The sequence below is a fragment of the Gorilla gorilla genome, chromosome 17, assembly GCF_029281585.2.
Source record: "Gorilla gorilla gorilla isolate KB3781 chromosome 17, NHGRI_mGorGor1-v2.1_pri, whole genome shotgun sequence".
In the NCBI taxonomy this organism is placed as follows: domain Eukaryota; kingdom Metazoa; phylum Chordata; class Mammalia; order Primates; family Hominidae; genus Gorilla; species Gorilla gorilla.
Genome location: NC_073241.2, coordinates 79717564 through 79789652, shown reverse-complemented (window position 1 = coordinate 79789652; position 72089 = coordinate 79717564). Strand labels below are relative to the sequence as shown.

Below are 72089 nucleotides of genomic sequence, written 5' to 3'. Positions count from 1 at the left end.
AAAACAGATATATAAACCAATGGAACAGAACAGAAGCCTCAGAAATAACACCACACATCTACAACCATCTGATCTTTGACTAACCTGACAAAAACAAGAAATGGGGAAAGGATTCCCTATTTAATAAATGGTGCTGGGAAAACTGGCTAACCACATGTAGAAAGCTGAAACTGAACCCCTTCCTTACATCTTATACAAAAAGTAATTCAAGATGGATTAAAGACATAAATGTTAGACCTAAAACCATAAAAACCCTAGAAGAAAACCTAGGCAATACCATTCAGGACATAGGCATGGGCAAGGACTTCATGATTAAAACACCAAAAGCAATGGCAATGAAAGCCAAAATTGACAAATAGGATCTAATTAAACTGAAGAGCTTCTGCATGACAAAAGAAATTACCATCACAGTGAACAGGCAACCTACAGAATGGGAGAAAATTTTTGCAATCTACTCATCTGACAAAGGGCTAATATCCAGAATCTACAAAGAACTCAAACAAATTTACAAGAAAAAAAAGAAACAACCCCATCAAAAAGTGGGTGAAGGATATGAACAGACACTTCTCAAAAGAAGGTATCTATGCAGCTAACAGACACATGAAAAAATACTCATCATCACTTGTCGTCGGAGAAATGCAAATCAAAACCACAATGAGATACTATCTCTCATCAGTTAGAATGGCAATCATTAAAAAGTCAGGAAACAACAGATGCTGGAGAGGATGTGGAGAAATAGGAAAGCTTTTACACTGTTGGTGTGAGTGTAAATTAGTTCAACCATTGTGGATGACAGTGTGGTGATTCCTCCAGGATCTAGAACTAGAAATACCATTTGACCCAGCAATCCCATTCCTGGGTATATACCCAAAGGATTATAAATCATGCTACTATAAAGACACATGCACACATGTTTATTGCGGCACTATTCACAATAGCAAAGACTTAGAACCAACCCAAATGTCCATCAATGATATACTGGATTAAGAAAATGTGGCACATATACACCACGGAATATTACGCAGCCAAAAAAAGGATGAGTTCATGTCCTTTGCAGGGACATGGATGAAGCTGGCAACCATCATTCTCAGCAAACTATCACAAGGACAGAAAACCAAACACTGCATGTTCTCACTCATAGGTGGGAATAGAACAATGAGAACACTTGGACACAGGGTGGGGAACATCACACACCAGGGCCTGTCGTGGGGTCGAGGAAGGGCAGGAGAAATACCTAATGTAAATGATGAGTTGATGGGTGCAGCAAACCAACATGGCACATGTGAACCTATGTATCAAAACTGCACATTGTGCACATGTACCCTAGAACTTAAAGTATATAAAAAAGATTGTATTTCTATATACTTGTAATAAACAAATCAAAAATAAAATTATGAAATCAATCCTATTACAATAGCATCAAAAAGAATAAAACACTTAGGAATAAACTTAAAAGAAGAATAAAACTTGGAAAACTACAAAACACTGTTGCAAGAAATTAAAGGGAAATCTTAATAAATTTTAAAAATCTCATTTTCTTTGATTGGAAGCCTTGATATTGCTAAGATGACAATACTTTCTAAATTGATCTACAGATTCAGTGTAATTTCTATCAGATCCTAGCTGACTGCTTTGTAGAAATTGATAAGCTGATTCTAAAATTCATATGGAGTTGCAAGGAATCTAGAAAAGCCAAAAAAATCTTGAAAAAGAAGAACAAAGTAGGAGGACCCACACTTCCAGATTTTGGAAGTTACTCTGAAGTAACAGTAACCAAGGCAGTGTGATATTGGCATAAAGATAGATATATAGCTCAATGGAACAGAATTGAGAGTCCAGAAATAAACACATGTATTTATGGTCATCTGATTTTCAAGAAGGGTGCAAGACCATTCAATAGGGAAAAGATAGTCTTTTCAATGAAGGCACTGGAACAACTGGATAGTCACAGGGAAAATAATTAATTTGGACACTTACTGCATAACATATACAAATAATTAACTCAAAATGGATCAAGATCAAAATGTCAAAACTAAAACTATACAATTATTGGAATAAAACACAGAGATAAATCTTCATGACCATGGATTTGGCAATGGAGTCTTAGATCTGACACCAAACATATGAGCAATGAAAAAAAAAATGGATTGGATTTTATCAAAATTGAAAACTTTTGTGCATCTAAAGACACTATCAAGAGAGTAAAAAGACAGCTTATGGAATGGAAGAAAATATTTACAGATCATATATCTGATAAGGGACTTGTATCCAGAATACACAGAACTCTTACAACTCAGCAATAAAAGGACAAATAGTTCAATTTAAAAATGGGTAAAAATCGTGAATAGAAATTTCTCCAAAGAAGATATACAAATGGCTAATAAGCACATGAAACAGTGCTCAACATCCATAAAAACCACAAGGAGATACCACTTCACCCTAACATTGCTAATTTAATTTTAAAAAAAGAAAATAACTTGTTGGTGAGGATGTGGAGAATTCAAGACCCTCATACACTGCTGGAGGAAATGTAAAATGCTGCAACTGCTTGGAAAACAGTCTGAAAGTTCCTCAAATGATTGAGCATAGAGTTGCCATATGACCCAACAATTCCACTCCAAAGTATGGATGCAAGAGAAATGAAAACATGTCTACACAAAAACTTGTACTTGAAGGTTTGTAGCAGCATTATTCATAATAGCCAAAAGGTGGAAACACCTCGAATGTTCATAACTGATGAATGAATAAACTAAATGTGATATATCCATACAATGGAATATTATGCAGTCATAAAAATGAATGAAATACTGTTACATGCCACAAGATGGATGAACTTTGAAATCGTTATGCTAAGTTAAAGAAACCAGTCGCAAAAGGACCACATATTATATGATTCCGTTTCTATAAAATGTCCAAATAGGCAAATATTTAGAGACAGAAAGTAGATTAGTGCTTGCTTAGGCATAGGGGAATAGGGAGTTGATAATTAAAGTGTACACAGTTTCCTTTTCAGGTGATGAAAATGTTCAGATATTGTTGTTGGTGATGGTTTCATATATCTTTGAGTATACTTTATTTAATATTGATTTTTTTGAATAAAACCATTGAATTATACACTTTAAATGAATGAATCATATGTGGATGATATCTCAATAAAGCCACTTAAAAAAAAGAAAAAGAAGAAAGTCCCCAGGTCCAGCCCACACTTAAGGGGATGAGATTATGTGTAGGCATGAGTATCAGGAGGAGATCATTGGGGACCATCTTAGAATTCTGTCTACCACATGCATGAAAAAGAAGAGGTAGAAGTGAATCTTTTTTTCATGGGTGCAGAAGAGCAAAACGATTATCATTTTGTGGTATGTTGTGTCTTCATCCACTAATAAAATATGGCCCAGTGATATCCTGGGCCCTGATCAATCAAAGGCCCTGATAAGAATGAGCAACTTTTCCTTCAATGGAGGGGTTAGCTAAGAAGCAGTAAATAATTGAGTGGGATATGGTGAGGGCCAGAGTTGTGAGTAGTATTGGACCATCCTTAATCATCTCCTTTGAATTTTTATACATGATAAGGTAGGCATTATCATCCTCATATAATATACAGAAATTAAATATACCAATGTCACAAAGCTTAGAAGCGGAAGTATCAACATTCAAATCTAAGTCTTCCTGATTTCAAAGAACATTTTAGTTCTTATACATCAGTGCTAAGCAACCCTCTTTTTTTTTTGGTTTGAGAGCTAATTTAGGAAAGATTAACATGGTTACTATATTTTTTCACCAAGCAAACTAAAAATGACTTTATTGAATCTCAATGGGGAGGGGGGGAAATGTGTATTCATACAATTTATATTACCTACTTTACTGAATAGAAGAATGCCAATAAGAAAATTGGCTCTGTTTTTAGCTACTAAAATAGTAATATCTGTGTGCATTTAAGAAGTATAACAGACAACAGTATTTTAATCTTTTATACTTGCATTTGGACGGTACTTTAGAGATCACTAAATGGGTTTATATGTATTACCTTGTTTATTTCTCAGAACATACCTTACAAGATGGTTATCATTACCAGCCAATTTTGAGGAGGAAAAACTGAAATCTGAGAGGTAAAATAATTTGCCCAAGGTTACTCAAGTTTAACCACAGCTGAGATAAAGTTGGTTCATTTGGTTCAATTCAATATTTACCAAATGTATTAGTCAGGATGCCTATGGCTGCAAGTAAAAGAATACTACATTAACATTTATTTAAGCAATAGATACATATAATCACCTTGCATTCTTTTTTTTATTATTATACTTTAAGTTTTAGGGTACATGTGCACAATGTGCAGGTTTGTTACATATATACATGTGCCATGTTCGTGTGCTGCACCCATTAACTCGTCATTTAACATTAGGTATTTCTCTTAACGCTATCCCTCCCCCCTCCCCCCACCCCACAACAGGCCCTGGTGTGCGATGTTCCCCTTCCTGTGTCCATGTGTTCTCATTGTTCTATTCCCACCTATGAGTGAGAACATGTGGAATCACCTTGCATTCTAAGAAATCTGTTGGGAGGTAGCTCCAAGCTGAGTGCAGTGGCTCTACAATGTCATCAGAAGCCTAGATAGAAAGATCCTATCTTTCTGATCTGCCATGAGGATGTTGGATTTTGGTCCTTGAGCTTTTAGTCTCATAGCTGAAAGGTGCTGCTCAGCTTCAAATATGATATTTTCATTTCAGTGCCCCAAGCAAGGAAAAGGGAGAAAGCATGGTCACATACAACAATCCTCTAACACTTTCTCCTATTATGAAGAAAACATTCCCAGAAGCCCCTCTTTAATCTCAGTGAGTCACAAGTTCATCTCTTGCTAGATGATGGCTGGGAAAATATCTGGAAAGAGGTATGGGATTACTATATCTGCTTTAGACCAATCATAAGTCATCCTGTGAGGCTGGAGGAAGTCTACCTCCCTGAGATCAAAGGGTTTTCATCATGCAATTGAGTAAACCAAGATTCTGTTATTGGGAGGAAGGTAGGTGGAAGGTCGGTTGGGTAGACAGCCATGTTCACCAGGCTGCACTATCCCTGGGGAGAAGGGTTGAGTAACACATGGCTCCACATGACTCAACACAGATGTTCCTCTCCTGTGGTTGTACTCCACTCTCAACCCCCAGTGGGGTAGGAAAGAACAAGACATATAGCACAATGTTGTGCAGCCCCACCACTGACCACTGTCAGTTTCCACAAAGGGCTGGCACTAAGTTTCTCTGGCTACTCTGAAATGGGCTGGACATCAATGGTTATCCTTCTGCCAGTGTGTAGGCTCCCCCATCACATCCAATTTTCCTCTTTAGCACATTCTGCACTAAGCTGTCAGAAAAATATTTTCAAAACATAATCATAGCAGGGTAAAAAGTTACCTCATAACCTGTTCAAAACCCTTTAATCACTGGCCTTTGTTCTACAATAAAGATCAAAACCTTAAGGTAGACAAGGCCCTGCATGGCTGACCTCTGGCTACTTTTTTTTTCAGTCCCATTTCATGCTTCCTTAGAAAAGAGTTCCCCCAACAGATTAGGTCCTTTAATAATATACTTCCAAGACCCAGTGAAGTGTTTCTTGACCTCACTTACTATAGTGTGCAATTTTAAAATTATTTTTGTGATTGTTTGATTAATGTCAGATTTCTCTCCTAGAGTATAAGCACTATAAAGACAGGAACTTTCTTTTTTGGTTCCCATTTGCAGCAGAGATTGATTGCTAATGAACTCCCAATATCTAGTTTCTAGTTTTTCTTTAGAAAAAGAATCCTAGGCTGGGTATGGTGGCTCATGCCTGTAATCCCAGGACTTTGGGAGGCTGAGGTGGGTAGATCACTTGAGCCCAGGTGTTCGACACCAGCCTAGGTAAGATAGCAAAACCCCATCTCTACAAAAAATTAGATGAGCATTGTGGCATGCACCTGTAGTTTCAGCTACTCAGGAGGCTGAGGTGAAAGAATCATCTGAGTCTGGGTGGTCAAGGCTGCAGTGAGCCATGATCATGCCACTGCCTGGTCAACAGGGTGACATCTTGTCTCAGAAAAAAAAAAAAAAAAGAATTCTAGATTTATTGAGGGCAGTGATGCACCCAGCTAAAATACTACATATCCCAGCTTCTCTGCCCATCCCAGCTTCCCTTGCAGCTAGATGTGGTCATATGGCTAAGTTCTGGCCAATTAGATTTAATTAGATTGTAGTGTGGTAGTTCTAGGAAGTCTCCTTAAAAGGAAGGGCAGGAGCCCCTCTTTATTTCTTTCTGCTTGTGGGAATTTGAATACTGGAGCTGAATCTGGAGCAGCCAATTTAGACCACGAGAGGCCACGCCAAGGATGGGAGAATAGCAAGCTAGATAAAGCCTGGGTCCTTGACCACCCTGCAACTGCCATACAAGTCCTGGGATGAGTGCCTACCTCTAGACCACATCATGTGTGAGAAAAAAAAAATTAGATTCTTTAAGCCACCATTTTAGTTTTTTCTTTCTGTCACATGCCATCAAGCTTGATAACAAATACAATATTGAATCATCTAGCTTGCGCATAGTAGAATCTCAGTAAACATCCATGGAAGGACGAAGGGAAGGAAAGAAGGCAGGAAGGCAGGCTGTGGTAGAGAATAAGTGTCACATACCATAAATGTGTAAGCAAAAACTATGACAATCTAGAAATTGATCCATCTAAGATAATTAGGAAAATTCTTGAATTTGGATCTTCTGATTTGTTTCATTGCTTCCATAACTCACTGTATGTACCTCTTTGGTGGTACCGCCATGCTGGTTGCTGTTGTTTTATTCTATAAGTAATGTATGCTCATTGTAAAAAGAATGGTTTTTGAACATATAGAGGGATATAAAGTGAAATTAAAAATTGTCCTGTATGCCAGAGTCCCCAAAGCCAAGCCTTCAGAGATAACCAGTCATCCAGCATGCTTCCAGAAATGTTCTGCTCATATGTAAGCATATGTATCTTCTCTCCATATATATGTATAAATAACTCTTGTTACTCAGATGGGATTGTATCACTCAGGCTGTTCTGCTCCTTGCTTTTTTCTCCTAATCATGTGCCTCTGGCCACCTCCAGGCTGTTTATAGTAGTCTGTTTTGGTGTTTATCATATACTAGACAGCAGCCTCATTAGAAGTACGTTCTGTGCTTCCTCATCTTTGAAGTTCTAGAACCTAAAACAGGTGCTTAATAAATGGTGCTAAATGAATGCTGAGGAAATAGTTAAGTCGGGCCTTGAAGTTGATGCAAAGCAAGTGACAAAGGTGCAATTTTCCTCACTGACAAGATGTTCTTCTTTTAAAGACAGCCTTATGGTCACTGGACACATTATTCTCATGTCCCTGAGTCTCCTAAGGACTTTTCAACAAGCCACAAGCATTGGTGCTTCAGAACAGGGAGCATCTGCAAGTGTTAAATGAGTTAAACTTCTCAGCTGGAGCTAGTGGAGCTGCCCAAGACACAGAAAGAAGAAAAATAAAATAAAAAGAGCCAGACACTTAAATTAAACTAAAGTGCTGGCTCCCTGCATCCCAAAGCCTCCCTTGGGGTCTCATTAAACTGCAGCTCTGGAGGAGAAAGAGCCTCCACCAGCCACAAGGGGAAGGCTCCTTTTAGGCCAGTCTGAGGGAAATTATTGAACCTTTTTTTTTTTTTTTTTTTTTTACTATGAAAGGGCACTAAAAAAAGATTCATAACAAGTCTCAGACCTCTGAGGTGTGGGCACTTTCACAAAGAAGATGTGTGTCTGAAAGTAAAACTGTGAGACACAATAAAAGGGAGAATATAGCTATTCCTGGCCCCTTTTTCCAAAAAATTTGTATTGCTTTTATGTTCTGCCCATTTTAAGTTTTCATTTATTGGTTGTCTTAGTTCTTTTGTGCTGCTATAACAGAATATTGCAGACTGGGTAATTTATAATGAACAGAAATATATTGACTTACAGTTCTGGAGGCTGGGAAGTCCAATATCAAGGTGTTGGCAGGTTTGGTGTCTGGTAAGGGCCTTGTGTCTATGCCCAAGATGACGCCTTGAGTGCTGCATCCTCCAGAGAGGAGCACTGTTCCTCACATGGCAAGGGTGCAGAAGAGCCCAGAGAGCCTGCTTCTGCAAGTTCTTTTATTAAGGCATTAAACCCACCTGTGAGGGTAGAATCCTCATGGCCTAATAACCTCTTAAAGGCCCCAACTCCCATACCATTACATTGGCAATCAAATTTCAACATGAGTTTTGGAGGGGACAAACATTAAAATCAAAACATTGGGTTACAACCTAATTTTAACAAACCTGACAGGACATTAAATTTGCTTCATGAAATCCAAATAGGTATGAATGGAAATCTATTACAGCCATGTAAAAAAGGAGTGTTTACAAAACTCCTCACCTCCTCAGCAACCCCAACCACCGTCCTAACCCTCACACGTCTGATACCAATCCTGCTTTTAGGAAGAATTGAAGTCAGCACTCCTCTAGGGGAATATGAAATCAACCCTGCCCTCTAATATTCTCTGACTTTTTTGTGGCCCAGTTCTAGAAGCTACCTTCTAAGAAAGGCTGCTAGTGTTTGTTAAGCATTTGGTGGGTACTGTAGGAAAAATATGTGCTTAAGTGGAAAACTGTGTATTATTTGGACTCTAAAGGACACCCCAGGGGTTATCTGATTCTATGGAAGCTATTTTACTTCTTGATAAATTATAGATAACTGATAGCAATGAAAAATAATTCCTACCTTTAGACATGCAAATTCTTCCCTAACAGGTAGAAGTTGAACTGACTTTTCTCCTCTGCTGTGGAAAATGCTACCTTTGCCTCCATTTGCATATTCATTTCAACATTCCTTAACTCCTATAAATTTGTATTTTTAAAATTTCTCCTTTGAAATGATTATGACATCTGGTTCTCTCATTGATTCATTAATTGATAAATCCTTAACACATGTTCATTTCTCATCTATATGAGTCATGATTTTACCTTTTAAAAAATTGTTCTAATGAGTACACATACTAACATTTAGAATGTACACACTTTGATATATATGTGGGTACATCTATGCACTATTATACATATACAGTGCTTTAGGAGCCCAAAGGAGTAAGAATAGAGCAGGTAACATTTCAGCTTAGTCTTGAGTGGTGGATAAAAATGTACAAGGCAGACAGGTGAGATGCAGGTACTCCATAAGGAGGGAACATAAGCTACCACAGTGGAGAGACACCACAGAACTGGAGATGTTTGGGGACTAAAAGAAGTTTCAGTGAGCAGAAGGCAGGATGCAAAATGGAGGCTGAGGCAGATGAGAGACAGGAGCTAAGTCATAAAGGACCCTGGGTGCAGGGAAAGGTGTTTGGGATTAGCTTCCACTATGGTTTGAATGTGCCCCCAAAAGTTCATATATTGGAAACATAATTGCCAATGGAACAATATTAAGAAGTAGGGCCTTAAAGAGGTTATTGAGTCATGAGGGCTGAGCCCCCAAGAAGAGATTAATGTCATTATCTTAGTAGTGAGTTTGTTCTCTCAAGAGTAAATTTGTTTTCATGAGAGCAGGTTGTTATAAAAGTAAGCTTGGCTCCCTCTTGCAGTCTCTTCCACATGCATCTACTTGCCCTTCAGCTTTCCCACCATGTTATTACACAGTATGAAAGCCCTTACCAGAAGATGCTGCCATGCCCTTGGACTTCCCAGTCTCCAGATCCATGAACCAAATACACTTTTTAAAACATAAATTACCCACTCTGTGGTGTTCTGTTACAGCAGCAGAAAATGGACTAAGCTTTGAAATCACACAATGGCATTGAATGGGTTTAAGCAGACTTTTAAAATATATAATCTAATAACAGCATCTGGTCTGTTAGGATGGAAGAGAAGTAAACAACTCAGGATCCATTGTATGTGGCCAGGTTCTGCCCTGTGAACTTGGGAGCAAAGGAGGTGGAAAGAGAAAGGGAAGGGAGAGCAGAGAAAACAGGAGCCGAGATGAGATCCTGGCAGACTTTGAGTTCCATAAAACCCTCATTATTTCCTATTTAAACTAGGGCAAGTGGGTCTCTGTTGACTGACTCTTGTTATACCATATTTTATCAGTGTTCTATTGTTCACAGAGAATATAATTATCATTTCATTCTGCAACCTGAGGAGGGTGGCATTTGAAATATATAGATGAGAAAACTGAGTCTCAGGCAGGTTCCATGGTTGAGGGAAGAGAATAGTTAGAAACCACCGTGGTGGTCCAGGAAAGAAATGACTCAGGCTTGACTAAGGCAGGGATTTTATGGGAAGGGAGGCCTGTTTGGGAGACAGAGTTGCTGAAGATGGGGAGAACAACTGGATGTGGGAGCCAGGGAAAAGGAGGCACCTAGGTCTGAGTTTCAGAGGTGGTGGTTATTCTGTTTGTTTCCCAGCAGGATAATTTGTCTTCATATGAACTTTCAGGCACTGCTGTTTGAGTTGAAGTGGGAGCAGTGATGAGCTGGCCTCCCAGACCTGCCTGCACCCTAGGCAAATTAAGCCAAATTAACTGTTAACTGTTAACAATAATAAAAGAGCCAGGCAGCTCAGTTGGTGGGTTAGTCAGTGTTCTCTAGATGGACAGAGCTAATAGGACAGATGTGTGTATCAAGGGGAGTTTATTAAGGGGTATTGACTCACACGATCACAAGGCGAAGTCCCACAATGGGCCATCTGCAAGCTGAGGAGCAAGGAAGCCAGTCCGAGTCCTAAAAACCTCGAAAGTAGGAAAGCAGACAGTGCAGCCTTCAGTCTGTGGCTGAAGGCCCGAGAGCCCCTGGCAGATCACTGGTGTAAGTCCAACAGTCCACAATCTGAAGAACTTGGAGTGTGATATTCAAGGGCAGGAAGCATCCAGCATGGGAGAAAGATGAAGGCCAGAAGACTCAGTGAGTCTAGTCCTTCCATGTTCTTCTGCCCACTGTATTCTAGCCATGCTGGCAGCTGATTAGATGGTGCCCACCCAGATTGAGGGTGAGTCTACCTCTCCCAGTCCCCTAACTCAAATGTTAATCTTCTTTGGCAACTCCCTCACAGACACACCCAAGAACAACACTTTGCAACCTTCAATCCAATCAAGTTGACACTCAATATTAGCCATCACAGTTGGTAAAAATTCTTATCTCCTTTTACAGATAAGAAAACTGAGATCAGGAAAATTAAGTAACTAGACCACAAATACAATTATGGAATTATGGAGTTCAATTGAGCAATGAATGATTCCTGAATTGGGCAGCCCCCAGAATCACTGCAGATTTGGAGAAACTCCAGGAATGCCTCGTGGTCAGAAAAAGTTTATAGACAACTAAAAGAAGTGACATACAGAAATCAGAAGTGAGGTACAGAAACAACTGGATTGGTTACAGCTCAGTGTTTGCCTTATTTGAACACAGTTTGAACACTCAGCAGTCTATGAGTGGTTGAAGTGTGGCTGCTGGATTGGCTAAGATTCAGCTATTGTTACAGGTGCATACTCCTAAGTTAGGTTTTCAATCTTATCTACCTATTAAGTTAGGTTGCGGTTCACCCATAAGGACTGAAATATTGAAGTATGGAGTCCTTCTCAGGCCCTATTTAGTTTGCTTTAACAATTCCCCCCTTTTGGTCACTTTCTCAATTTTGAGAGATTGACCAACCAAAACTTTAGTCATTGATGTCACTATCACCATCATAAATATACTTATTTGGTCTTGAAACCCACTGGGAAAGAGTAGAACAGTCAGTTTAGCAAAGGTAGGAACAAGGACTTTTGTAGAGGGTACCTCCTTATGCTGGAACATCCTGTTTACAGGAGAATAACAAAACCTGGTCTGGTCTAGGATCTATGTGTTTCATTAAAGTCTTAGTTGATTATGTCACATTTAGCATGAATGACTCTGTCTTGGTTTGATTTGATCTGTTGGGGCCTAATACATGAGCTCAGTCCAAAACAATAGCCTTCCACAATTTTGTTTTAAAAATTCCCCTTTTTTGGTCAGGTTCCTACTTAGATGAGAGTAAGACCAAAACTGATGGCCTTAGCACCACTCTCAGTTACCATGATTTTGGGTTTCTGGTCTCAGCATGTCATTCATAGGTTACAGTGTCCTCATGGCCACACATTTCTTTTAGCTCTGGTCATTTCAGTTGAAGAGAGACCATTTGACACATGTAATGTAACATATTTAAACATCTTTAAGGCCATTCTGTCTACTGCACTTAGAAAACACAAAAAGACCCATTCACTGGAGATTTGTTTTTCCTGTTTTTGTTTTCATAGGATTCAGGACATGCTACCCCAAAATATGGCACTTTGGCATTTGAGAAAGCAGCAGAAGCAGGAAGGCTGCTTTCACCTTCTCCTCAGCCTTCTCCCCTGAGGGAGGTCATAAAACTGTCATTCCAAAGGTTCCTTCCCTAAACCTGGAGGAAAGTAATATCCTCATTCTTGAAGACACAGGAACACAGAGAAGAATCTGAATAAACAGGCTTTGCTAAATTTTCCCGTTTATTACCATGAGATTGTACCCCTTTTGTCCAATCTTATTTCTCTATACCTATCCACTTCTTCATTAAACTTAACATAAAAATACACAGTTTTCCCTGTTTCTTTGGGTCTGTATTTCTGAAATCTTTCATAACATGTCAAACTTAATATTAAATAAGTTTGTATGCTTTTCTCTTGTTAATTTCTCTTTTGTTATAGGTCCCCCAGCCTTAAACTAAGTGTAGAGTGAGAGAAGGTATTTTTCTCCCTATAGTTTCAACACTTTGCTAAGTGCTTTGGCTCAATGGGATCAAAATCATGATTTCCTAATTCAGGGATCAGCAAAATATGGCCCATGATTTGGCCTGTGGCCTCTTCTTTTTTTTTTTGGCTCCCAAAGTAAGAATAGTTTTCACATTTTAAAATTATTTTAATTTTTTTCTTTTTCTTTTTAAGTGACAGAGTCTTTCTCTGTTGCCCAGGCTGAAGTACAATGATACAATCATAGTTCCCTGTAACCTCAGACTCCTGGGCTCAAGTGATCCTCCCAGCTCAGCCTCCTGAGTAGCTGGGACTACAGGTACATGCCACCATGCCTGGCTGGTTTTCACATGTTTAAGTGGTTGGAAAAAACAGAATATTTCATGACCCATGAAAAGATTATGAAATTCAAATTTCAGGGTCTTTAAGTAAAGTTTTATGGGAACACAGTCATGCTCATTCATCTGTGTATTGTCTGTGGGGGCTTTGGTGCTAAGCAGCAGAATTGAGCCATTGCAACAGAAACCAAACGGGCCACAAATCTGACGATATTTACTATGTGGCTGTTGACAGAAAAAATTACCAACACCACGCCCATCAACTACTACCAGCTGGGACCAATATGGAACTGCTTCCCATCTTCTCTGGCCTTTATACGTGGATTACAACTAAAATCCAGCTGAGATCTTTCCTGCTTTCTCTATTCAGCCACCAACAAGGCTTTTGTTCTGAGAATATCATTTTATTTGTTTTTTACTTGTTTAAATAAAATAAACCCAATCTGGTTTTAATATTTGAAATTTTTTTTTTTCTGTCAGCTCATTTTCTGCAGGGTGATGTTTTGTAACTACATTGTATTTCCTCAAAAGGGAGTCACCAATCCCCTACTCTTAAACATGTAGATTTTAAACCTTTTATTATAAATAATGATGTGAGGGATATCCTTGTACACATGACAGAAGAAAGAATTTGTAATTTAAGCCTCTGTTTCCTTCTATGGAGAGTGACATCTGATAGCAGGAGAGTTCTGTATTTTTCTGAATTCCAGGATGGATTTGGGTGTGAATGGCTGGAGGTAGGAGTGAGAACAGGCAGCAAAACAAAAGGATGAAAGCGCAGAGAAGAGTGAGCAGGAACCAGGACTGCATGCTCTGAAAGAGAAGCACAGGGGTGGTGGGGCACAAAAGGGATTTGGGGTAACAGAAACATCAGATGAAGACTCACAATTTGCTATTAATGTGCTGTAAACTCCCTCTTTTATCTCCTCTACAAAATCTTCAGTAAAGTCTTGGGGGTGTCCAATCTTTTGGCTTCCCTGGGCCACATTGGAAGAAGAAGAATTGTCTTGAGCCACACATAGAATACACTAACAACAGCTGACGAACTAAAAAAATATAAAAAATCACAAAAAAATCTCACAATGTCTTAAGAAAATTTATGAATTTGTGTTGGGCCGCATTCAAAGTTGTCCTGGGCTTCAAGCGGCCCACAGGCCATGGGTTGGACAAGCTTGGTCTACATTGTTCATTGACTTGTGTTTCAAGTAGAGTATCTGGGGGAACTTGAAGAGCTACAGAGTTACATCCAGGTTGACATGGGGTCAGAGCCGAGCAATTGCAGAAGGAGGGGCTGAGGACGAGGGGACCTTGGCTTAAGCTGCATGCTGCTTTTCCTCTATCACTAATATTTCTTCGGATAAATTCTTAGAACTGCAATTGCTAGGTCAAAGGGCATCTTCTTAAAGCTTTAACAGACATTACCAAGTTTCTTCTCCTGGAGAGTTGTAAATTGTAAATTGGTACAGCAGCAGCCTTGTATAAAAGTAGCATTTCATTGCATCCTTGCAAACATTGTCATGGCTTTAGCCTCTATCAGTGTGTGGTCCTGGCCAGTTAGTCCTCAGACCTCTTTCTCACCCTTTGCTTTCTCTGCTATGTGTTACAGACGAGAGCTGACCACAGCAGGCTGCATTTATCCAGCTTTATCCACCTAGGTGTGGCCAACGGGCAGTATCAATGGGACATTGGAAGGTAAAAGGAAGAGGGAAGCCAAGGTATTTCTCTCCCTCCCTCTCTACTGGAGAAGACATATCTGGTAGTTGCTGCGTTCCCTGGAGTGTGGAGTGAGGAGTGTCCCCAGCCCCTGGCTCTGGCAACACCACCTCCTCTTCCTGTCCTTTCAGCCTAAAGGTGATCATCTTTTCCTGTCATTGCTAATTTTCTCTAAGTTACTTCATGGTCCTCTGTTTACACTCTTGGCTTTTTCCATCACCTGTGTAACCAAGACCCTGAATTAAAATCCTGTCTTGGTAAATATGTGAAGTTGTTCCTGTTTCCTGGTTGTACTGCAACTGATAAGGCCAGTTTCATGGTGAAAAATAGCATGTTATCCTTTTGATTGTATGTTTTTTGTTTTGCTATTCTTGAGGTTGAATCTCTTTCCTATGTATTTACCTTTTGTCTTCTTTGTTTGTGAATTGCCTGTTTATGTCCTTTGCCTATATTTCTATTTCTAATTGACATTCATCTATTTTTTATTAAGTTCTCTTCCTGTATTGAGACTCAACCTTTCTTGCATGTCTTATATAGTACAAATATTTTTCCAGTGCTTCATTAACCTTTTAATTTTGTTTGTAAGACTTGGTATACAGAGCCTTTCAGTTTTATCTAGTAAATCTCTTCGTCTTTTTTCTGTATGCTGCTTCTTTTATTTTTATCCTTTGAAAGATCTTCCATACTCCAAATGAAACAATTTTTTTCCCAACTGTCTTATGGTTCCATTTTTATCATTTAACTCTTTAATCCATTTAGATTTTTTATTCAATGTGTCAAATAAGAAAAAAAACTCTTTTTTTCTAACTCTAACCTTTATGTTTTCCTAAATATAAAACCACATGTCCTGATACCATTGCCTGAGTAATTAATCCTCTCCCATGGTTGGAAATGCCAACTTTGTCATTTACTAAAACTCACACTTGAGTCTATTTGAGGATCTTTTAATGTTTTTTGGGGTTACATCTTTTTTAACCCTTCCTGTCCCATTTTAATTTTTTTTACGCCTTCATTGCCTTAAATCTTCTTTCTGTCCAAAGAAAAATTTCACTAACTTAAAAAAAAATTATCCCCCAAACCACATATTTTACAAAATTCTGTATTCAACCCAGACATTCACTGGCCACGTTCTCTGGTGGGCTATTTGATTATGACATTGAAAGTTTAAATTGATAATACTTTGGAATCTGATTTCCCTGAAAATTGATGTCTTTAAACTTTAGCCTCACATATTCTCCCTCTCCAAATCTCAGAATCTTCAAGAAACCTCCAGATGTGTTCATGTGACAGACTAGTGTGTCCATACCTAAGATTTACGGCTTCAGGGAAGGTGCAAGCATCAGGTTCAGCCAGATGTTCCAGGCAGCACACTTCTTCCATGGGAGTGCACTCATCACAGAGAGATCTTGGGAGAGTCAATAAAGTTTAGTTCATACATTAACCGGCCTGATGAATGCCTTCTTCAAATGGTAGCCTGTTGTCTTAAATCATTCATGCTGCTATAACAAAATACTTGAGACTAGGTAATTTTAAAGAACAGAACTTTATTTCTCACAGCTCTGAAAGCTGTGAAGTCCAAGATCAGGCACCAGCAGCTTCCATGTCCAGGGAGGGCCTGGTCTCTGCTTCTAAGATGGTGCCTCATTTCTGTGTCCTCCAGAGGGAATGAATGTTGTGTCCTCACATGGTGGAAGGTGGGAGGGCAAAGGGGCACTAGGGCTCTCCTTTCAACCTCTTCCATCAAAGAGTGCTAGCCCATTCATGAGGATGGGACCCTGATGACTTAATCACCTCCCAAGAGGCCTCACCAATTAATACCATCACCTTGGGGTTGAAGTTCCAACATTCAAATTTTGGAGGGGACACAAACATTCAAACCATAGCCGGTGGACTTGATAGAATTACAGACTGATATCATGGGGCTAAGAGAGGTACAGTCTAAAGGGAAATGTCAGGCACTTGTGTCAGGAGTCACCAAGACCACCCGTAGGCACAACGGTTTGTTAGAAAGACTAATAGAACTCAGAAAAGCTGTTATACTCATTATTTTGTTTATTATAGTGGAAGGATACTGATTATAATCAGGAAAGGGATAAAGTGTGTGGGCAATGTCCAGGGAAAATCAGGTGCAAACTTTCAGGTATCCCCTTGCAGTGGAGTTCCATGGAGATATGCTTAATTCTCCCAGCAATGATGGGGGACAACATGTGCAAAGCACTGTCCAGCAGGGGAGCTCACCTGAGCCTTGCTGTCAAGGGCTTTAGCATGTGGTACCTGCATGATGGACTGCAGCTGCTCAGCCTCAGGCCCACAAAAATACTCTTAGCAGGCAAGATATTCTAAGGGCTCAGAGGTTCTCTCCCAGGGGCCTGTCAAGGGCCAGTCCCCCACAACACAGGCCATTTTTTTAATGTGTTTGGTTTAGCAGCTCAGGCCTGAGATAACTTCACTGCACAGCATGGATTCAATAAACTTGGATTTTGTTCCCAACTGTGTCATTGACTAGCTCTTACTCTAGCTTAAATCCTTTAGGTCTCAATTTCATCATCATAGTGGCAACAATGCTTACCCTGTCTACCTTCTAACTGCACATGATCAGATGAGATAACAAGTAAAGGCACTCTGAAATAAAGGGATCCACACCCATAATCTATGTGTTCTAGTCTAATATACTCACTTGTATATATTCTCAGAATATGGAGGGGACAGGAAAGCTCTCTGTTCTGTTCCCAAACTGTACTTTTTTGACAGGAATGACTTGGCGAAGATATATAAAAATTGACTCACTCCACAACCCTACCTCCCCAAAAACACATACACACACAAACACACACACTCTCTCTCTCTCTCTCTCTCTCACTCTCTCTGTCTCTAGAGAGAGATGATTGGCCCTACATTTCCTTTTCAAGGGGCATGGTGCTTCCTTCAACACTGAAAAATAAAGGTTCTTTGAAAAAGAGGCTTTTTAAATTCATGCTAAAGTGTCAGTGACTAATCCTTTACTCTCAGCAGGTGCGGGCAGAGGAAAGGCACCAGCTACAGACAAGGGACACCTTGGAATGGAAACAGATTTTGGGAAGAATGGGATGCAACACAGACAAATTGATAGTTGTGCCTAAAGTCCAGCAAGGTACCCACAGGTTGCATTAGAGGGTGGTGGAGCTTGGGATGGTACTCACGCATACCAAAACCACCCCTCCCACAGTGGGTGGAAGCCTTAGAAGTCAGGATTTCCATAGTACAGAATGGTCTTGTGGAAAGAAGGCTTTTCTTCTAAATATCCACACACACAGACCCCTATACTCCAAGGATGAAGGAAATGGGACAGAAAGGAAGATGTTGACCTAGCACACACACCAGAGTGTCTGCAGAGACAGTGCTATATCATCGGGCCAAGCAGCAGCCATTGTGGGAGCTAGCCAGAGGTTGGGTGGACACATATTCAGGTGATGGAATTATCCTTGGTCTTCTTAGCTACTTTTTGATTTGAAGAAATTGAGGGCAGTCAATACTGTCACCATAAAAAGGAATAAAATGGAAGAAAGACATAACATGCCTCTCAGAACCCATCCAGCTCTTACCTCCACTGGAGTAGGACTTCAAAGAAGACACAGCATTTTCATGACCCTTTATTCCCAATCACTCAATGCAGGTATCACCTTATAGTAAATGTACAATACATGGCTGGATGAATATCAGAAAGAAGGTCTGGACTGCCTTCTACCACAATCTTAGTAACATAATTGCTACTGCACTCAAGATAGCCCTTGGGAAAATCCAATAACATCTTTGGGCTTTTTGGAAGACAGCATAGACAGGAGCAAAGGTTAGGCTGGGACTCAGGAGACCTGGGCTCTAATTTTGCCTCTGCCATTGGTCAGCCACCTGGCCTCAGATAAGGCAATTCCTCTCCCTGAGCCTCACTTTACTGCTTCATCAACAAAATAATGGTATTGGAAGAGATCTTTTAGGGACTCTCTGGCTCAGACTAAGATGCAAAGTGCCTGTGTTCTATGTGCCAATCACTTATTTCTCTTTTCTTAATATGATACCTGACATTTGTATGGCTTTTAGCTTTTAAAGATACTTCCATATTTATTCTCCCAAGTGAAACTCCCAATAAACTTGAGAATGGTGAGCAATCCCATGTGACAGATGAGGAAATGCAGAGACTGAGTTAATTGTCTGAGTTTAAAAGAAACTGGGAATCTCCCACTAAATTGGCTAAAATTAAAAGAACAGATGAAAATTGACAAAAATGTCAACTGGAACTCTCATACATCGTCTCTGGAAATGTAAATAGGGATGGTCAACTAGGAAAACTGTTGCATGTTATCTCTAAAGCTAAATGTACACCTACCCTACAACCCAATAGCTGAATTTATTGTGTCTTTATTCAACAAAAATGAGTGTATATGTTCACAAAAAGACATGTTACAAAAACGCTCATAGAAATTTTATTTGCAATAGCCCCAAACTGGAAACAACCCAATTATCCATCCATAGCAATATGCATAAATAAATTTTGATGTATTTATTCAAGGAAATACAGCACAACAAAATACAGAATGAACTACTGCTGCACACGATAATGTGGAGAAATCTCACAGACCTAACATCGAGCAAACAACACCAAAGACTATGTATCGTATGCCTCTATTTATGTGAAGCTCAAAAACAGACTAAAATCTTCAGTGATAGAAATCAGAAGAGCAGTCACTTCTTGGAGGTGAAGACTGACAAGCAGCTTTCTGGGCTACTAAAAATGTCCTGTATCTTGATCTGAGTGGGTGATTACATAGGTCAATATAGATATTTATACATATATTTGTAAAGCTGTGCATTTAAGAGTTGTGCCTTACGCTATATGTAAATTATACCTTTATTAAAAAAAACAGAGAAATGAGTGACAAACCACCCTCAGAAAAGAGAGATAAGAAAAGAAATAGAAAACAAGAAGAGAGCTAAGATTAGATCACATGGCTCCCCCCCTTTTTTTTTTTTTTTTTTTGAGATGGAATCTCACTCACTCTGTCCCTCAGGCTGGAGTACAGTGGCACAATCTCAGCTCAATGCAACCTCCACCTCCTGGGTTCAAGTCATTCTCCTGCCTCAGCCTCCTGAGTAGCTGGGATTACAGGCGCACACCAGAATGCCCAGCCAATTTTTGTATTTTTTATGGAGACAGGGTTTCACCATGTTGGCCAGGCTGGTCTTGAACTCCTGACCTAAAGTGATCCACCTGCCTCGGCCTCCCAAAGTGCTGGGATTACAAGCATGGGCCACTGTGCCCAGCCAGATGGCATGGTTCTTTACCCATATACCAAGTAATGGCTGTGCTGTAACTTAAGTATATTAATGCTGACTTAATTTCCAAGTCTGAACTGAATTTTGTATGTACTTTTCCTTCCTATATAGTAAGAACGTAACATCAGTGAAGTGACAGGCTTATATAACAGAGAGCTATCGTACATTAAACCACATCAAAATTGTGACTCTGGCATGCTTTTAAAGAGTGCCATGATGAAATAGTATATAAAGAGAAGAATCTTTTTATAACGAACAGTTCTTAGCTCTTTTCTTTTTCCTTGTTTCTAAATATTGCCTTTAAAATATCTAGTTTGCTTAAAATGAGGAACATATTTCAAGGAAAGGGGGTTAATGATATGGGATAATGGAGGACAAAGGAAGAGATACCATCTTGAGGACTGTGTGGTAAAAATTAATGTGGTTGTGAAAGTTGTCCGAATCAAAATGGAGTCACTTGTGTTGAACTATGACAAAATGGAGTTAGGGAAGGCCATAAAGCAGGGTTCTCACACACGGTTGCCTGATAATAAGCTATTACAAAAGACTGCCAAAACCACAACCTTGCACAAAGGCCATTGCATCTTCACACAAAAAATATTTTTGGGAGGACATCTGCATAGCAACTGCCTGTCCAACCTGGAACTAATGTTACCCTTGTTATTGATGTGAATAGGCAAGGATAATTGTTTCAAAACAACTTCTGTAACCTTCCTCATTTTACCTTTAAAATCCTTGCCTTTCTGAATATGCCCATAGGGTACCAAGGTACATGCATTCTGCATTGCAGTGCCCACTCCTGAATCAATTCATTATCTTCGGAGAGTCTGTCTATTGTTACTTTAGGTTTACATGGTCACAGCAGAAAAAGAGTGCAAAGAGACAGCTGAAGTTTGTGCATCATAAAAACCAGGTAAGCACTTTTACAGAACCAAGTTTATTATCATCACAATGTACTATTCAGTTTGGTGGACATCACTTCTCTTTGGTGGACAGTTGCTGAAAGACTCTTTTATGGAGACACTTTTTATAAGGCTTGGGTGACTAAGAGGGGTTAGAGCAACATACCCAGGAAATACGTATGAAAATTTATCTCAATAAATTCTACCTACATCTTGCTAAATATGCCCGTACTTGACAGGAAGACGGAGGAGTAAAAAAGATAGTTGCCTCCCTCTGGTTTAGAAATGGGAAAGATTCTAGCTGGGCTGTAGATGAAAGTACTCTATAAAGTGAATAGTTCTTCTTTCCAGAATGTGGACAAGAAAAGACACCTGGAAGCGGAGGGGTGTCTGTCTTTAGCCATGGGCACAGGTCCACCTCAGGAGATCAGAAAAGCAGAGGATGGGAGGATATGAGCCACTGGCAGCAGGAGTAAGCAACACAAAGGCTCCCAGACAGAAGACACCAGGTGGTGGGTGCAGACCCAGGAATGCAGGGGCTCTGTAACAGGAGAAGCAACATCTGTGGGTACAGGTAGGGCTGAAATTGGTTGACAAATGATAAGTGAAAAGTGAATGGGAAAAGCTCCAGTGTATATGACAGGGATTTGTTCATGTACCTAAGTTGCTGTAAAGTGGCAATAACAAACACCCCTCTGTGGGCCACCTGCATCCAATCCAGAGGGGAGGAGCTTAATGATGCCAAGGCCCCTTCAGAAATTCTGACCTGGACCCGGGCTAGTAAGCATTGCTTTGAAGCACTACCTCGCTACCTATAACATTACTGCTTTTAAAAATGGAAACAAATGCATGAAAGTACATGATATTTTGAAAAATCAAATACAAAGACTAAATCTTTTTCCTGTTCTCCTCCCCCAGAAATAAACATTATCATCAGCTTTTCATTATTCTTCTATAAATAATCTATATACCTATGTTCCTGTTTTTATTTACATGACAGCAAAATTAACTTAACAATGCATTTTGAAAATCATTCTATATCAGCATATGAAGACACACCTCATTCTTTTTCATAAAATTCAGTTGTATTAATACACCATAATTTATTGAACCAGTCCCCTATTGGTTGTTTCCACTCATACAGTGTTATGTGAATAGCTGTATCTGTATATATTTTTGTACCTTTTAATTTTTTTCTATTGAATATATTCCTAAAATTGGAGTTTCTGGGTCAACGAGTTTGTTAAAATGCTTTTTTTTTTTTTTTTTTTGAGACAGTCTCTGTTTATCACCCAGGCTGGAGTGCAGTGGCATGATCTCTGCTCACTGCAACCTCTGCCTCCCAGGCTCAAGTGATTCTCATGTCTCAGCCACCTGAGTAGCTGGAATTACAGGCACACACCACCACACCTGGCTAATTTTTGTATTTTTAATTGAGATGGGGGTTTCACCATGTTGGCCAGGCTGGTCTCGAACTCCTGGCCTCAAGTGATCCACCAGCCTCGGTCTCCCAAAGTGCTGGGATTACAGGCTTGAGCCACCGTGCCCAGCCAACTTTTAAATACACACACACACACACTCTCTCTCTCTCTCTCTCACACACACACACACACACACACACATACACATATATATGTAACTTGGCAAACAGTTTTACTTTAATTTTTTTTTGAGATGGAGTTTCACTGTTGTCACCCAGGCTGGAGTGCAATGGCGTGATCTTGGCTCACTGCAACCTCTGCCTCCTGGGTTCAAGCGATTCCCTCGCCTCAGCCTCCCAAGTAGCTGGGATTACAGGTGCCCACCACCATGCCCAGCTAATTTTTGTATTTTTAGTAGAGATGGGGTTCCACCACATTGGCCAGGCTGGTCACAAATTCCTGACCTCAGGTGATCCACATACCTCAGCCTCCCAAAATGTTGGGATTACAGGCATGAGCCACCATGCCCGGCCACTTACATTTTATTACTCTGAAAAATAGAAATTGTCTTTATCTTGATTTTAATAAGAATACTTACAACTTAAGTTTTAGTGTTCAGAAACATGACCATGATAACAATAATACTAATAGTATATGTTTGCCACTCAAAGAAACAGCAAATATCATAGGCTATTATTCTTCTGTGTATACTATGAACCAATGGACTATGCACGGCAATGAATCAAACCTCTGGCTCAGTGTTGGTATTGTGTGTTATCTTGGTCAAGTGATTTCACTTTTGGGCCTCAATTCTTCCATATATAACTGACTAAACTATTCTACTCCTTGGATAATATATTCATATCCCAAATATAGGTAACAGGCTGTACTAACTGGCACACTCTACAGACTGTTACCTATATTTGGGATATTAATGAAGGAGTAGATCAGTTCTAAATTCAGGCATAACAGTGTGACTAGTAACCAAAAGGAAAGATCAAAGAGTTATGGTACTTGTGTTGTAGCAAGGACAGACTCCTTTTAGATGCAGTTAGGAAAATATGCCACCATAGTTTCTAACTGAAATACTGTATAGAAATGGGCATATTCTTTGACCTAGCAATTCTATTTCTAGAAGTTCACCATAAAGAGAAAATTGTGTAGGCATAAAGGGATATTTGCACAATAATATTTATTGCAACATTGTATGAAATACAAAAGGAAAAAAAGGAAGAAAAAACTGGTAGAAATCTAATGCCCAAAAATAGAGGATTAATTAAATATACTGTGATACAAACACACACACATGTACACACACACACTCACAATGTGATACCATGCAGCCACATGAAAAATAATTAGATCTATATTTAAAGTGGAAAGACATAGATGAGTATTGGGTCTGTTGATTTTACCTTAACTAAAGCTAATAATTAGTCTGTTACTGTTTCATGGATACTGGCAGAAGACATGAAACTCCTGGATCAGAGACAAGGGACTTTTTAAAAACTGTGGCACTGGAGCAGAATAATTATCCTAACGTTTGCATCAGCTAACATGGGGGCAATGCTACCAACCCAGATGAATGCTGTGTACAGGTGGGTTTGTATCACATTCTCTGGAAAGGGATGTAAACATGTTGATATTCATGCTGCTTTTTGTGCCATGAGCTTGGGAACTCACCATTTTATTGCAAGTGGTAAGCAAGCCTGCCCTTTGTCCGGGAGGGAGACGTTGCCTTGTCCCTCAAAGTTGCCCACTGCAAACATAACCCCGAGAAATGACCTTGTAATCTTAGCATACTCAGCAAAATGTGTACAAGCACAAGAGACCCATAGAGAACTCTCTCTCCCAACAAGAACATATGGTTGAGAGAAGAAAGCAGGCTGTAAATAGATATAATACATTTAGGCAGATGCCTGAAAGAATGTTTACCCAAAAGTTAATAGTGTTTTTCTCCGGGTGGTAGGAGGTCAGGTACCTCATACCTGAGGAGTACCTTTTTTCTAAGTACTTTTTTGTATTATTTGAATTCATTTCATGAGAATATATCAAAATTGGGAAGGATCACAGTCCAGAGTGAATTCCAAGACTAATTCTTACTCAGGAACACAGGTTGATAAAATCCAGAAGCAAACCAGAGAAAAGATTGGACATCTATCAGAAATATGAGAATGGGAGGTAACGAGGAAGGTGGGAGCTGACACGTATTTGCTGGTTGTTATGCCAAGGACAGGGGAAGAGTCGAGACCCTGATCAAATTCAGTTTGATTCATCTGGGAAGCCTGAATCCATGGTGCAAATCTAGGAATAACCAGGTGCATGCAGACCATGTTTCTGCATCATCTTAGCAGATCCTCTCCCTTAGAAATGACAAGTACAAATTAAAGAGAGTCAGAAGAAAAAACCAGGGTCTCTCCCACTAAGTCAGTGCCTTTCTATATCTCTGGGCTAAAGAAGTCACTTTTCAAATATAGCACCACCCTGTTTAAACAGCTTGTTAGGACATACAATAAAATATGAGCCATGAGATGTAATGGCAAAAACATTGTGATTCCAGCCAAATTTAGGAATATCACTATAATATCTGTTAAATTATATCATATTTATTAACAAATAAGACATCTGAATTATAAGAATTTTGAATGCTAATGAGTAATTTCACCTGCTTTGAAAATAACAGATTAAGTCAGTGGCATTCACTTTTGGGGGTTCTGACTTTTACGGCATCAAAGCTGTTTTTCCTGGTTGCTCCTGAGTGTGACAGTTGTTCACATAGAGTTGCCAGAAGGCTCAGTCCCAGCCTTGCCCCAGAAAAGTGATTGCTAATAATGCTGAGCTGGGGCCCAGGTGAAAGGGGCCAAGGGACTGGGGGTTGTGGGTGCTGCAGTCTTCCCTCCATGTTCCCTAGTTACCAGATTTAGAAAAGAAGCAACTGGAGTTGGAGTTGCCAGGAGAGCTGTTTGTGGAGAGCTGGAAGTTAATGCGGCAGACAGGGAGCCAGAGAAGGGAGCCAAGGACACCCCACACCAAAGAGCCAGGAGAAGAATTAGAAATGAGCACAGCCTCCTGCAGCCAGGATGCAGGTGCAGGTGCAAGGAGTGGGGTCAGGCTGGGCCAGAGCAGCAGCACTCTCCAGCAGTTATAATGCTAGCCCTGGGCTCTGGCCCCCACCCTCTGATCCTTACAGCAGCCCCAGCTCCAGGAACTCCTGACCTTGTGCAGCAGCTCAGAGAGGGATGGGACCAGACGATCTCCTGAAGCCCCTATGGCATTTCCATCCACCCACTGGTCATTTTGTAGGAGAGGCTCTTTCTGTGGGCAGTGGAAAGCCTGCAGGAGTATTCCCAAGTTGGGCAGCTGGGGAGCAGGGCAGATCCCTGGCAGCTGCTGCTCCCTGAACCGGAACACACCTGCCAGTCCAATTCCCTACGGAAATGACCTGGAGCAATAGGATCCATGGCCATTTCTGCTCTGCTGCTTCCTTAGGGGAAGGTTAGTAATTCCCTTTCCATGGCTAACTGAAAAATGTTAAATGTCAGGTGAAAATCAAAGGAGTCTTGATTTTCTCTCTTCACAGATTTCATTTTTCATTTTAATTATGAGAGCACTGTGTACATGTATTCTTACTATTACCCTGTCCTTGGCAACATCTGTCTTCCAAGCTCATCTCAGACAAAAACACATGCAGTGACTTCCACAGAAAAAGCCCTCAACACCTACTTTGTTGAATAAACAAATGAAACATCCAGTGTGTAAGAGCAAGAATTTGTCCCTTCTCCTTTATGTGTCCAGGAGGATTTGAAATGACTGTCTTGGGTATGGGAGGATACCCTGCCCAATAAACTGTCTTTACCTAAAAGCTAGAATTTCATTGCCAACTAAAGGCCTCATTTCCAATCCTTTTATGTGTTTTAGGTAACTAAAGGCGTCCAACAGGGATTGATGGTTCTGTCTGGCAAGGTAGGGAAGTGGCCCTTGATTCTTAGGCACCTCTGAACCTCTGGGCGTTGTCTGTAAGTGGGAAAGAAATGTTCTGCATAGTAATAGAATGGGCATTAGGAGAAAGAGAGATTAGGACAGGTTATGCTATGTTCAAGAAAAAATGAGTTTCTCATTCCCAAGGCAGCTTAATGCTATACAGTGTTCAATAATTACTCTTTGCTCACTGGAGGTGAGAGAGGGAGAGAATAGATGTGTGTGCATTTTTCTTATTGCAGTGAAATGTTTTCCAGCTCTTTCACTTTTTTCACCCTCTTATATGTTTATGTGTTATCTCTCCAACTAGATTGTAGAAACCCTGAGGGCAGGATTAGATTAAAACCTTTGCACATTTATGGTCAAGTAGATAGAAACAAACAACACATGGCAAACTAAAGTTAGTTCCCCAAACACAAGCCACAGTGTGGCCTGCTCTGCTCTGATGAGAGCAATGGTTTGGCTAATTGTAGTAAAATGCATCCCTGCCAGGAAAGCTAGACTTAGAAAACAACCAGGGAGACTTTTCCCATAAAATACCAGTTTGCTGCTGTCCAGTTTGATCCAGGAAACAACAAAAAAGTGACCCTCAGCCTTGCCCAGAGCCTCTATGGGCTTGACTTTATGAAGCAGGGTAGCTCGTGGTGACTGATAAATCTTTCTTTTCTAGATTTTCTTATGAAAACGGGAAGAAAGTGACTTATTTTCATTAATCCTCTTCCTTTTCTCTGTGCCTGAGGAATATACATTTCCCCATTGATTGGGAAGAATTAAGTTTACTGGGATTGTCAATGATGTTATGAGAACAGTAAGAGGTAGCGTTGTACCCTGTAGTGAAAATGCACTGGATGAGGGGACCTGAATTTGGCTCCCAGCTTCGTTTTCCAGTGGTGTGACCTTGGGTAAGCCACGGTGCGCATTTGCTACAGGTAATCTACGGGGTGGCCCAATAAGTCAACGCATAGTCCTGAAGGACTCTGAATGTGCAATCCTAGAGCAGGGGTTGGCACACTATGGCCCACAGGCCAAATCCACCTCCACCACCCATTTTTGACAAGAAAATTGTATTGGAACACAGCCATGCTTTTTCAGTCACATATTATTTCATGCTAAAATGGCAGAGTTGAATGTTTGCTACAGCGACTGTATGACCTGCAAAGCTGGACATATTTATTACCTGGCCCTTTATAGAAACAATCTGGCACACCTTGTTCTAGACTCATCCACTGACTCCTGTTGATCTTGGAATCCTAGTCTCTACATGTAGTTTTTCTTATCAGCGAAGCCCACGTGCTATAGGGACTAACTAATTATCGACTGCTTTTGAAATAGGATACCATGTAAGAGCACCATCATACCTTGGTGAGCTAAGGAGCGTCTTTCTACAGAAACTCTGCCCTGTCTCAGTTTCACAGAACAAAGAGCAGGCACCTGCCTGCAATGCTGAATGGTCCTCACTTATTATTGATGCTGCTGGAGAGCAGAGGTGGGCGAAGCTCAAGCAAGCTCCAGGCAGCATGCATGTAGCCTTCTCTGCCAGCCTGCATTTGGTTTCTCTGAATTTTAAGAAACTGACTAACATGATGATTGAGCTAAGGGGCAGCAAGTGTGCAAATCCTTCCACGTTTATGGGAATGAGACACTTTCCCTAAACAATTGGAAAAGATTTCATCACTTAGTTCCTGAAGTGTTAGAGCTGGGAAAGCCTTGGACCTGTTCAGTTTCCATCTTCTCACTGTGTAGACGATGAAGTGGAACCCAGGAAAGAAGAGTGATTTGCTCAGGGTCACCCAGTTGGTTAAGGACAGAGCCAGATTCAAGTCCACATGTCTTACTTTCCAGACCACTGCTCTTTCCACGCATCCATGTAGTCAACAGCCACTCATGAGGCATCTGCTTTGAACAAGGAACTGCAGTGGCTGCTGGTTATAGAGTCATGAACAAGGCAGATACCCTCCTCAGACCATGGGCCTTTGAGTTAACAGCCAGATCTTATATGCATTATACATACATTAGTACACATATCATTAACAATTTCTAGAAGTGTTGTGATGGAAGTGAGCAAGGGACAATGACAGAGAATAACAGGAAAATCCTATTTGCCATACTTCCTTAATCCTGGGCATACATCTTTAAAAACATTTTGCTATTTCTGAAACCAAGATGCAACTTATAATAGATGCAGCCTGGGATGCTATTGAGTGGCACTTTTACTTTCTGAGACATCTTACAGTTGATGGTATCTTAGGTCAATGATAGAGAGTTGATAAAGCAGTCAGAGAAGACCTTTGTTCATCTAAACCAAGTCATGGAGGCTGAGAAGGAGCCAGCTATGCCAGGAGCAGGGGAAGGAACATTTCAGACAATGGGATCAGCATGTGAGAAATGCCAAAGGCAAAAAGGAGCCCAGTGGAGACCAGGGTAGCTGGAGTGAGGAGGGAGGTCCCAGGAGTGCCTCGAAGAGTGTGCAGCGAGTCTGGCCTCGGGACCCCTCCCGTAGGGGAGGGAGGCAGCCAATGAGCAGAAATAAATGCAGAATTACAAACTGCGCCAGGGAAATGAAAAGACAGCCATGTGTGCAACCTTATCAATAGGAAGACTTGGAGGTCATTCAGAGTCATTCAGGTCATTCAGAGGTTTGCAACCTGTGGTCAAGAGTTTGGATTTAAACAGGAGAGTGACAAACAGCTTTGCATTTCTAACAGATTGCTTTTGAACAATTCCCCAGAAGGGAAATATAAAATCTATGTTATTTATTTATGGAACAATATTAGAATCAGGGAGTTGAGTTAGGGGGCAATTTTAGGAGTGCAGGCAAGGTATGGCCATGACTCTGATTAGGGCGGGGCAGTAGAGGTGGAGAAGGGGCTGATTTGAGAGATCCTTACACGGTGCCCCACACACCTCACTCAATGTCTGGCCACAAGTCGGGGGGGATTATTGGGAAGAAGTGAGAGAACAAAAGCCTAGGTTTGCTACAGTAGGTAGGTATGGTGTGTCTTGCTCACTTGTTTTTTTCATAGTTACACCCTCTGAGGATATTCTATACTTTTTTTTTTTTTTTTTTTGGTAGAGATGGTCTGGTCTTGCCATATTTCCCAGGCTGGTCTCAAACTCCTGGCCTCAAATGATCCTCCCACCTCCCAAGTGCTAGGATTACAGGTGTGAACCATGCCCAGCCTCTATACTTTCCTTAAGTCTTTTCCAAATCTGGCACTATGGAACTTTCTTGAAGGAAAGGAGGGGGATCCCCACGATGAAGAGGTGGCATTGCCTCTTTCTTCTCCTAAGCATGTCCTCCAGTTACCTGTGCCTCTTCCTCAGCTCCTCTTTCCCCCTTCTCAGATTTGCCTGATTAACCACTATATACAAATATGGTGGGGAGGTGGAATTCTGTATAATGTGTTTCACTGCGTGCTGTTGGCATCTTTTTCTTTCACCCCAAAATGGTTTTGCCCTGACTGGTCAGTGGTAAATCCTCAGGGCTCCTGGAGTCCACTAGAACCTGAGCCCACTCCCATCACACAGCCCCACTGCAGCCATCAGCAGTTAAAAGAAAGTGGTAAGAGAATGATGTCTGTGCTTAGGCCTCCAAAGCCCTAGAATAGTCCACAGTTGGGGCCCAGTGTGTGAGAAGCTGGGACTCTCTGCTCTTGCTAACTCAGCCTTTTGTCTTTCTCCATTTTTCTAGCCTGAGTGTGTCAGCTGTGAAGTCACCAACAGAAATCTCACAGAGCATGCACCAGCCTCCTCCACCTGCGCATGGCTCCTCTGCCTGCTGCTTCTCCCGGGGTGTGGGGGCTCTGTGGGCAGAGATGAGTTTAAGTTCAGAAAATGACAAGGGACCCACGTGTGTGTTCCTGGTGATGAGGGCTCCTGCTGCTCTCCTCTCCCACTTCTGCCTCCTCTCATGGCCTCAGCCAGCACCAGGAGGCATCACCAAGCTCCATGGGCCCAGCCAGGCCAGCGGGGCACCCCCTCCTCCTGCCTGCTCATTGCACAACACCTGACTCTGCCTCCCCATCATCTGGCACTTGTAGGACCAGTGCCAGGGACTGGGTCATGAATCAGGAGCAGAGCCCTATTTGCTATTTCCAAAAATATCTACCCCTGTGTGGTTTGAATTTCTCTGGCATTTGTCAACCCTCTGCTTATTTAGCATTTTGCCTCTGATGGCTGAAATTTTAGGTTCATTTCACAGCACCATATCCTATCTCTCCAACTAGATAGTAAGCTTTTGGGGAACCAGGTCGATGTCCCTTCATATTAGCTGACCAAAACCTTGCTTGGGGTGTTAAAGATTTCAAAATTCCCAGAAGCAGTGTCTCCATAATTCGTATCTTGGAATTGTTGTGATTCAGGTGGTCTTGGCCCCTTGGCCTCAAAATACCCGAGTTGAAGAGAGAAGGGAAAAGCCAGGAGTACATGGGCCTGATGCCAGATGAAGCCTCAAGCATGCCAGCAATTTAAACTAGAGGATCATGGTAAAGTGACATCATCTTGGATGTTATTGGCATCCAAGGGGTGGGGCCCTCCAGCCGTGAATGATGGATGGCTTTCATCTTGATGACCAACTCTAACGCATAAGAGTGACTGTCTGGGGTCCTGTGTAGAAGAGGACCCTGAGGTTGCACCCGTGACTGGTGGGAAAGATTGACGGGCTCATTGGCACTGTTTGCATGGGTCTAGAGAAGACAGAGAGTGTGCTCTGTTGGGCACTGTTCTTCTCTGAACAGTGCTGGGATTTTGGAGTTGGGTGAATGGCAGAATTCGTGGATCCAGAGCTCCTTCTGTGAAGAGCAGAACCATGTCCAAAAGTGAAAGTGGAAAAGGGTGGTCTTGTCTTCATGGCAGAATGGCCTGGCCTAGTTCAGGCTGCGGTTTACGCAGTAGATTCCTCAGCACAGCTCTCCTTTGGGGTACCTGTAACACATATCTGGAACTCAACACAGAGCTACATACAGTCATGGAGATAAGGCAAAAGGAGATGTGACCAGAGGAAGGCTTGAACTTTTGGGTTCATTTCACATACCCCAGATACTAAGCTATTAGCAACAGGATTAACTCCAGACCCTCCCTCATTAGCAGCTCAGAGCATTTTGATATAATGGCAGCCTTGTTCTGGATTTGCATGTAAGGCTAGATCTCAGTGACTCCCAAAGAGCTGTGCTGCCAGGGCAGAAATTAATGAGCATTGAGATCCTGTTTGCAACCTAGATAAGCACAATGGCCTCCCAGCCTTCAGGTTTATTCCACTCCAATTCATCATTACTAATGCTTCCAGAATGTTCTGTCTAAAGCATATTTCTCATCCTCATGTCCCCTTGTTATGATTCTTCAATGAATCTCCTTCACCTACAGAATAAAATCTAAGCTCCCTAGCCTAGTCTGGTGAGTTTCCCATGCAATACGCTTTCTGTCTGTCTATGACCCTGTGCATCTCCATTTCTGTCCTTGCCTTATGTTCCATTCACATGGAACCACTTGAGGACACCAAAAGTCCTGAGTTGCTTCCCTCTGCCATTCCTTTGTCCATCCTGCTTTCTCTGCCTCGAATGTTCTCCCCAACCTTCACTGCTGAGGTCAGCGGAATCCAAAGATGACTCCCAATGACTTTTGCCTTTATATAATCTCCCCCTCTTGAATATGGGCCAAATCAATTAATATGATGGAATGTCATCATAATTGTTTTACTGTTTAGCTGACTTTGAGTTAATCAAAAGGGAGAGTATCCTGGGTGGGCCTGACCTAATTGGAAGAGCTTTTAATAGATGGTGACATATCAGAAAGATGTGGCCCTGCTGGCTTTGGAGACTTAAGCTTCCATATTGTGAGAAGCCATGTGAGAGTAGACTCAAGGAGTGGAGAGAGTCTCTGATCAACAGCCAGCAAGGAAGTAGGGACTTCAATCCTACAGTGACATGCAACAGAATTCTGCCAAGAATCTCAATGAGTTTGGAAGAGGTCCCCAAGTTCTAGATGAGAACCACAGCTGCCTGACACCTGAATTTCTACCTTGTGAGACCCTGAGTGGAGAACACAGCTAAGCCTCACCTGGACTCCTGAACCACAGAAACCATGAGATAATAAATATGCATTGTTTTAAGCTGCTGTGTTTTTGGTAATTAATTATACACCAATAAGAACTCTTCCTGATGTTTCAAGATTCAGCTCAAGAATTATCTCTTGTAAGATTTATTTGACTCTGCCAGGTGGAATGGGCCACACTCTGTGTAGTCCCAGGCTCCCCCTGTAGCTGGGGCTTATTTGTTAACATGTCACCTGCTACGGACTGAATGGTGTCCCCTGCAAAATTCATAATTGGAGCCCTAACTCCCAGTGTGATATATATGGAGATGGGGCCTTTGGGAGATAGTTAGATTTGGATGCCATGTAATCAGTGTTTTTATAAAAGGAAGGCACACCTGGGTTCTTTTTGTGCAATGTGAGAACATGATGAGAAGGTGGCTGTCAACAAGCCAAGAAGAGAGCCCTCACCAGAACCCAACCATGCTGTCACCTTGATCTTGGACTTCCAGCCTCCAGAACTGTGAAGAATAAATTTCTGTGGTTTAAGTCATCCAGGAAATGGTATTTGGTTATGGCAGCTCAAGCTGACTAAGATGCTGTCTGTTTACTTGTCTGTTCCCCTCACTGGCCTGTGAGAACCTTGAGGGAAGCCATTGCCTTGTTCATCCTTATCTCCCCAGTGCCTGGCACAATGTCTGGCATGTGGTAACTGCAGTAACCGAGGCCGGGAGCCATAGCTCCCTCCAGCCTAGCTTTGCTCCTCTCCAGCATCCCTCAGATATCCCCAGGGTCTGAGGCCTTGGAATGTCCTTCCTCTTAGGATTTCTCAGAGGAAATCAACGAGACATGCCTCTAAAGTAAACAATCAGGCACTGGGAGATACAAATGCCCACTTGTACCGAACCCCACAGCCGTTTCATAATTTATGGACAGTTCTGGGGAGATAAATATTGGTTTTGATTATTTTACTATGAATAATTGAAAGCAATCTCAGAGTACATTAAGCAGAATCCTAGTCCCATGAAAAGCTCAACAAAGATAAAAGGTTACATAGTGAAGGAGGTTTGAGGAGTGCTTCTTCCCATTTCCCTTTCTTAGAGAGCCACAGAGCACCTGAACACGTTGAAGACCACGAGAAGTCCTGCAGTAAAGAAATCTGCCTAATAGTTCAATCCAACACATCTCATGTTTATGTGTTAAAAATGAACTCAATGATGAAATAATATCTGTTAATTTCTCAAGGTTGGCAAATACTTCAGGAAGTCTTGTAGTACATGATCTAAAATTCTATAGCCCTAAAAGTCAGCTCCTTCTGCCTTCTGCTGTGAGGAATGTGGATATCCAGGCTGAGACAGTGAATCCTTGTGTTGCACTTGAGGGAAATGAGGCCGAGAAGAGGCAGAGTTACTTTTCTAAGCACATAGTCAGCTTTGACTATGTGCAAAGCACAGTACATTCCTTACTGCCAATTCAGTGTCCTGTCCCCTCGTTACATTGGCTTGCTGAAAAGTAGACCAGTCAGCACATTCTTCACCCTGCTTATATGTTGCTGTGTAACAAATCAACTCAAACTTTGTAGCATAAAATATGAACAAACACCTTTTATTGTTATCTCTTCTAGTTTTGCGGGTTACTGGGATCAGTGAAGTGGTCCTTACTCAGGGTCTCTCGTGCAGTTGCCGTTAAATGATGGCTGAGGCTGGGGTCATCTCAAAGGCTTTCCTATTCCCTTGTGTGATGGTGGATGTTGCCTGTCAGCTGGAAACTCAGCAGGGGCTGCTGGCCAGAACACCTGCTGACAGCCTTCCAAGGTGACCTGGGTTTCTTCACAGCATGGTGGCTGGATTCCAAGGGCAAATGTGCCCATGCACACCCTTTTATGACCTAGCCTTGGAAGTCATGCAGCACCTTTTCTACTGCCTTCTACCACTTAGAAGCAAATCACTCAAGTTGCCCCATACTTAAGGGGAAGGGAATTAGACTCCAGGTCTTGTTGGGAAGAGTCTCAAAATGTTTATGGACATGTTCTAAAACCACCATGTTCCTATTCCATCTGGTGACTCATAGTCTTGCCCTCTTCCCCCAGGCAAGTTCCTCTGGCCTCTGCATGTCACTTGTTGGTGGCAAAGAGATGTTACCATTACAGAATTTTCTCATTCATAGATTACAAAACTTAGCAAATGTTGGTTAATATGTCTGTGACACTGGTGAAGGTTTTTTTTTTAGAGGAGAGATTAGAACTAGAATCCAGGAATTCCTAAAATGTGGTATTCACCTTGAGCCCCAATTACACTCATCTTTATGCGGTCACATTCATTATGGTCTGTTTCTGACCATCAAAGTGTTCCCTTCATATATGGCATGGATAAATTTCAGTCCCCAAACTCAGATATGCAGGAAATAGTACTTCTCTTATTATTCCATAATTCAATCTCTCTCCAGTCACAGTTGTGACGAAGATGGGGGCAGCAGAATTTAATCTCAGCCAATTTATTATTTGCCCTCCTCTCTACACCAGAGCCTTGGAGGAGCAGGAACCCACCCCTGAGATGTGAGGATGGACCTTAATCTCTATAAGCCAGGCCTATAACAACCAGGCCTGCTCTTTAATGTTTGGTGGAACCATTCAAGACCTTGGAGAGTGAAGCTTGCAATTGTGTAAGAACTTTGCTGGAGCCACCACACACACCTCAAATGGTCCCCCTTGAGTCCCTAAAGTCTTGCTGACTCTGGGACCTTCCCCACCCTGTGCAGCTGGGAACATGGCTGGCCTGACTGTGGCCAGGATGGTTCTACCTTGGTCCATTAGGATCAGTGTGATCTGTTCTCCTACACATCACTCCCTTGCCTATGTGATTGGCTTGGCCAAGTTAGCCAGCCTGGATCTGGACTCTCTCTACTTATGAAATATAAGACTCATGTGAATGTAGGTGGCCAATATGCCTCATTGTATCATGCTCATTATAGTTTGTTTCTGACCATAAAGATGGTTATTCCCTATTTATGAGATGTATCTTTTTTTTTTTTTAAGAGGGATTCTCATTCTGTCACAGGCTGCAGTGAACTGGCGCAATCTCAGCCCACCGCAACCTCTGCCTCCCAGATTCAAGTGATTCTCCTGCCTCAGCATCCGAGTAGCTGGGATTACAGGCATGTACCACCATGTCCAGCTAATTTTTGTACTTTGAGTAGAGACGGGGTTTTGCTATGTTGTCCAGACCGGTCTTGAACTCCTGGCCTCGAGTAATCTGCCTGCCTCGGCCTCCCAAAGTGCTGGGATTACAGGCGTGAGCCACCGCACCTGGCAGAGATGTATCCTTATATATTCTCAGATGCCTCTGTTTAGTACACAGCCAGAAGAAACAAGAGCCCCAAGAATTTGGGGTTTTTTAAAATAGCTTTATTGCAATATAATTCACATACATACAATTTACCTAAAGTGTGCAATCTAATGTTTTAAGTATAATCACAGAGCTATGCAGTCATTATCACAATATAATTTTAGAACATTTTCATCACCTGAAAAAGAGCCCAGTACCCACCAGTATTCACTCCTCAGCTCAGGCTATAATATCCCCATATCCCCCTCTCAGCCCTAGGCAACCACTAATCCCAATAAATATTTTATTTTTTGTAGTATGGTCTCATTTCAAATAAAAACTAACTAAATATCTCTATATAGCTATATGTTTACATTTATACTACATGTCACCATGTTGTCAGTCGTTATGGGGGCATAGATTAATGAGTGCTATGGTTTGAATATTTGTGTCTCTTCAATACTCATATATTGAAACCCTAACCCCCAAGGTTAAGGGCAGGGCCTTTGGGAGGTGATTAGCTCATGGGGGCAGAACTCTCATGAATGGGATTACGCACTTATAAAAGGGGCCTGAGAGAGAGACCTCTTGTTCCTTCTACCATGTGAGGACAAACAGAAAAGTCACCATTTATGAACCAGAAATCAGGCCCTTGCCAGACACTGAATCTGTTAGCACCTTGATCTTGGACTTCCTAGATCCAGAGCCAGTCTGATGCCAGGCCCCCAACCCAATGTGCCTCTAGAAGTGTGTGCAATAAAGTTCTGTTGCTTATAAGTCACCCACTATGATATTTTATTGCCGTGGCCTGAATGGACTAAAACAATGAGGGACTTTCATAATCACCAGCGATATTTGAATTTAAAATTCACTTTTGTATTCAGAAAAATTATAGATATCTCTCTTAATATAAAGGTTAGGAATGTCTTCAGCATTTTCATTCTCTGTGTGTGTGCAAAAGCTTATGGATATTTTCAAAAAATATAAAAATACAAAGAAAAGTATAATAAACCCCCACACTCATCACTTATGCCTGGTAAAGTTTTAAATCATTGTATGAAGGAAAGAGTCTCTTGTGTTAATAAAGAGGGGAAGATTGCTTTCCTGAAAAAGTTTTGTTTTAAACTTTAGTTTTCTAATTAAATATGATTTGTTACTAAAAAATTTTGGAAATACAGAAACTAGAAAGCTAACATCTTCCATAATTCCATCCCCATAAAAGTAATCACTGTAAAAGGTTTTCTATCTATTCTTCAAAATCTTTTTCTATGCATATCCTAACATGGAGATTTGCTGATGTTTTTAACAAAAATGCTATCATACATGTACATGCTATTTTGCAACTTCCTCCTTGTGGCTAATGCTATATTTTAGACAGCGTCTTTGTCAGTATATTTAGACCTGGGCAACTTAGGGAGAGAAGGAAGATCTTCTCTACTTTTTTTGGACTTGAATTTTCATAGCAAGAGTCCATCTCATTACCATCAGTGGCTTGCATGACCCCTACTCTCACTCCAACCACAAGACTAGAGTGAAAAGCACAACGTTGTCCCCATTTATGTTCAGGGAATGCAGAGATGGACCCTACGTGATGTTGATGATGATAATAAAGATGGTGGTAGTGATCATAATAATAGATCTTGACATTTGAAAAGCATTTGGACCTACCTTATGGTGGAAATTCAAAAAAATTATCTTTGTTATTAATAATACAACAAATAAAGGCCGAGCTCAAAGTTGGGGATGCAAAAAGACGTGGAGTAGTTTCCCCAACACAGCTTCCTGACTGTGCTCTTTCCTCCCCTCTAATGAGTACCATTTATGTTTTCCTTTCTGCATTTCAAGGAATAGCAGGGAATGGATTTGTTTCCATTGTATCTGTTTCCAGTTGTTCTTATTCCCATCTTCCTGCAGGAGTGAATGTTTCCTTCACTCATATATGAGTCCATATAACTTCTTTACAGTTTAGTTTCTGATATATTTAACAGAGGGGGAGAAATTTTTCCAAGTAAGGGCCTTTGGGGGAAGATGCCTCTGAGTCTTGTATAATTTATTAATGGGAAAAACATTAATTTCACATTTCATTCTGCTGCAAAATCCATATGACCCCAGTCAGTTTGGTACGTTTGCAAAGGCAGAGCTGGCTTTTAAACAAAGTAAGTGTGGGACACCAGCTGTGAGACTAGGATAGACCTTGGCCTTCAACTTTCCCAAACTCTTCTTTGCAGAGGGGAAAACTGAGGCCAAGAAGGGTAATGTGTATCACAGAAGGTCAGAGCCAGTCTGATGCCAGGCCCGCAACCAATGTGTCTTTTCTGGGTGAAGATGGAAATAGAGGCCTTGACTTCGAGGTGCCAGCAGGATCTGATGGGACATGGATGCCTGAAATCTCCTTTAGTGATTAAAAAAATCTACCTTTATAGGTAAATGTCTATCAAGAAAGTTGCATAGAGAGACTCTGGAAGAAAAGAATTACATATTTCCCATAATGGGAGATCACTTTATTATATAAAAATGTTCAAAGCATTCAAAACTCAGGAAATATAATGAGCATATCAAAAATTATCTGCATCTGAAAAAATCTCCTCTTTTAAGACTGGAAATAGAAAAAAGCTGAGAGACAGGAGGAGCCAACTCCAACTTATACAAGGTTCCTTAAAATGGTGTAAGTGAGGGGAGTGCTGGGTGGAGGTTGGCTGACTGAATTATGTCACTAACTTACTGTGTAGGATGTGGGCAAATCACATCACCTCCCAAGAGTTTCATTTCTTTTCCTGTAAAATAATAGTCTTGAACTAAATAATTTCTAAGGACTCCTAGAACCATAGGAAGTTCCACCTGACATTATTCCAACCACCTGCAAATTCTCACCAGCTTCTTCCAACCTGATGAGTTTCTTGCTGATTGTCAGCACTCAAGAGACTGCAGTAACTCTTCTTCCATTTTAATTAAAATCTTAGCCTGCCTGAAAATTATTGCTGTCAAGCCAGGGACTCAGAAACCCATGCTAATTAACGTGGATTGTCATTCTCAACATTCTCTGTCAAATGGTACTTTATTTTTCATCTTGGAGACAAGTATTTTTTAACGTCTTGTTATTTCTGAGTTGTCTTTAACGCTTAACACACCTCTGGGTGTACATAATGTGTGGCTTACTTTCCTTTCCAGATCATTTAAATTAAAAACAGTTTGGCCTAAGAATTATTCTTCCAGTACTCTGCCTGATGCCACCAACCAAGCCACTATATGGTCGTTTGTCCTGAGTGTGGCCTTTCAGGCTGAGACATTTTGTTTGAAATTAACAGATTTTGAATGTCAGGTCTCAGTGTCCTGACCCTTGTATTGTTCTGAGTGCTTTCCTGTTTTAATGAAAAACTGTGATTCATATCTTCAATCTACACCTTAGAAAACCTCAATTGCAAGACAGTAGACTTATCTGAGGAAGGTAATGGTGATGTTGATGACGACAGATAACATTCATCCACTAACGGTTTATGACACCAGCCAGGCACTGTGCTAAGTATAACAAGAAATATATTTGGTCTTTGTCTCCAGTTGCCAACACAGTGCTCCCAAAACTATTGGAATTTTCTGAGTAATGAATTGTTATTCATAAGGAACCCCTTTCAGTCACATCTGAGTTTATGCTAATGCAGTGACTTAGGTAGGACTCCTAAGTAGCCTCAGGAAGTGGTTGATCACCAGAAAGACGGAGCGATTAGAGAGTGGGAACCTTCAGCCCCACCTACTACCCTCTGGGGGAGGGCTGGAGATTGAGCTCTATAAAAACTACTGAAAAATGAGATTTGGAGAGCTTTCAGGTTGGCAAACACATGGAGGTGCTGGGAGAGTAGTGCACCCAGAGAGGGCACAGAAACACTCGGCACTCCCCAGACCTTGCCCTATGCACCTTTTCTGTTTGGCTGTTCCTGAGTTGTATCCTTTACAATAAACCAGTAAACAAAAATATTTTTCTGAGATCTGAAATGCATTCTAGCAGATTATCGAACTTGAGGAGAGGGTTGTGGGAACTGCACATTTATAGCCAGTTGGTCAGAAGTTCAGTGACCCTGGACTTGTGACTGGTATCTGCAGTTGAGGCAGTCTTGTGGGACCGAACCCTTAAATCTGTGGAATCCGACACTAACTACTTAGAGTTAGTGTCAGAATTGAATCATATTGTAGGACACCCAGTTGGTGTCCAGAGAATTGGAGAATTGGTTTTTGGTATTGGAAAATACTCTGGAATGACACATGTATTATCCCATACTGAATCCTCTCAGCAGTCTTATAAGTACAGTTGTCATGGTCATTGTACAGATATGGACCCTGAAGCCCAAAGAGATTAAGTAGCTTCTTCAAGGTCAAACAGTCAACAGTACAGGCAGGATTCAACTCCAACCATCTGACTCTAGACCTATTTGATACTGTATTAGTCCATTTGTGTTGCTATAAAGGAATACCTGAGACTGGGTAATTTATGAAGAAAAGAGGTTTATTCAGCTCATAGTTCTGCAGGCTACATGAGCATGGCACCAGCATCTGCCTGGCTTATGGTGAGGACTCAGGAAGCTTACAATCATGGTGGAAGGGAAGGGGAGCCAGCATATCACATGGCAAGAGAGGGGAGGTGCCAGATTTTTTAAACAATCAAATCTCAAGTGAATTAATAGAGTGAGAACTCACTCTCATTACCAACAGGACCATACCCAGCCATTCATGAAGGACCCTCTTCCATGACCCAAACACCTCCCATGAGGCCTCACCTCCAACACTGGGGATAACAATTCAACATGAGATTTTAGAATGGACAAATATCCAAACCACATGCGAAACCTTAAGGAATGAAAGGAGAGTGACATGGTCCCCAAGTCTGTGAGTGCCCCAGCATATCAGCAGCAGAAAGAAAAAGACTCAGTTCTGAGTTAGTTGGTCTGCACTTGTTTATGCAACAAGCATTTTTGAAAAGTCTACTGTATGCCTATGTGAGGCACTGTGTTGGCTTAAGCTGACTAAAATAGAGTCTGCACTGCAGAGCTTGGGATCTAACACCAGGAGCAGCTAAGTGTGCATAAATTATTACAGAGGAAGAACAGAACATGATCCATGCCATGGAAGGTACAAAGTACAGGGAATTCAGGACAGGCCCAGCATTTCAAGCTGGAGTCATCATCAGAAAGTTGCAAGCTATTTAAATAACTTTTGTTCTCTGTTTCAGCGGAAAAACTGACACTACCTCACCTCAGGGGGTCATTTCTTTCTTTTTGTTTGCATGTGTCCTTTTTCTTTTCTTTTTAAGAGAGGCAAGCCTTTATTTCCTTGTTTTGCAAATAAAGCTAGCTGAGTTTGTTGCTTTTCATTGACTAGTCAAAGAGACCAAATTCCATATCCTCCTCTGACTCTTCCTTGGCTTCAACTTTGTTTGGGGCTGCAGCAGCAGTAGTAGCAGGAGCATCCACAGGAGCAGCAGCCACAAAATGCAGATGGAGCAGCAAAGATGGCCTTGGCCTTTCCAGCAAGCAGGAAGGCGTAATCAGTCTCCATAGACAAAGCCAACACCCATTTGTACCTGCTGATGATAGAATAGGGAACTGATGCAACAGCTGGGTAACCAATCTGCAGACAGACACTGGGAACATTACAGGCACCCTCCAGGAAGCAAGGATGCAGTTTCCTCTGCCATGTCAAGCACTTCAGGGTTGTAGATGCTGCAGTTGTCAAACACCGGCTGGATGATCAGCTCAAAGGAGGAGGGGTAGATGTTCCACATGTTCACCAGTGTGGCTTCACTGGCTCCCACTTTGTCTCCAGTCTTAATCAGTGGCACCTCACTCAGGATTTCAACGGAGCCCCTGAACATCTTAGTTCCTGATGCCGAAAACCTGTAAGAAAGGTCTTCTTGGGCCCCAGACCAGGGTTCCAGGTGAGCATAGTGACTTCACATGGGGCAATAGCACCAGCATAAGTGGCAGCAAGTCCCTGATCTCAGTGAGGTCCTACTTGGTGAACACAAAACCTACATTCCCCCGGAAATGAAATGAGGCAATGGTTTCTCCAGAGCTGTGTTGTTTTCCAGATGTCCTTGGATAGCCTCATGCATCATGGTGCTCTTGTCCACCAGCCTTCCCTTGCAGGGACATTTGGATCTGCTGCATCTGCTCGGAGCCCACATTGTTCACTCCCACAATGAAGCATTTTGGATAATCATCCAAATGTTGGATGACCTTAAGGAAGTAGTTGGACTTCCAGGTTGCCCTGTCTTCCCTGGGCATCATAGCAGTGTGTCAGGGATTGCCATGCAGAGTTTTAAAGACGATGTCATTCTCAAAGGATGCCTGGAGAGAGTTGCATGTGTCTTTTCAAAAAAACATGTTAAAAATCAAATGCCTGTTGTCTGATGGCTGCAGGTGAACCTACTGTTTTATGCCTTATCCATTTGTGTGGAGTGCAGAAAGTTCTACCCCCAGAGAGGAGCAAGAAGCAAGAAGGGTGCAGGGCCTTCTATGACCATGGCACCTCTCCTGGAGGACCCAGAGTTTCAGTGTCTCCTCCTCCGTGTGATAAAACAACAGTTCTCTACCATCTGGTCCGCTCACCAAGACTGCCTTGTTAGTGGATCTCAGCAGGTGAGGCTTTGGAGCACAGGCACCAGGTCAGCCTAATACAGAGCTGGGAGGCACTCTCAGGGCAGTCCTGATTTAAAATGCTATCCTGTTGTCCCAGGTATAAACCAAAAATAAAATTCTAAGCCCCCCCAACCATCTGAATAGACCCCTCCTCGAGGCCAAGGGCATTCCAAAGTTAACCTGAACAACTAGTTAGTTCAGGCCATGATGGGAATGGGGAGCTGGACATGCCTCATTATACCCTCCTCCCTTTTGAATTACTGACAGAACAGACTCTTTACGTCTGATAAGAAACATTTGCAATCCATTCTCTCTGAAGCCTGCTACCTGGTGGCTTCATCTGCCTGATAAATACTTGGTCTCCACAACCCTTTATCATAACCCAGACATTCCTTTCTATTGATAATAACTTTTAACGAATAGCCAATCAAAAAATCTTTAAATCTACCATAACCTGGAAGCCCCCCACCCATGAGTTGTCCCACCTTTCTAGACCAAACCAATGTACATCTTACATGTATTGATTGATGTCTCATATCTCCCTGAAATGTATAAAACCAAGCTGTACCCCAACCCCCTTGGGCACATGTTGTTGGGACCTCCTGAGGCTGTGTCATGGTTCTTCCTTAACCTTAGCAAAATAAACCTTCTAAATTGACTAAGACCTGTCTCAGATACTTTTAGTTTAGACAGGTGTGCCCTCCCACTTGTCAAACTCAGTCCTAAGTTTATGAAAGGTAGTCACTGGAAACTTAAGGAAGGATACCCTGAAGTGGGAGTCAGGAATTTTGGGTCCTGGGCCCAGCTTTGTCACTGACCTGGGCGATCTTAGATAAAAAACTTCATAACCTGAAGCTTCAGCTTTCTCATCTGTATAACGGGGTGATTGGTCTAAGTTAGTGTTTCCCGATGGAGGCTGATATGATTTGGCTGTGTCCCCACCTGATTCTCACTTTGAATTGTAATAATCCCCACATGTCAAGGGTAGGGCCAGGTGGAGACAATTGAATCATGAGGTGGTTTCCCCTATACCATTCTCGTGGTAGTGAATAAGTCTCATGAGATCTGATGGTTTTATAGATGGATGTTCCCTTGCACAAACTCTCTTGCCTGCCAACATGCAAGATGTGACTTCGCTCTTCATTCACCTTCTGGTATGATTGTGAGGCCTCCCCAGCCATATGGAACTGTGAGTCAATTAAACCTCTTTCATTTATAAATTACCGTCTCAGGTATGTCTTTATTAGCAGAATGAGAACAGACTAACATAGAGGCACTACTGACTTTTCAGTTGGGATCATTCTTATGTGGAACTGCTCACATATAGGGGTTAAGGATGTTTAATGCTCCTTGACATCTGGTCTCTAATTCTCAGTTATAAAGCTGCCCATCCTCAGTTATTATGAAAACCATAACCACACCCAAACATTTCCAAATGCCCCATGACAGGAGATGGGGTGGGTAATGTCACCTGGTTAAGAATTATTGAACTAAGTGGTCTCTACAAGGGCCTTCCAACCAGATGATTCTTATCAATAAATGTTAGGACAAAGAGTTATACCGAGGCCATCTCCCTCCAATACTTGAGGTACACTGTGTCAACAATGGCTTTGTAAAAGTTTTATCAGTAGAGACCTACTTGGTTATCATGATTCCTGCAGTATTGTGTGTTTCGCTGTTGGTGTTTCGTTTTGTTCCATCTAATGCCTACATTTGTATGAGGCATTGATTTGAAGCCATTTAGGTCCCAGTAAAATGTCCCAGCTTTTTATTCCAACTATACAGAACATCCATTCATGTGATGAGTTTGCTGCTGCTTCACCTCCAACAGGTCTGCTATTTCTAATTTGTACCTCTTCTTACCTATCAAGTAAAGCTCATGTCAACCTAAATAACAGAGAGAGGATCTCTAAAAGAAAAGAGATTTATTTGCGCCTAGGCATGGCAATGGGAATATGCATGCCAAATAAAACTACACAATTGTACAATACTTTACACAATTGTTTTGAAATAATTATCCTTGGCTATGAGGGTCACCACCAGTCTGATGTTGAACAGGCAGTTGCAGGGCAAATGTCCTTGCAGAAGTATTTTTTGTGTAAGGTTGTGATGGCCTTTGTGCAAGATTGTGGTTTTGTTGAGTTTTTAAACTCAGGCATACATGTGTGAGAACACTCTTCCCATTGCCTTCCCTAGCTCTATTTGTTACAGTTTTCTTCACATTAGTGACTCCATTTTGATTATGACAGTTTCACAGTCAAATACTAAGACTTTCTGGTTTTGTACCACAAATTAAGAAAAACATGAAAATGCCCAAATATCTTTCCTAGAGCTGAGGACATTAGTCTTTCCTAGATTTATTTGTTTTTCTTTTTGTTTTGTTTTGTTTTGAAAACAGGGTCTGGGTCTGCCACCCAGGCTGGAGGGCAGTGGTGTGATCTTGGTTCGCTGCAACCTCTGCCTCACAGGCTCAAGCCATCCTCCCACCTCAGCCCTCCAAATAGCTAGGACTACAGGCACACACCACCACGCCCAGCTAATTGTACTTTGTGTAGAGTTGGGGTTTCACCATGTTGCCTAGGCTGGTCTCAACTCCTGAGCTCAAGTGATCTGCCTGCCTTGGCTTCCCAAAGTGCTAGGATTACAGGCGCGAGCCACTGCATCTGGCCTTTTCCTGTATTTCAATTGGCCACTGTAACATTGGGCTTGACAGCTTACTGCCTCCTTGCGGAAGCTCTCCTACCATCAGCAGCTGACAGAATTTGAGCTGCAAATGGCCTCACTTTGCTGTTAATTGAAGTGATGCAGCATCCTGTCTTTAAGGGATTTGAATGTCTGTGTGTGCTTATGAAGCATGAATAAGTGATGACTTTCTGTCTAAGGATCTCTTTTGAAATTGACAGCCTGTGCTCCCAGCCAGGCCCTCAGCTTTGTGGTGCAACTCAGAGCCAAGACTGCTCTGGGACTGTGGTTTTGCTTAGTACACACCTGTGACGTGGGGCTAATTGTGTTGTGTTTTGAAATCTCCTCTTCTTCCAGCCCAGTCTTCAGCAAGCGTCCTGTAAAATGAAACGCTTGTCACGTTCGGCTTTGTGGCTCTCCCTCCTGAGCCATCTGTGCAGGACGCTATGGCTGGAATTAACCTGTGCCAACGGGAGCCTGATCCAGTGTTTGGGGATGGTGGAGTTTAAGCTGGCCTCACTGTATCTTTCTGCTCAGCCCTGCAGCCCGAGGGGGCTTCTCTGTGGTAGTGACAGACAAGACAGGCCAACTCAGAGGTGGGTGCTGGGAAGTCAGCCTGGAGCAGGATCCAGGGGCCGCGAATGCTTCCCCGGCTGACAAGCACAGGCCAGGCAGAAATGCACCAACTGGAGAGAGGCCAGAGCCCAACTTCATTCATCAAGGCAGGTAGAAAAGTGGCAGTTGTTATTGATTGCCCTTGACTGTATTATTGCTACGTTGAAATATTAAATATTCTGCTCTGTGGAGAGTCCATCGTAAAATGTGCTTTCCCTGAGAATGTCCCGCTGTGCAGAAAGTGGAAGCATTTAAAATTTTTTCACTACCCCCAGCCATTGCAACATCATTCAGTTCTGTTATTGATTTCTTCAGGTTTTCATCTCACCTGTCTTTTTGCCAACTCTGGCCAACAGACCTTCACTGGCTCAAACTTTGACCATTGTTCCAAGCTCTAGGATAGAAACAAAATAAAGAGTGCTTCTCTTCCCACAGATCAAAGACCTTACAAGCTCCCCAAAAAAGAGCATTTATTAATAATTCTCTGTTGGTTGCTGTAGAACAAGTCGAAAGTTCTGGTTGTCCAAAATTACCTGAACATGCACTAGGAATAGACAGGTGTGGGATCCTAACTGCTTCAGCCCCACCCCACTCCTAACCACACCCATATGCCTTGTACAATAGGCACTTCTAGTTGGGAAGGATCCAGCACCCCTTGCCGCCTTAGGGAAGTGAGGAGGAAGCGGCGATAGAGTCAGAGAAGGAAAGACAGAAGTGAGGAGGAAGCGGCGATAGAGTCAGAGAAGGAAAGACAACCTCATCTCCCAGAATCCTCAGGCAGCCACCATAACCCATTCAGCCTCCCAGCTTTGCAAATGCCCTAGGGCACTTGGTTATAATGCTATATTTGTGAATCATTCTTAATTACTCAATATTTAGAAACCAATTTGTGTTATGTTGATCCAAATCTTGCTATTCTGGGACATAGATTAAAAAAAAAAACTTTAAAAAAGCAAAATAGAATTTGGCTGTGTGTTGAATTTCACAGGTTGCAGCAAGTACAACAGGGATATATTCTGAGAAATGTATCATTAGGTGATTTCATCATTGTTTGACCATCATAGAGTGCACTTCCCCAAACTTAGATGGTACAGCCTGCCACACACCTAGGCTCTATGAGATACCCTATTGCTCCTAAGCTACAAACCTGTACATCATGTTACTGTATTGAAAACTGTAGGCAATTGTAACACAATGGCAAGTATTGGTGTCTCTAAACACATCTAAACATAGAAAAGGCACAGTATAAGTACAGTTTAAAATATATTTTTTAATTGTACACCTGTACAGGGTACTTAACATGAATGAAGCTTGCAGGACTGGAAGTTGTTCTGGGTGAGTCAGTGAGTGAGTGGTGAGTGAATGTGAAGGCCTAGGACATTACTGGACACTACTGTAGATTTTATACACACCGTACACTTAGGCTACATTAAATTTATAAAAAATTCTCTTCAATCATAACTTTAGCTTACTGTAACTTTTTTACTTTAGAAACTTAAAATTTTGAACACTTTTTGACTCTTCTAATAATAGTTTAAAACACACATTGCACAGCTGTACAAAAATATTTTCTTTCCTTATATCTTTATTCTGTAAGGTTTTTCCTTTTTTTTTTTTTTTGAGACGGAGTCTAGCTCTGTCACCCAGGCTGGAGTGCAGTGGCACAATCTCAGCTCATTGCAACCTCCGCCTCCTGGGTTCAAGCAATTCTCCTGTCTCAGCCTCCCGAGTAGCTGGGATTACAGGTGCCCACCATCACATTCAGCTAATTTTTGTAGTTTTAGTAGAGAAGGGGTTTCACTGTGTTGGCCAGTCTGGTCTCGAACTCCTGACCTCGTGATCCGCCTGCCTTGGCCTTCCAAAGTGCTGGGATTACAAGCGTGAACCACTGCACTCGGTCTACATTTTTAATTTTTTAAAAAACTAATATTCTCAGAACGAAGCCGGGTCCAGCTGCATTTGCCCAATAATAAGAAGCAGACAAACTAGGAAATAAGGGAATTCACTGCTGTAACTGGATACAGGGAGAAGGCCCGAGATAATTCCACCAGACCAACTCAAAGTGTTACAATTTTCTTAGTGCTTATATAGATTGGGGTTATGTGCCTATAAGCAGTATAGCATTTGCCTAAGTCTGTTGATAACTAATTTTGTTTCAACTAGAAGATCAGAGGCAAAAAATGCTTAGTTTGATTAAAAGGGCTCAGTACCTTCAGGCCTGTCCACTGTGGTACCAGAGTGATTATTTCTATCTTATCTCCTTTACAGCTTGGTCTGGAGAGCTGCCTTATGCTCTCCAATGAATCTATTCAAACAGCTGCCTCTGTTACCTTGACTTGTCTCAGTTTCCATTGACCCAAGATGGGTCCCGGCACTAGGAATGTAAGGCTGTCTCTATTACTTTGACTTGCTCCAGGTTAGGGAAAAGCCCATGCAAGGCTCCTACTGACCATATGTTTCATTTCTAGCTTTGATGTCTAGGCACCGATTTCCCCAGGTTTAACGATTTTCTCAATGTTAAGGCAGTGCTGTGGATATTTGTCTGTGTAACTGGAGAGCTATGCAGGCCTGTCTGTGTGCCTGGCATGCAGGCCTGTCTGGGCAATTGTCAGGGAGAATTGGCCTGCCACACTAAGACACAAACACACACATTAGCCACCTCCACAGAGTCAGGATCAGCAAGATGTGTCCAGGTGATAGGAATTTCTCAGCTCCATTATCATCTTACAAGACCACAATTGTATATGCAGTCTGTCTTGGCTAAAATATCGTTAAATGGCACATGACTGTGCTTAAACTGGATTCAGTCACTAGTTCCTACAATGACACTTGTAATTAAAACACGGGGTCTTAATTCAGAATTTATTTTCTTAGTCTTTTACAATAGAACAAGCGTTGGCAAACTACAACCCACAGGCCCACCCCCTGTTTTTGTAAATAAAGTTTTATTGAAGCACAGCCACACCTACTCGTTTACATATTTTCTATTACTACTTTTGCTACAACAGCAGAGGTGGATAATTGGGACAGAGACCATATGGCCTGCAAAGCCTAAAATATTTACTATCTCCCCTTTGCCATCTCCTGTCCTGGAATTAACAAAAAATAACTAATGAAAACGCAAATGTTTCTTTAATGGGCAGGGCGATAGTTCTAGCATATGGGCTCTGCCTTCAGACCAACTTAAGGTCAAATTCCAGGTGTCTTTCTTACTAGCTGTGGGATCTGGTGTAAATATGCAGCCTCATTTTCCTCTGCTGCAAGTAACAGATATCTCAACTCAAACCAACTAAAAAGATTATAAAAAGTGTCATCTCATATAGAAGGAAGTAAGGAAGTGAAACAGGATTTCAGGGTTAGCAGATTAAAAGACTCCAAGGCCCCAGGTTTCTAGCACCTCTCTCTCTTCCTGCCACTCTCAGTGATGTCTACATGCTCAAACTGATAGCAGGAAAGATGCAGCAGTGCCAGACAACACATCTAGACTCAAAGATGTTCAAAAGACTTAAACTGATTTCCCTCTGGTACCCTCTTGGGATCAAGGACAAACTTTCCCAAAGCCTAACAACTGGTCTTCTCTCCTCTCTCATTAGCAGGTCACATGGCCATTGTTGAACCATTCATTGGAAAGAGGAATAGGATTGCCTGTATGCTAATCATGCCGCATGTAGAATTGAAGATGAAGTCAAATTCTGCAGAGGAATAGATCTGCAAAAGGAAAAAGGAAATATCTGAACAAAATTGGGATTAGGAAGAGAAACAGAGGATGCTAATTCTGAGAAAGCAACCAAGAGAGCCCACTAAACTGGCCACTAAAATGTTTCATCCCTTACACAGGTCATGGACTAAGAAAAAAAGAAAAGAGAAAAAAATGTTTCATCCTTCCAAACACCTTTCTAGAACTATTTTGTTCTGCCCTACACACTCCCACCAAATGATCTCACTCACAGCTACATTTCAAGTGCCAGCTTATGAGCTGTTGGCTTATAAATTCATATTTTCAGCCCAGACCTTTTTACTGGGATCCAGATCTGTATATCAAACGGCCTTCTTGAAATCTTCTTTTGGATATCCCAAAGGCACTTCAAGTTCAGCTTGTTTAAAAGCAGATAGAGGATCTTCAATACCCCCCGCAACACAAACAACCCACATCTCTGCCCCAACCAGAACCATGCACAGTCTCCTCTATCCCAGTGAGTGGCAACATCATTCATCCAGGGACAGTAGCCTGAAACCTGAAGCCATCCCAGACACTTCCTTCTCCCTCACCTGCTTCTATCCAACCATCATCAGGTCTACTGAATTCAGCTCTTCCTCTCTGTCACCAATATTGCTCATGCTACTGAGAGACAGGACAAGCTGGATTTCCTAGGCTGACTAAGAATCCCTAAGCCTAGCTGGGAAGGTGACCGCATCCACCTTTAAACATGGGGCTTGCAACTTAGCTCACACCGACCAACCAGGTAATAAAGAGAGCTCACTAAAATGCTAATTAGGCAAAAACAGGAGGTAAAGAAATAGCCAATCATCTATTGCCTGAGAGCACAGTGGGAGGGACAATGATTGGGATATAAACCCAGGCCTTCAAGCTGGCAATGGCTACCCTCTTTGGGTCCCCTCCCTTTGTATGGGAGCTCTGTTTTCGCTCTATTAAATCTTGCAACTGCGCTCTCTTCTGGTGCATGTTTGTTATGGCTTGGCTCAAGCTGAGCTTTCGCTCACTGTCCACCACTGCTGTTTGCCACCACTGCAGACCCGCTGCTGACTTCCATCCCTTCGGATCTGGCAGGGTATCCTCTGTGCTCCTGATCTAGCAAGGCACGCATTGCTGCTCCTGATCAGGCTAAAGGCTTGCCATTGTTCCTGCATGGCTAAGTGCCCAGGTTCATCCTAATTGAGCTGAACACTAGTCACTGGGTTCCACGGTTCTCTTCCGTGACCCACGGCTTCTAATAGAGCTATAACACTCATTGCATGGTGCAAGATTCCATTCCTTGGAATCCGTGAGGCCAAGGCTTGCCACCATCTTGGAAGTGGCCCGCTGCCATCTTGGGAGCTCTGGGAGCAAGGAACCCCCGGTGACATTTTGGTAACCATGAAGAGATCTCCAAAGCAGTGAGTAATATTGGACCTCTTTCGCTTGCTATTCTGTCCTATCCTTCCTTAGAATTGGAGGAAAATACCAGGCACCTGTCCGCAGGTTAAAAATGATTAGCATGTGGGAGGCTGAGGCAGGAGAATGGCGTGAACCCAGGAGGTGGAGCTTGCAGTGAGCTGAGATCGCACCACTGCACTCCAGCCTGGGCAACAGAGTGAGACTCTGTCTCAAAAATAAAAAATAAAAAATAAAAATAAAACGATTAGCGTGGCCACCGTACTTAAGACTCAGGTGTGAGGCTATCAGGGGAAGGGCTTTCTAACAATCCCCAACCCAGAAGGGTTGGTCTGCTTGGAGCCAGCTTTCACTTTCAATTTTCTTGGGGAAGCTGAGGGCTGACTAGAGGCAGAAAGCTGAGGGCTGACTCCTGGCATTAGCCGGTTGAGATCATGGCACAGCTAGAAGTCTCTGCTCAACAGTCACCCATGCGTTCGCCCCTACCTTTCCTTCTGGCCCATACCTCCTGGGTCCCGACCACGACTTTCTTGAAAGTGTAGCCCCAAAATTCTCCTTACCTCTGAATCTACTTCCCCTGATCCCTACCTCCTAGGTACTAATGGTTCAGACTTTCATTTCATCTAGCAAGTTGTATCTCCAAAGGGATCTAAGGAAGCTCTATGCTGCATCCTTAGGCATCTAGGCTATAAATCCAGGGACTCTTATTCCTGATGTCCCTCCTGATTTAGGTATACAGCTCTCGACATGGGCAGTTATGTGGGACCCATTCCCTACCACCCTTGCCAGGGCCCCAAGCTTGTAATGACGGAGGAGAGAGAGCACGAGACAGAGGAGAGAGCGTGAGATGGAGGAGATAGAGCGAGATGGAGGAGAGAGAGTGACACGGAGGACAGAGAGTGAGATGGAGGAGAGAGAGACAAAGAGGGAGTCAAAGAGAAAAAGAAAGATAGAAATAGTAAAAAAAAAAAAACCCCAGAAAACCAAAAAAAAAGTGTGCCCTATTCCTTTAAAAGCCAGGGTAAATTTCAAACCTATAATTGATAATTGAAGGTCTTCTCCATGAGGCTATAATACTCCAATACTACTTTGTCAGTGTAAACAAGGGAGTAGCCTGAAAACACGGAGACCACTGACAACCCATAGCTTTCCTATCAAAAATCCTTAACCCAGTAACCCGCGGAGGCATTCAATCTGTAGCAGCAACTGCTTTGCTAACAAAAGAAAGTAGAAAAGTAACTTTTAGAGGAAATGTCATTGTGAGCACACCTCACCAGTTCAGAATTAGATAAGTCAAAAAAGCAAAAAAGTAGCTTACTAACTCAAAAATCTTAAAGTATAGGGCTATTCTGTTAGAAAAAGTTAATTTAACACCAACCACTGATAATTCCCTTAACCCAGCCAATTTCCTAACAGGGGATTTAAATCTTAATTACCATACAAAGGCCTGACCAGACCTAGGAGGAACTCCCTTCAGGACAGGACTATAGATGGTCCCTCCCAGGTGACTGAGGAAAAAACCACAATGGGTATTCAGTAATTGATAGGGAGACTCTTGTGGAAGCAGAGTTAGAAAAATTGCCTAATAATTGGTCTCCTCAAACGTGCAAGCTGTTTGCACTCAGCCAAGCCTTAAAGTACTTACAGAATCAAAAGACTATCTCAGTCCTGACTCAAAACCTTACCTATACCTTCTCTGAAACGAATTTGCATAAGAACTGTTGTTTATGGGAATGCATCTTGATGGGGCAGCTGGGTTGTTATGAAATACTCAGGAACCTAGCCCGGCTCTAGGACTCACCCCTGAGCACAAAGGCAATGTTGGACACGCTGGTAAAGGACCACTAGAATCCAGTAGCCCAGACCCCTTTCTTTGTGGTCAAGAGAGGCAGGAAAAGGTGTGCAGGACTGCTACATCGGTGAGCATAAGTAATCCGATAAGCAGAGGTCCATGGGTGTTTATGCACCCTGGAAAGGAATAAGCATTAGGACTATAGAGGATGCTCTAGGACTAATGCTCATCGGAAAATGACTAGGGGTGCTGGCATTCCTATGTTCTTTTTTCAGATGGGAAGTGTTCCCCCAAGGCAAAAATGCCCCTAAGATGTATTCTGGAGAATTGGGACCGATTTGACCCTCAGACTCTAAGAAAGAAATGACTTACATTCTTCTGCAGTACCGCCTGGCCATGATATCCTCTTCAAGGGGGAGAAACCTGGCCTCCTGAGGGAAGTATAAATTATAACACCATCTTACAGCTAGACCTTTTTTGTAGAAAAGAAGGCAAATGGAGTGAATTGCCATATGTACAAACTTTCTTTTCATTAAGAGACAACTCGCAATTATGTAGAAAGTGTGATTTATGCCCTACAGGAAGCCCTCAGAGTCTACCTCCCTACCCCAGCATCCCCCCAACTCCTTCTCCAACTATTAAGGACCCCCTTCAACCCAAATGGTCCAAAAGAGACAGACAAAGGGGTAAACAATGAACCAAAGAGTGGCAATATTCCCCAATTATGCCGCCTCCAAGCAGTGGGAGGAGGAAAATTCGGCCCAGCCAGAGTGCGTGTACCTTTTTCTCTCTCAGACTTAAAGCAAATTAAAATAGACCTAGGTAAATTCTCAGATAACCGTGATGGCTATATTGATGTTTTACAAGGGTTAGGACAATCCTTTGATCTGACTTGGAGAGATATAATGTTACTGCTAAATCAGACACTAACCCCAAATGAAAAAAGTGCCGTCATAACTGCAGCCCGAGAGTTTGGCAATCTCTGGTATCTCAGTCAGGTCAATGATAGGATGACAACAGAGGAAAGAATGATTCCCCACAGGCCAGCAGGCAGTTCCCAGTGTAGACCCTCATTGAGACACAGAATCAGAACATGGAGATTGGTGCCGCAGACATTTGCCAACTTGCATGCTAGAAGGACTAAGGAAAATTAGGAAGAAGCCTATGAATTATTCAATGATGTCCACTATAACACTGGGAAAGGAAGAAGATCCTACTGCCTTTCTGGAGAGACTAAGGGAGGCATTGAGGAAGCATACCTCCCTGTCACCTGACTCTATTGAAGGCCAACTAATCTTAAAGGATAAGTTTATCACTCAGTCAGCTGCAGACATTAGAAAAAAACTTCAAAAGTCTGCCTTAGGCCCGGAGCGAAACTTAGAAACCCTATTGAACTTAGCAACCTCAGTTTTTTATAATAGAGATCAGGAGGAGCAGGCAGAATGGGACAAACAGGATTTTAAAAAAGGCCACCACTTTACTCATGGCCCACAGGCAAGTGGACTTTGGAGGCTCTGGAAAAGGGAAAAGCTGGGCAAATCGAATACCTAATAGGGCTTGCTTCCAGTATGGTCTACAAGGACACTTTAAAAAAGATTGTCCAGGTAGAAGTAAGCTGCCCCCTCGTCCATGCCCCTTATGTCAAGGGAATCACTGGAAGGCCCACTGCCCCAGGGGATGAAGTTCCTTTGAGTCAGAAGTCACTAACCAGATGATCCAGCAGCAGGACTGAGGGTGTCTGGGGCAAGCACCAGCCCATGCCATCACCCTCACAGAGCCCCGGGTATGCTTGACCATTGAGGGCCAGGAGGTTAACTGTCTCCTGGACACTGGTGCAGCCTTCTCAGTCTTACTCTCCTGTCCTGGACAACTGTCATCCAGATCTGTTACTATCTGAGGGGTGCTAGGACAGCCAGTCACTAGATACTTCTCCCAGCCACTAAGTCGTGGCTGGGGAACTTTACTTTTTTCATATGCTTTTCTAATTATGCCTGAAAGCCCCATTCCCTTGTTAGGGAGAGACATTCTAGCAAAAGCAGGGGCCGTTATACACCTGAACATAGGGGAAGGAACACCCGTTTGTTGTCCCCTGCTTGAGGAAGGAATTAATCCTGAAGTCTGGGCAACAGAAGGACAACATGGATAAGCAAAGAATGCCCATCCTGTTCAAGTTAAACTAAAGGATGCCGCCTCCTTTCCCTATGAAATGCAGGACCCCCTTAGACCTCAGGCCCAACAAGGACTCCAAAAGATTGTTAAGGACCTAAAAGCCCAAGGCCTAGTAAAACCATGCAATAGCCCCTGCAACACTCCAATTTTAGGAGTACAGAAACCCAATGGACAGTGGAGGTTAGTGCAAGATCTCAGGACTATCAATGAGGCTGTTGTTCCTCTATACCCAGCTGTACCTAACCCTTATACTCTGCTTTCCCAAATACCAGAGGAAGCAGAGTGGTTTACAGTCCTGGACCTTGAGGATGCCTTTTTCTGCATCCCTGTATATGCTCACTCTCAATTCTTGTTTGCCTTTGAAGATCCTTCAAACTCAATGTCTCAACTCACCTGGACTGTTTTACTCCAAGGGTTCAGGGATAGCCCCCATCTATTTGGCCAGACATTAGCCCAAGACTTGAGCCAATTCTCATACCTGGACACTCTTGTCCTTCAGTACGTGGATGATTTACTTTTAGCCGCCCATTCAGAAACCTTGTGCCATCAAGCCACCCAAGTGCTCTTAAATTTCCTCGCTACCTGTGGCTACAAGGTTTCCAAACCAAAGGCTCAGCTCTGCTCATAGCAGGTTAAATCCTTAGGGCTAAAATACAATGCTAGCTATTCCTGTGAACCTCTAGAGGATCTGTGCCTGCTCTTCAAATGACAACCATGAGGAAAGTAACTAAAATTGTAAATCCCCATGGCCCTCCCTTATCATATTTTTCTCTTTACTGTTCTCTTACCCCCTTTCACTCTCACTGCACCCCCTCCATGCCACTGTACGACCAGTAGCTCCCCTTACCAAGAGTTTCTATGGAGAATGCAGCTTCCTGGAAATATTGATGCCCCATTGTATAGGAGTTTATCTAAGGGAATGCCCACTTTCACTGCCCACACCCATATGCCCAGTAACTGCTATAACTCTGCCACTCCTTGCATGCATGCAAATACTCATTATTGGACAGGGAAAATGATTAATCCTAGTTGTCCTGGAAGAATTGGAGCCACTGTCTATTGGACTTCCTTTACCCATACTGGTATGTCTGATGGGGGTGGAGTTGAAGATCAGGCAAGAGAAAAACACGTAAAGGAAATAATCTCCCAACTGACCTGGGTACATAGCACCCCTAGCCCCTACAAAGGACTAAATCTCTCAAAACTATATGAAACCCTCTGTACCCATACTCGCCTGGTAAGCCCATTTAATACCACCCTCACTGGGCTCCATGAGGTCTCAGCCCAAAACCCTACTAACTGTTGGATGTGCCTCCCCCTACATTTCAGGGCAAACATTTCAATCCCTGTACCTGAACAATGGAACAACTTCAGCACAGAAATAAACACCACTTCCGTTTTAGTAGGACCTCTTGTTTCCAATCTGGAAATAACCCATACCTCAAACCTCACCTGTGTAAAATTTAGCAACACTATAGACACAACCAACTCCCAATGCATCAGGTGGGTAACTCCTCCCACATGAATAGTTTGCCTACCCTCAGGAATATTTTTTATCTGTGGTACCTCAGCCTATTGTTGTTTGAATGGCTCTTCAGAATCTATGTGCTTCCTCTCATTCTTAGTGCCCCCATGACCATCTACACTGAACAAGAATTATACAATCATGTTGTACCTAAGCCCCACAACAAAAGAGTACCCATTCTTCCTTTCGTTATCGGAACAGGAGTGCTAGGTGGACCAGGTACTGGCGTTGGTGGTATCACAACCTCTACTCAGTTCTACTACAAACTATCTCAAGAACTAAATGGTGACATGGAATGGGTCGCTGACTCCCTGGTCACCTTGCAAGATCAACTTAACTCCCTAGCATCATTAGTCCTTCAAAATTGAAGAGCTTTAGACTTGCTAACCACCAAAAGAGAGGGAACCTGTTTATTTTTAGGGGAAGAATGCTGTTATTATGTTAATCAATCTGGAATCATCACCTAGAAAGTTAAATTCAAGATCAAATACAATGTAGAGCAGAGGAGCTTCAAAACACTGGACCCTGGGGACTCCTCAGCCAATGGATGCCCTGGATTCTCCCCTTCTTAGGACCTCTAGCAGCTATAATATTGCTACTTCTCTTTGGACCCTGTATCTTTAAACTCCTTGTAAAGTTTGTCTCTTCCAGAATTGAAGCTGTAAAGCTACAAATCATTCTTCAAATGGAGCCCCAGATGCAGTCCATGACTAAAATCTACTGTGGACCCCTGGACCAGCCTGCTAGCCCATGCTCCAATGTTAATGACATCGAAGTCACCCCTCCCAAGGAAATCTCAACTGCACAACCCCTACTACACCCCAATTCAGCAGGAAGCAGTTAGAGCAGTTGTCAGCCAACCTCCCCAACAGCACTTGGGTTTTCCTGTTGAGAGGGGGGACTGAGAGACAGGACTAGCTGGATTTCCTAGGCCAACTGAGAATCCCTAAGCCTAGCTGGGAAGGTGACCGCATCCACCTTTAAACATAGGGCTTGCAACTTAGCTCACACCGGCCAACCAGGTAATAAAGAGAGCTCACTAAAATGCTAATCAGGCAAAAACAGGAGGTAAAAAAATAGCCAATCATCTTTCACCTGAGACCACAGTGGGAGGGACAATGATCAGGATATAAACCCAGGCATTCAAGCCAGCAATGGCTACCCTCTTTGGGTCCCCTCCCTTTGTATGGGAGCTCTGTTTTCGCTCTATTAAATCTTGCAACTGCGCTCTCTTCTGGTGCATGTTTGCTATGGCTCGGCTCAAGCTGAGCTTTTGTTCACTGTCCACCACTGCTGTTTGCTGCCACCGCAGACCTGCCGCTGACTTCCATCCCTTTGGATCAGGCAGGGTGTCCTCTGTGCTCCTGATCCAGCAAGGCACCCATTGCTGCTCCTGATCAGGCTAAAGTCTTGCCATTGTTCCTGCATGGCTAAGTGCCCAGGTTCATCCTAACTGAGCTGAATACTGGGTTCCACAGTTCTCTTCCATGACCCATGGCTTCTAATAGAGCTATAACACTCACCGCATGGCCCAAGATTCCATTCCTTGGAATCCATGAGGCCAAGAACCCCAGGTCAGAGAACACGAGGCTTGCCACCATTTTGGAAGTGGCCTGCCGCCATCTTGGGAGCTCTGGGAGCAAGGACTCCCCCAGTAACACTACCATCATCTCTCATCTGAATAAGTGAAATAGCCTAACAGGTGCACTCACAGCCTCTCTTGCTGCATCCAATAAGCTCTCCAGAGGGATGTTCTTACTGTAATGTTAAAAATTGATCATGTGACAGCCTCTTCTCAATTTGAGACCCTTTAAAAATCTTTCCAATTTTAGAAGAATCCAATCCTTAAAATAAGCCTTGAAGCTCTGCTAATCTGGTCCCTGCTTACCTCTCTAGCCTCATCTCAGCCACACTCACCCTTGATGTCTATACTCAATCACATAAGCTGTGACGGAGCCAATATCTTGTCCTTCCTTTGGAGGAATGCCCTTCCTTTGGAGAATTTCCCAACTTATGAATCTTTGCAGGCAACAGTTTCTCCCACTATTAAAGCTGAAAACTTGCTTTCATGGTGTCCCTTGCAGCTAAGGCACTGGCCTGTGACACTCCAGCCATCAGCTGTCCCCACACCAGACTCTGGCACTTATGACACAAAAGAATGCAAAATAGTACAGTCTGTTGAAATGAGCGTGGAAGTTACGATTGCTGTCATGAGTGTGCAGAGACAGCAGGGGAAGCAGACACAGCAACAGCCACTGCTGGTAGTGGTAAGGTCAGCAGAGCCAGCAGAAAAGTCTGTGCCCCATAAAAGCAGCACTAGGGGGGTTTCCTGAGGCCAGGTCTATAGCAGGATTTTGAATGTTCCTCTTGGGTGTGTTTCTCCTGCCTTTCTGGAGAGTTTGGGAACTGCTCAATATCCTGTAATCAATTCTTTTTGTGCTTAAATCAGCCAGAGTGGACCTATTTGCAAGATAAAAACCCTGACTTCTAATTTGTTCCAGAAGTGATGACAAGGAATAGACCCTTAAGATAATAGGATGAATCTGAACTTGATTATCTGGTACAGTTGAGGATGCAGTGAGTAAAATGCAGCAAATCCACACAGTATGGTATCCAATGATTAAACTGTTAGGTAAATTATTAACTGTATTATCTGGAACAGAGTGTACACTAAAGGTAGGGCTTGGGGGAATTAAATGGCATCTGCCATAGAAGAGTTATCAAAAGCACAAGGACCAGCTTTTTAATTCAAGGACCAGCTGGGGAGGTGGTTGTTTCTTAGTGACACTGAAGAGATTAAAGAAATAAGAATGACAAGCTCTAAGTCCTAAATACTCAGTTCAAGACAGGAACAGAAGTAATGACTGCTGAATTAATATGTCATAGTGTGAAGCTGCAGGCAGAGATAGGCAAAAACTGAACTGGAAATTTGATCCTATGGATTGCTGAATTACAATATCAGGTTAATGCATAGCATCATTTATTCCTACGTAGAAGTTTGGACATGGATTAAGAAACAGTAGATTGGAATGGAATAGGATATAAAAGGAGAATTCAAATGCCTCCCAAGCTTTCAAACCCCAGCTGAAGGAGTCTTTCCTTTCACTTCTGATGAAGGTCTCCCTTTTTGAGGACCCCAAAGATCATGGCTGAGACAGGTATCTTGCCAAGTGAGCCAATTCACCTCACGATTTAGCCCTGCCACCCTTATAGCTTCCAGGCTCATGGCTAGATTCCAGTCTTATGGCTGGAATTTATGACCTGTAATTACAAAGACAAGCCCAGGAGGAGATGTACTTGCCAAAGGATATGCAAGCTATTGCTCATTTTCATTTTCAAACACTTGCAAATTATTGGTCTAGACCAAAGAGGGAGAAACATAATTTTAGATCTGGCTGAATTTACTAGCACCTGTGTGGACCAGAACATCTAAATTCAATATGCTAGCTTGAGCAGCTGGAAGTGACTTTAGTTGTTTCCAATTAATTGACCGATACCTGGGCTCAGGGGTGGCCTAACTGCAAGATGTTGAAATGCCAGAAATTCGCTGACACAGCAAATTTAGGTTGGTGCTTTTCAAACTTTAATGTGCACATGAATAGCATGAGAGTCTTGTTAAAATTCTGATTCAGTAGGGTCTTTTGTAGAGTCCAAGATTCAGAATTTCCAACAAACTCCCAGAGGATCCCAGTATTCCTGGTCCTCATACCTTATGAGCAGCAAATATACAGGAAAGGATCCAGTGCCCTAGGGATATAGGAATGTTGAGGACTTATTATGGGCATCCCATTTACCCATCTTCTATATGTTGCAAGACAGCCCAGAAGATGCTCCTTTTATCACCCCAGAAATTACAATGGTGAAATTATTGCCATCGTCTTCAAAAGTAATGGCACGAGATTTTCTCTATAGGTTGAGGATGCTGGTGAGAGAAACTGAGATGGAAATGGGTTTTCTGATTTCAATGACAATGCTGGGATTCCAGGGCACATAAAGCCTAGAATCTGCATTTACCTCCCTGAGGCAAGATGAGGGTTGTTATGGAATAGGATGTGGGACTAGAGTAACAGGATGGTTGATTTACCACAGGGATCTTTGGCAATGGTCATTGACTATGACCTCCTTAGACTGAAATAGACATCCAGCCCTCTTAATTCCTTCCTGGCCAAAATAACAAATAAGTAAACAAAATCTAAATCTGATGAACAGAGGCCAGAGACACCACATAGTTATGGCTCCTGTCTTAGGTCAAGTTCTTTGAAGTAAACCCTGAAATGAAGATTTCTATGCAAGTAATTGACTAAGGAAGTGTTCCCAGGAGAAACCGGTAAGGAAAGAGGAAGCATGATAGTAAAGGGAGAGAAGCCAAGAAAGGTTGCAGTTTCAGGCCAAGTCCTAGCTTTGGCCTGATCCCACGTGGGAACTCGAGTTTAAATTATGCTTGAGTTTGACCCAACTCCAGACAAGGAAGCTGGACCAATCAGTCTTTGAGTAGGAGCCCCAGGAGGGAAGGAGGTCATGAATTCCTAGGCACATCCAGCTGTCTGTGCATGTGGCCAAATAGTTAAAGGACAGAGCTCGGAAGAGAATTACAAATGTAAGATATTAGAAGCAAAAGAACCCCAAACAAGGGGAAGGGGTGCACAGAAATGGTAAAAAAGACCCAAGGGGCTATGGATGGGCAGAGAATGTCTACTATGGTACCCCATCCCAGGCTTAGTTAATTCAAAGACCTAGAGTGACCTGAATGAAGAGGCATTGCAAGTGAAAGATCCTGTGGATCACCCCAAGTATATGCTGTAAATATTCCTTTTAGACTTGTCAGGTGATAGTCAGGTGATGTGTGAAGTTTGGCGTGAATCCACCTCATGGTGGGTTTACTGAGGCTTTAACACTAATTCAAGGTTATTCACCCATTCCTGGATGTAGAGTTGGAATAGATATAGTCTACAATGGTCAGAAATCCTACATTGGCCTCCTGATCTGAGGAAGAGAGGTTATTGTGATAGGAAGAAACAAGAGGAAGCCCCTGGAACTTCCCTGATATGGTTTGGCTGTGTCCCCATCCACCCAAATCTCATCTTGAATTGTAGTTCCGTAATTCCCATGTGTCACAAAAGGGACCCAGTGGGAGGTAATTGAATCATGGGGGTAGGTACCTCCATGCTGTTCTCATGATAGTGCGTGAGTCCTCACAAGATCTGATGGTCTTATAAGGGGCTTTTCCCTCTTTGCTCAGCACTTTTCCTTCCTGCCGCCATGTAAAGAAGGATGTGTTTGCCTCCCCTTCTGCCATGACTGTAAGTTTCCTGAGGTCTTCCCAGCCCTGCAGAACTGTGAGTCAATTAAACCTCTTTCCTTTATAAATTACCCAGTCTCAGGCATTTCTTCATAGCTGCTTGAAAAGGAACTAATACAGTAAATTGGTATTGGTAGAGTGGGATGCTGCTATAAGGATACCCAAAAATTTGGAAGTAACTTTGGGTAACAGGCAGAGGTTGGAAGAGTTTGGGGGGCTTAGAAGAAGACAGGAAAATGTGGGAAAGTTTGGAACTTCCCAGAGACTTGGAGGGCTCAGAAGACAGGAAGATGTGGGAGAAAGTTTAGAACTTCCTAGAGACTTGTTGAATGGCTTTGGCAAAAATGCTGATAATAATATCAACAATGAAGTCCAGGCTGAGGTGGTCTCATTGAAAATGAGGAACTTGTTAGCAACTGGAATAAAGGTGATTCTTGCTATGCTTTAGCAAAGAGACTGGCAGCATTTTGCCCCTGCCCTAGAGATCTGTGGAACTTTGAACTTGAGAGAGATGATTTAGGGTATCTGGCAGAAATTTCTAAGCAGCAAAGGGTCAAGAGGAAGCAGAGCATAAAAGTTTGGAAAATTTGCAGCTTGATGATGCAACAGAAAAGAAAAACCCATTTTCTGGGGAGAAATTCAAGCCCTCTGCAGAAATTTGCATAAGCAACAAGGAGCCAAGTGTTAAACACCAAGACAATGGGGGAAAATGTCTCCAAGCCGTGTCAGAGACCTTCATGGCAGTCCCTCCCATTACAGGCCCAGAGGCCTAGGAGGGAAAAATGGTTTCCTGGGGCCAAGCTCAGGGCCCCCTGCTCTATGTAGCCTTGGTATATGGTACCCTCCATTCCAGCTGCTTCAGCTTTAGCTGGGGCTAAAAGGGGCCAAGGTACAGTTTGGGCCATTACTTCAGAGGGTGCAAGCTCCAAGCCTTGGTGGCTTACATGTGGTGTTGAGCCTGTGAGTGCAGAGAAATCAAGAATTGGGGTTTGGGAACCTCTGTCTAGATTTCAGAGGATGTATGGAAATGCCTGGATGTCCAGGCAGAAGTTTGCTACAGGGGCAGAGCCCTCATGAAGAACCTCTGCTAAGGCAGTTCAGAAGAGAGATGTGGGGTAAGAGCCTCACCCCACTCCACCAAGTCCCCACTGGGGTACTGCCTAGTGGAACTGTGAGAGGAGGGCCACCATCCTTCAGACTCCAGAATGGTAGATCTGCCAAAAGCTTATACCATGCACCTGGAAAGCCTGCAGACACTCAACGCCAGCTGTGAAAGCTTCCAGGAGGGGGTGCTGCATAACAAACTACCCCAAAACATAGTATCTTAAAGCAACAAACATTTATTATTTCACATACTTTTTAAGAGTCACTGCCATGGTTTGAGTGTCCCCTTCAAAACTCAAAACTTGAAATTTAATTTCTGTTGCAACAGTATTAAGAGGGGGAGCCTTTAAGAAGTGATTAGGCCATGAGGGCTCCACCCTCATGAATGGATTAATGCCATTGTCATGGAAGTGGATTAGTTACGAGTTGGGTTCTTGATAAAAATAATGAATTTGGTCCTATTTTCTCTGTCTTGTGCACTCACTTCTGCCTTCCACATTCCACCATGGGATGACCCTCACCAGATGCCACCACCTTGCTCTTGGACTTCCCAGCTTCTAGAATCATGAGTCAAATAACCTTTTATTGTTTATAAATTATTGTTGCAACTGCTGGAAACTGAGCACAGCTAATCTTATTGTCACCACCCTCACAGTCTGTAGTATTATTGTAGCAGCAGAAAACAGACAAAGAAATCTAGGAGTGGGTTAGCTGGGTGGTTGTGGCTCAGGGTTTCTCTACAAAGCTGTAATCAAGGTGTCAGTCAAGGCTGTAATCATCTGAAGGCTTGACTGGTGCTGGAAGATCCACTTCCAAGGTGGTTCACTCACATAGCTGCTTGTAGGAGGCCTTGGTTCCTCCTTGGCTACTGGCAAGATCTTCAGTTCAGCCTCTCCATAGCCTGTTTGAGTGTCATCATAACATGGCAAACCGGCTTGTGCCAGAACATGTGATCCAAGAGAGAAAGCAAGGCAGAAACCATAGTGTTTTTATAACCTAGTTTCTGGAGCTACATACCATCACTGCTGCTGTATTCTATTGGTCACCCAGACCAGTTCTGATACAATGTGGGAGATGGGGACTACATGAGGCATGGATACTGGGAGGCGAAGATCATTGGGAGCTGTCTTGGAGATTTACTATCACATATTGTTTCTTCTTGCTGATGGAGTGCTATTGGGCACATCTGCCTTATTGCTTGGAATATCAGAAATACCCAGTCAGTGAAGAGAAACTCTCAGGCTCTGTCACTTGGTGACTAGGAACTCAATCTCTATTGACATCTGGTAGCAATCCAGGAATGATTTTTCAAAAGAAGAATAGTTACTTTCTAAGGAGAGTATGATTTTACTTCAAGACTCTTCAGAGTTATGGCTAAAATCTTCCACTTGGGGCTAGAAGTAGGCCTAAATTGGTGGTACCAATGATGCCAGTTTTAATGATAACTTCATGGCACATGCTCCATGAAATTATTTCGGACATGGTTACTGGACTTGCTTCTTCAGTACTCCAAGATCTCTGTATGCTATCCAATCTTTTAATAAATTCCTTTTCAGCAAAAATTGGCCAGAATTTTTTCTGTTTTTTTTTCAGTTAGGAACCCAGAGTAACAAATTAGCTATCATTTATTCTCTCATATCAGCTACATTTCTTTCTGCTACATGCCTTTACACATATTCTTTCCTCCATCTGCCTAAAACATGCTTTCTTCTCACTTTATTTACTTATTTTCTATTCATTCTTACAATCTTGGCTCAATTGTGCTTCTTAAGGAAGCCTTCCCTGATCCATCTCTAAGTATTCTCATAGTGCCATTTACCTCCCATTCCCATTACTAATCATGTTTGTGTGACTATTTTATCAATGTAGATATCCCCTCTAGCATATAAGCTCCCTGAGTGCAAGAGCCATACCTGTTTGGGTCAACATTTTATTTTCAGAGACTACTCCTGTGCCTGGGGCATTATAAGCACATAATAAGCATTTGTCTAATGAATGTGTGACAGAAAAGTTCTTTCTCCAACTATTCAAGGACTGGTAGTGAAGAATAAAATAAGCATATATGTAAAGCAGACATCAGAATTTTGGGCATAGAGAAGCAGACGAGTAAATGTTTATTCCATTCTTCCTAGTTTTGTTCGCCCACCATCCCAAGCTCATCTTCAACCCTTTCTTGGTCTTCAGCCAAACAGGTAAAGGATATTTTATAAATTCTCAGAACACAGTCAATGGCGCATACTGGAGCCACTACATTGTGAACATTTTAGTTACTTTGACTCTTTGGTAATCAAAACTAAATTACCAAATTGAAAAAAGACTTAAATTTTGTTCTACCTGCAGAAAGAATCCAAATCTCTCTCAAAATTCTGGCTTGTTAGAGCTCTTACTGTTCTTAATAACTCCACCTAAATTATATGCCTCTAGAGCTCTCCAAGCTATGAAGTGCTTTTTCGTTCTTAGCTTCATTGGTATGGCATAGGCTTGAGTGCAGGCTCTTCGGTCCCCCTCACTGATTAATTTATTCGATTTTACTTTTTGTTCTTAGCTTGAAGTACAAATTAGAAGCTTCTTTGGGTGGCTGATATAAGGATATATGACTAAATATATATCCTTACATGAGGATTTACAAGACAGGGTGATCCATGTGAAACACACACACACACACAGCATGAACTTGGAGGTTGGCACAGTCCCATCCACCCACAAGCAACTTCACAGAGATGTTGCCATGGCATTTCTTCAACAATGAGCAAGACTCCCTGCCTGAATGCTATTGTTCTTCTAGAGATTCTCCAGCACCTGCAAATTCTGTTTAAATGTCAGATGACAAAACAAGGCCCCTAACTATTTTACTATTCACTTTTGGTCGAACTGAACACAAAGCCACCAGTTAAGAGGATGGGTTCATTAGAGACATCAGAGGGAGGCACTTTCCATTCAGGGGATTTTAAGGGCCGATCCTCATTCACTTAATGTTTCGTTAATTCAAAAATGGTAAAAGCTTTTTAAAAAATCTGTTCATTTCTAGTTCTCCATTTTGAAAGTCTAAGTTACCTTAGTGAGAAAGCAGCCCAGTCCAAATTGCATTTTATGTAATTTACCCTAATTAGACTGCAAAAATTCTCAGCAAGGAATCCGGGAAGCACTCTGAAGCCTTTCTCCCCACCCGCTGAAATTAGAGCTGTCGCCCATTTTTCTGTCACAAAAACTAGACACATAACATTCTGTAAATTATTCTACCAGTGTAGGAGGAAAATATAATAAAAGGAAGTCGTTTATGCAGGAAAGAACATTCTAGCAGCACTGAGATAAGCCTCTCCCAGCCTAATCCTATTTCAATTTCTTTATCCTAGAAAATCAGTGAGCTGCATCAGGACCCTTCTGCACATCCTCCCAGATCCAGGGGAGCTCCTGGCAATAGACTGAGGGCCTGCCCCAACAGTGGCATCCTAAAATTATTGGACATCAGCCTGCTCTGCGAAGTTGTACTGAAGTTTCCAGAGGTGTGTGGGCTCTTACATTTTATATCTGCTTTATCTGAAATATTTACTTGCTGCTATAGGCCAAACCATGACCTTACTGAACTGAAATCCAAACCCAGCAATTTAATCAGTCTTGCTTCCAAGAATATAAACACGTTTTTCTCTTTTGGGGGGTGGGGGGGAGAAGGAGTGTTTGTTTTTATTAAAACAGGAGAGTGCATTAACTTTGAATTGGTAAACTTGAGTTCTAGTCAGGTGTGCTGTATTAGTCCATTTTCACACTGCTATAAAGAACTGCCTGAAACTGGGTAATTTATAAAGGACAGAGGTTTAATTGACTCACATGATTGGGGAGGCCTCAGGGAACTTACAATCATTGGAGAGGTGAAGAAAGTACCTTCTTCACAAGACGGCAGGGGCAGAGTGGTAGGGGCAGTGGCGGGGAACTGCCAAACACTTTAAAACCATCAGATCTTATAAGAACTCACTATCATGAGAACAGCATGGGGGAAATCACCCCCATAATCCAATCACCTCCCACCAGGTCCCTCCCTCGACACCGGGTATTACAATTCGAGATGAGATTTGGATGGGGACACAGAGCCAAACCATATCATATGCCCACGGACTAGTTGTCTATTTTAGCCAAATTACTTTCTTTCTCATTGGTAAAATTAGCATTGGATTAGATAATCTCTAAATATTTGAAATCCAGATGGAATTCCGTTGAGCCAAAGCTAGACTGTTAAGTAAAACAGACATTAACTAGAGATACAACTTCAGAAGAAAAGTAAATAAAAGGGATGTCTGAGTGTCCTCTGCCAGTCAGCAGGTCAATGAATATTTAATGACCACCTGCTTTATGCTAGGCACTTTCAGAAGTGGTCTGGGTTCAGCTTGTTTTCTTGGTTCCAGGAAAAGGACTCTGGGGACTCAAATTTTTTCCATGGCACTTACTACTGCTAAGCTGTGAAGGCCTAGCTTCTCTAAGAAGTCTTACCGGATAGCTCAGTCCAGTATGCACTTGAGGGACAGGATCTCTGAGTTCGAGTGCCTTCCCTCTGACCCTTGCTTCTAGCAGGACTCAAGTATGCAATAGCCTAACTGCCTGAGGCTAGCTGGCCATAGAGTACCTTCAGCAGGGATATTTGAAAATATTTAACAATTGGCAAGGCACATGCTCTATCAGAGTAAATACTGGACATCCTGATGGTCTGACCAGTGCAAACAGTTGAATGTCAGCCCTGAGACCACTCTAATCTGGTGCAGCATAATGCCACAGGACCTTTGCACATGCCTGCCTGGAATGATTACTTTCCTCTCTTCACCAAACTAATGGCTACTGATTCATATGGGTGAGGTGAATCCAATCAACCTATGCTACAGGTGCCCTAGAAACACTAATTTTCTATGCAGATCCAATTGTCCTTGGTCTTATCCCCACCCACAAGCAGCAGCGCTGATTAAACACTAGCAGTAAGCATAGCATTGAAACATTTATGTCTGTAGTTCTCCACCTGGGCTGGGAATGAGGGGAGTAGTATGGCAAAAATTCCCAAGGGATATTATTAGTTTGGCTAGGCCTGGTCTCTCACATTGATGAATAATATGTATAGACCAATTAATAATATTGAATTCAGGTATGCTTTCACATAATAAAATTGATATGTTCTTGAAAGTGGTCTCTAAGGCAAATGTTTCTAGCCAGAATCAATATTTCCCATTGGTTTTCATTAGAATTTCAAAGCTAATGTTGCCACTGAGAAAAATAATTGTCTTAAAGACAATTAAGAACACTATTCAGGCTGGGTGCTGTGGCTCATGCCTGTAATCCCAGCACTTTGGGAAGCCGAGGTGGGTGGATCACTTGAGGTCAGGAGTTTGAGACCAGCCTGGCCAACATGGTAAAATCCTGTCTCCACCAAAAAATATAAAAATTAGGCCGGCATACTGGCGGGTGCCTGCAGTCCTAGTTACTCAGGAGGCTGAGGTGGGAAAAATCACTTTAACCTGGTTGGTAGAGGTTGCAGTGAGTGGAGGTTGCAGTGAGCAGAGGGTGCCACTGCACTCCAGCCTGGGTTACAGAATGAGACTGTCTTAAAAAAAATAAAATAAATAAAAATAAATAAAAAAATAAAAGAATACTATTCAGCAATAAAAAGGTCATAAACTGTATGACTCCATGTGTATGACAAAACCATAGGGACAGAAAACAGATCATTGGTGACTGGGGATAGGGGAAGGGGATTGACTGCAAAGGGTATGACAAAACCAAAATGAGTGACAGACGTAAGTGTCAGCCATTGAGGTTTATCGAGCCAGCTTGAGGGTAGGCCCAGAGAAGAACAAGAGTCACAGATGCATCTGTGTCTGTTTTTTCCCAAAGAGATTCTCAGGAGGCTTAGTATTTTATACATTTTCCTTTAAAAAAAAAAGTGGAGGTGGCAGTGAGACAAATGGTTACATGCTTGTGAGACTTTAGTTAGTGCCACTAAATCTACATGTTACATAAGACAAGCTGAACATTGGAAGAAAAAGGGAAGAGAGGATGTGGACATCTCAGGGAGGGGTGAAGGAACAATTAATCTCATCTTGTCTTTATTCTGTACCTGGGAAGATAAGCTGGTAATGGACATTATCAGTGTGGAGGGTTCTGAAAGGGCTGGTTTCTGTGTAGCCCTTAGGGAAGAAAGTCTAATGGTGGTTAGGGTGGGAGATGGTATAATGAGGCCTCCCCAACCTCCCTATTCTGTCATTGCTGGGAACTCAGCTTCCAAAGTTTCTCTGCAATCCCCCTTTCCAATAGGGGGTCCATTCAGTCAGATGGGGCTTAGAATTTTATTTTTATTTCTCAGGTAGGAAGGAACTTTGGGGTGATAGAAATTTTGATTATGGTGGAGGTTACATGATCGTATGTGTTTGTCAAAATGCAAAAAAGTAACACCTTAGAAGAATTTTACTGTATTTAAATTATACCTCTATAAATGTGAATTACCAAAAAACAAAAATCAAGAAAAAAAAAAAAAAACAAAACCAGAAAAAGTACAATTAAATGTGAAATAATAAAACTCCAAAACTTAGCATGTAAGGCTATTTCATGACTTTCTAGATAGAACAAAGTTGCGTGTGATGAAATCACCCTTTTTTTTATGGCATAAGTGTCCCTAAGATTAATAAGCAAGACATCTTGCATGACATTCCCTCGCCAGGGCAGCGTCTGAGAATGGGTGGAAACAGGGAATGATGTGCATGTCCCCAGGCCAAGTCAAAGGCCACACCACTTTGTGTCAGGCCAAATGCATGGGGCAAAAAGTTGGAGATAAATTCTGAGCTGGATAGTGGGAAGGAAAGCAGTGGGCTAGGAGACTGGACAGAAACACAGAGAAATGTGGATGCTAAGATTAAGACGGGCAGAAGCAAAGGAAACTGGCAGAATACCCTGAGAGGCCACACATGGGCCTGTGCTCTAAAGGTGTGGAAACCAAGGAATCCCGTCACTCAAAACAAATCTCTGCACCATTAAGCCTCTACTTAATTCCATTCAAGTATCTTTAACGTAATTCCATTCAAATATCTTTAATGAGACTCTTCCCATACAAGGATAACCTGAATAGATGGGGAGTGTAGCACATTAATTAAAATCCCACTAAATTTGGAATTTTTAACAATTCAGCTTTTGGGTATTTGTTTCTTACTGCCTAAAAAATTACACATTTTTTCTTCTGTAATTTTTTAAATTATACTTTAAGTTCTGGGATACATGTGCAGAATGTACAAGTTTGTTACATAGGTATACACATGCCATCAACCCATCATCTACATTAGGTATTTCTCCTAATGCTATCTCTCCCTTAGCCCCCCACTCCCTCACAGGCCCTGGTGTGTGATGTTCCCCTCCCTGTGTCCATGTGTTCTCATTGTTCAACTCCCATTTATGAGTGAGAACATGTGGTGTTTGGTTTTCTGTTCCTGTGTTAGTTTGCTAGGAATGATGGTTTCCAGCTTCATCCACGCCCCTGCCAAGGACATGAACTCATGCTTTTTTATGGCTGCATAGTATTCCATGTTATATATGTGCCACATTTTCTTTATCCAGTCTGTCATTGATATGCATTTGGGTTGGTTCCAAGTCTTTGCTATTGTGAATAGTGTTGCAACAAACATACATGTGCATGTGTCTTTATAGTAGAATAATTTATAATCCTTTGGGTATATACCCAGTAATGGGGTTGCTTGGTCAAATGGTATTTCTGGTTCTAGATCCTGGAGGAATCACCACACTGTCGTCCACATGGTTGAACTAATTTACACTCCCACCAGCAGTGTAAAAGCATTCCTATTTCTCCATATCCTCTCCAGCATCTGTTGTTTCCTGACTTTTTAATGATCACCATTCTAAGTGGCATGAGATGGTATCTCATTGTGGTTTTGATTTGTATTTCTCTAATGACCAGTGATGATGAGCTTTTTTTCATATGTTTTTTGGTCACATAAATGTCTTCTTTTGAGAAGTGTCTGTTCATATCCTATGCCCACTTTTTGATGGGGGTTTTTTTTCTTGTAAATTTGTTTAAGTTTCTTGTAGATTCTGGATGTTAGCCCTTTGTCAGATGGATAGATTGCAAAAATTTTCTCCCATTCTGTAGGTTGCTGTTCACTCTGATGATAGTTTCTTTTGCTGTGCAGAAGTTCTTTAGTTTAATTAGATCCCATTTGTCAATTTTGGCTTTTGTTGCCATTGCTTTTGGTGTTTTTAGTCATGAAGTCTTTGCCCATGCCTATGTCCTGAATGGTATTGCCTGGGTTTTCTTCTAGGGTTTTTATGATTTTAGGTCTAACATTTAAGTCTTTAATCCATCTTGAGTTAATTTTTGTATAAGGTGTAAGGAAGGGATCCAGTTTCAGTTTTCTGCATAGTGCTAGCCAGTTTTCCCAACACGATTTATTAAATAGAGAATCCTTTCCCCATCGCTTGTTTTTGTCAGGTTTGTCAAAGATCAGATGGTTGTAGATGTGTGGTGTTATTTCTAAGGCCTCTGTTCTGCTCCATTGGTCTATATCTCTGTTTTGGTACCAGCAGCCTGCTGTTTTGGTTACTATAGCCTCGTAGTATAGTTTGAAGTCAGGTAGTATGATGCCTCTAGCTTTGTTCTTTTTGCTTAGGATTCTCTTGGCTATACAGGCTCTTTTTTGGTTCCATATGAAGTTTAAAGTAGTTTTTTCTAATTCTGTGAAGAAAGTCAGTGATTCTTCCTATCCATGAGCATGGAATGTTTTTCCATTTGTTTGTGTCTCCTCTTATTTCCTTGAGCAGTGGTTTGTAGTTCTCCTTTAAGAGGTCCTTCACATCCCTTGTAAGTTGTATTCCTAGGTATTTTATTCTTTTTGTAGCAATTGTGAATGGGAGTTCATTCATGATTTGGCTCTCTGTCTATTATTGGTATATAGGAATGCTTGTGATTTTTGCATATTGATTTTGTATCATGCGACTTTGCTGAAGTTGTTTATCAGCTTAAGGAGATTTGGGGATGAGACGATGGAGTTTTCTAAGGCGACGCCCCACCCTGCTTCACCTCACCCTCGGTGGGCTGCACCCACTGTCTAACCAGTCCCAGTGAGATGAGCCAGGTACCTCAGTTGGAAATTCAGAAATCACCCGCCTGCTGCATTGATCTTGCTGGGAGCTGCAGACTGGAGCTGTTCCTATTCGGCCATCTTGCCAGCCACCCTCTTCTGTAACTTTTTTTCAGATATTTTACCACTTATCTGCAATCCTACAACACCTTTAAACTAGAGGCATTGTAAGATGCAAATTTTTAAATATACCATCACTACATCTAGTGATGAGTTGTTTTAATTTAGAAAAGTACTTTAAATACAATGCATGACATCTTAATATAAAATGTAAGCCTA

General features: G+C 42.1%; 2 pseudogenes; one reads left to right on the top strand and one right to left on the bottom strand.

The window, feature by feature from the left end:
* Positions 1-41132: 41132 nt before the first annotated feature.
* LOC101151308 (large ribosomal subunit protein uL10-like) lies at positions 41133-42041 on the bottom strand (annotated as a pseudogene).
* Positions 42042-55511: 13470 nt separating this feature from the next.
* On the top strand, positions 55512-57135 carry LOC129528353 (syncytin-1-like; annotated as a pseudogene).
* Positions 57136-72089: the final 14954 nt, after the last annotated feature.